Raw genomic sequence first — 72089 nt, 5'->3', positions numbered from 1 at the left:
TGTGTATATGTATAAGATTTATTTGTTCGCGGTGGTATGGTTAGTGTTATCCGTCGAGATTCACTATAGTTTAGAAGGGCGTGATGTTACACTACTCGTTGCGATCGAGGCCAAAAGAGCATGTGTTGGTGGTTAGTGTTATCCGTCAAGATTCACTATAGTGTAGCAGTGCGCGATGTTACACTACTTGTTGAGTAATCGAGGCCGAAAGAGCGTGGATACGATGTGGGTTTAAAGTTCGCGTGTTTGATACCACATCGTGTTGGCATGTGATATGGGTTTAAAGTTCGAGTGTTCGATACCATGTCATCATGTGTGCGTGGGTGTGATACGTGGGTTTAAGTTAGCGAGTTTGATACCACCTAGGGGTTAGTGTGTACCGGGTGTTTTATCACCATGTGAGAGTATGTGATGTGTGATTGTCTTATCTAGAGTGCTGTGTTTTGATGCTCATTGTGAGTGAGGTGGTGGGTGACATCCTGGCATATGGATTCGCCTTTCGTTGGCCACTTAATGTAATGTGGTGAGTGATTCTGTGAGATTTCACTCTTTGTTGACCACGATTGCGGTTTGATGTGTGTGTGGCAAGTGTTGTTCACTCTTCGTCAGCCACTTTTGCGTGTGCGTTATGTGGTGAGTGTAGTTCACTCTTTGTCGACCACTTTTTCGTGTGTGTATGGGTGGTAGTGACAATCGAGAGGCGCTTTCGTCGACCACGTGTGTGTTCGGGTAGAGTCATGGTTGTTGACTATCTTTGAGGTGTGTAGGTAACCGTGTTAATGGTTATGACAAAGTTGGAAGGGTGTAAGTCTTGGTGATCCCAAGCATCTCCTTAGTGATGAGTTGAAAGGTAAATAGGCTAGCTGTGCGGCCTAGGTGGATGGTGACTAGCGGGTGTTGCTAGAAAGTTGTGGGCATTGAGCCATAAGGTTCGTTAAATTTGTATGACTTCGAGTAGTCAGGTGATGTGTGACACCGGGAGTAGACCCCATAAGGGTCGAGCTCTTGAGACTTGGTGGTAGTGATGGGAGTTGCATAACGTTGCGTCATGTGGCTCCTTATACCTGCTAGTGAAATGCTTCACTCCGATGGTGCGGTTACTTTGTACTTGGGTACCGGTGAGAAACCCGAAGATACAACTATGATTGGGTTGTGGTGTTTAGCGGGCGCTAACGTTTGACCGATTTGAAAGGTCGAGGTTCGAGTACCTTGTTGTAAGACCGCGGAGAATTTTTTTGTATGACCAACGTTGAGACTGGTCATGTGTATCGAGGAATCTTGAAATTCCGCGGGATGTTATCATCTTGGCGGTGAAAGTGTGGGGTTAAAACCCTAAGTGGGGGAGTTAACTGTGACGACCAGGAAATTTCCAACCAAATTTAAACTTAATCTTTATATGATTTCGACACGATAAGCAAAGTCTGTTATGTTAAGTCTCAAAAAGTTTGAACTGTTGTCATACATTCATTTGACCTTTGACCAATTCCGATGATTCACGAACAATTTATTTGAAAATAAATATGTAATTATATATATATACATATATATAAATGTAAGTATATATGATAATTAATAATAATAATAAAATAGGATTTAAACATTTAAAATAAAAAGGTAAGACGAGTTATAAAATAATTATGTTGTAATCTATATATAATTATATTTGATTTTTATGTATATTACAATATGTGTATAGAGTATAGATATTCAATTACATATCATATAATTAGTAACTATGATATAATTGATAAATTATGATATTAACATATCAAATGTAAATAAAAATATTAATAATAATAATAATAATAATAATAATAATAATAATAATAATAATAATAATAATAATAAGATTTGTTATTATCATCAAAAATTAATAATGTAACAATAAAATCCGTATTAGTTAAATTATTATTTCCAATGTATATATATATATATATATATATATATATATATATATATATATATATATATATGAAATTGATACATTTAAATTGTTATAATATTATAATTACCAATAGTATTATTATCATTATTAACCACTAATATTATTATTAATATTGTTAGTATAATTAGTATTTCTAAAAATCATAAAATTATTATAATTATGATTATTAATATAATACAACTTATTAAATTATATCATTTAAATAATTACCATTATTATTAGTAACATTATTAGTATTAGCTTTATTACTAAAAATTGTTAAAATTATTAAAATTCTTGTTATTGTATTATAGCAGTTATCATTGTTATTATTATAAAAATAATACAAATTAATATCATTAATACTATAATTATTTCTGTATTTATTATTGATAATATCCTTATTATATTATTTACAATATACATAGTTTTTAATAAATCAAAATACAGTTAAAAGGATAACTTTCTGTTTCACATCCACATCAAGACCTTAGCTATTTTGTTTTCTGTCTTTGATTCTATTTCAGATTCGAGGTAAATCACAGATGAAGTCAAAATCTGTTAGAAATCTCCAACTCCTTTATTTTTTTATTATTTGTTATGTACCTGAATATCTTTCCTGTCGATCATGAAATCTTATTTAAAATCACAAATTCTAGTGTAATAGGAGACCAGTTAACTACATTTTTGATTAACAATTACAAATACTCCTTACAGTCTTTAAATGGATCAAATTAAATCAGAAAACAACGAAGAACAAGAGGAACTGCTCTGTTCTTCCACTTTTTGTCCAAGTCTCGAAATCAAATCGATTTTTGAAAAAGTAGAAATGCAGTTCTTCTAGGAATCTCTTATTAAAACTATCTACAAAGTTTCAAGCTTCAATTTTTGATATCAAACTCAAATTCGTGAGTCAAAGTGTTCAAATCAAAAAGTCAAACGCATGTTCTTCAGTCAAATTCGAATGTTCTGTTTAGATTTAGGTTAAATTGATGATTCCTATAGTTTCCATGAAGGATTTGAAACATCTTTTATGTTATAATCGTGGTCTAATACATGCTAAAAGGTCGAATGTGATTTGAGGTTCAAGAACGGGTTTATTAGTCTGTTACAGTATTATTATATTTTTTTATTTATTTAATTGAATTAATTGAGTCAAATAAAAATGTTGGATCGTTTCTGTTGGGTTTTAAAATTCTAAAAAAAAAAAAAAAAACAAGTAGATAGTGTTAGTAGGGATTCGATTTCTGGTCAGCCGTATGATATGAAGAAGAAGAGGAAAACATAAGTCAGGATAAATGAAATCTCAATCTGTTTAAATCAGAAAAACATGGGCAGATCAAATGGTTAAGGGGTGATTGCTTGAACGAGAGGTCACGGGTTCGAGCCCGGTCCAGTGCATTTTTTTAGACAAGGTTTCTAAGGGTATAACACTTATTATTATTTATCATTTATTACTATTATTATGATTATTGTTATTAATATTGTTATTATCATTGGTTATTATTATTATTACTAGTATTATAATTATTATTAGTATCATAATTGATATTACAAACATAATTATAAGAATATAACCACTATTATTATTATTAATATAATTAATGTACTCATTATTATAAATTTTGACATTTAAGCATTAGTTATCATTGTTACCATTGTGATTATAGTTATAACTAAGAGTATGGTTATTATTGATATTATTTTTATTATTATTATTATTATTATTATTATTATTATTATTATTATTATTATTATTATTATTATTATTATTATATTTATTAACAACTAACATATGTATTATCATTATTATTATGTAAACATAAATACCATGATTAATATTATTATTATTATTATGAAAATGATGCAACTTATTATTATTTTCACTAATATTAGTATTAGTATCACTTTTATAATTATTAGAATATTATCATTAACATAAGTATTATTATCAATATTATTATTATTATTATTATTATTATTATTATTATTATTATTATTATTATTATAATTATTATTATTATTATTATTATTATTATTATTATTATCATTATTAATAAAGTTATTATTATTATTATTAGTAACTTATTATTATCAAAACTATCATTTTTAACAAATAAATGTTAGTTTCATAAAAGATACTTATTACATTTACTATAATTAAAATAATATCCCATATAACTATATATCAAAATAGGCTAACATTTAGATTACTTATACAATATCGATTTTTAAATATATTACTAAACATATGTGTATATAAATATATAAATATCAAGATAACTGATAGTATAGATATTAATTGTTGTAACGATATATATATATAAAATAAATATATATAACATATAATTTAAGATATGATTTACATAAATGAAGAATATGTTTTTAATGAAGTTTAGAATAAATCCTAAATAACTAATATATATATATATATATATATATATATATATATATATATGTATATGTGTGTGTGTGTGTGTGTTCGATTACAATTATGTATATTAATCAATATACAAATGATATAGGTTCGTGAATCCGAGGCCAACCCTGCATTACTCAATATAGTCATATGTATTTTTACTACAAAATACATTAGGTGAGTTTCATTTGCTCCCCTTTTTAATTGCTTTTGCAATATATATATTTTGGTCTAAGAATACATGCAATATTTTATAAATGCTTTACGAAATAGAGACAAGTGATTAAAAATGATATTCTGCGGATTGATGTGCTAGGTAATTTAGTTATATGTTATAAGAGCATATAAGCGCGAATCCTAAAGATAGATCTATCGGGCTTAACACCCCCATCCTGTAGGCTGCACTAGACATAAGAGCTAGTGGACGGATGTTTAGTACTTCGAGGATTACTTATACACTTGCGAGTGTACATATCCATCTTTGCGAAGATGACTTATTATATTATTGTTAAGGTTGGTTACTGAGGCCTCAACATAAGCAGAACGGTTTTATACACTTGCGAGTGTACATATATTTATAAACGGAAATCTTGTGGTTTATTAATATATTGAAATGATAGTTATGATAAACTTATGAACTCACCAACCTTTTGGTTGACACTTTAAAGCATGTTTATTCTCAGGTATGAAAGAAATCTTCCGCTGTGCATTTGCTCATTTTAGAGATATTACTTGGAGTCATTCATGATATATTTCAAAAGACGTTGCATTCGAGTCGTTGAGTTCATCAAGATTATTATTAAGTCAATTATAGTTGAATATATTATGAAATTGTATGCATGCCATCAACTTTCGATGTAAAGAAAGTTTTTCTTTTAAAAATGAATGCAATGTTTGTAAAATGTATCATATAGAGGTCAAGTACCTCGCGATGTAATCAACTATTGTGAATTGTTTATAATGGATATAAATGGGTCCTTTCAGTTGGTATCAGAGCAGTGGTCTTAGCGAACCAGGTCTTGCATTAGTGTGTCTAACTGATAGTTGTTTAGATGCATTAGTGAGTCTGGACTTCAACCGTGTCTGCATGTCAAAAGTTTTGCTTATCATTTCGTGTCGAAAATTACATGCTTATCATTCTTAGGGAATCATTTGCTTATCATTCTTAGTCTAGACACATTTTACTGCATTGATTGCATGAATAGTGTATAGACAAAATTTATATCTTAGCGTATCTGTTACTGTAAACTTTGCCTGACATATTCCGTAAATTCCTTCATATTCTACGAAATCTTTTGTTCTATATATATAGATATTCTATGTAATTAGAATACCATCCGATAGCCGAAAATCATTTTATACCGAAAAACCCTTTACTCAATCGTACGAAGTGGAACTCGCCACTAGTTCAAGTTCTTCGGAATCTGACAGCAATTCCAACATGGATGTTCACCTAAGCTCCTGAAGCAGCGTCACCAGAATGAATTAACCAATCAGCCATCCCCAATTCATCTGATAGGTTCGTAGTCTAATCAATCAATGGAGACAAGAAGAAGGCGATCCTTTCCACCAACCAAATTGCCCTCTTGGCGAAAAACCTGAAGCACTTACCGGCGAACCTATCTGAAACACCATTTTCAGCCTCATTTCCAGAGTGACTTGACACGATTATATTCTATCCACAATTCTAAACCTTATTCATCCACTCGTTCCGACCGACAATCATCCCGGAATAATGGAAGAAGTCAACGAGCTTCGCACCCGAGTTCTAGTCTTGGAAAATATGGTGCAAAACGTACCAGCTTCAGCAACATCATCGGCACCAACAGTACCACCAACATCAATACCAGTACTACCAACAACTCAAGTTCAAACATCACACGCCTCAACATCTCATTATGTACCTCGAGCATAATCATCGATCTACGTATCGTTCTACATCAATTATCTTCGTTCTTCATGGCGATTATGTAATCTCTAATGTTTTGGAGATTATATATTCTTGTTCTAACGGTAAATCAAATGAGTTTAATATATATTGACTCATTAAATCCATTATTACATCTGAAGAGAATATATATGTAAATAAATTTTCATAAAGATTGTAATTAAAAATTCTTTTGTACAAACGATTAATGGTGAAAATATTTTAACGGGTAGGTAATACCCGAGAAATATTTAGATTTCACATTAATAAGTTACACTGTACATTCTTCGAATCTGATTCAACAGTCATTTACTATCCTACTTACATCCACACATATATGAATCCGTTCACCACAGAATAACCATTTTCATTCAATTTCATATTTGGATTTTGACTTATCAGAATTCAACAAGTGGCATAATGAAGAAAACATTGGACAAAATAAAATTTGTTAGAAACAAACAAATTAACTATGAGAAATTTTGTTAAGAATCCACGCTAACTGTTCCTAGCTAACTGTTTCTAGCTAACTGATTACATTTTATTTATCGCAATTTATTTATCGCAATTTATATTCTCGCAATTTTATTTATCGTCATTGAATTTCTGTTATTTATTTTACGCACCTTAAATATCGGGACACGTATACAAGGTTTTGACATATCATATCGACGCATCTATATATATTATTTGGAATAACCATAGACACTCTATATGCAGTAATGCATGAGTTAGCTATACAGGGTTGAGGTTAATTCTACAATAATATATATACTTTGAGTTGTGATCGAGTCTGAGACATGTACACGGGTCACGATACGTATTAATTAATTCAAATATTATATATTAAACTGTATATGAATTATTGGACTGTTAACTGTGGACTATCGACTGTTGACTAATAATATTGGACAATTAAAATGAATTAAAATATTGATTATAACATATAAAACTAAACAATTCTTCAAGTTTGCCACTTGATTTCATCTTGAACCTCATTTGTATCTTGACGATTACAATCTGCGTTCAAAACTTTCATGATTATTGAAAAAACCTCAATCGAGAGGATGAACCAACCGCATTTAATCTACAAAAGAAAATATTGATGCATATAGTTACGCACTTGAAAACACTCGGAACTTGAGTAAACGTTAACACGTACTTGTGCTAGCTCCTTTGGCGTTATTATTACCGAAAATAACTTTACAATCCCTCTTCAAATTAGCCAATTTTGTCACAGCTTCAACAAATCAATTTCAACTTTTCATTCGAATAAACTCTATTATAACCTTGATATATACGTTGTCTCTTCGCCTTCGTTACCGGAAAACCGTTTATATTCCACCACATTAACAGTAAACTTACCAGCAACTTCATTAATCTTTGACTTTCTGAAGAGTTATTATGTTCATAGAAACCCTAGCATCTACTCATCTGCATATGATAACGATAATTGCCGTACTAAATACCTAGAATCAGCAATCAGTATTTTGAAATCTCGCCGCATGTCTACATCAACAGTTATATGTAGACATATAACATTTATCTCCTAGAATTATGATCTTCAATTCTGAATTTCTGAAAAGCGCTTTAAATTATGAAATTAGTTTTCTGAGTTTTGAAAAAGCTGAGAAAGTAGTGAAAACTGAAGACTGCCTTAACAATCAAAAGTTTGATGATAAAGAATGGAGTGATGGAAACACTCAATATAAAATTTGTACAAGAAAATAGATTGAGCAAACTATGAAGGAGACTCTGAACAAATCACAAGGACTAAACTTGTACAAAAAGAATCCAGATGATTCTGCTTCTGATGAAATCTTTAGCGAACACCTTGCTTCTGAATCTAAACCCTTACGGACAAATCTTCTTCTTCATCCTTTGATATTAGAAATTCTAAGATATCATCGTATCTTTCATTATAAATATCCTCAATATTTTTGAAGATATTTCATAAATATTCTTGTTCGATATTAAATATCTTTACGCGACATATGTATTATGTCATAAAAGGAAACTGTTTTAGTTTCTATATTCTGTGAATCTTCGAATTTAATATATGTATGTTTTTGAAGTAGTGTTTTTGAAGTAGTGTTGGGAACTGATGCATGAGTTAGTATAATATAATGACACTTGATCAACGTGATTATATTACAGTAAGTCATGCTGAGTTTCTAATAGAACGTGATGATTCACAGCTTATAACATCATCATATGCCATGTTACACGACTCTTACATTATATCTAATATATAAACATATCAAGAACATATTTTCTTGATAGTTCTATCTTTTTCCGTGATGTCTGGTAATTTAACAAATCAGATCGTGCTATTACAATCTCTCTCTTAGAACATTAGTCATGTTCATTCGAAACTTCATACCTCCGAATCTTGGATCATTATTCACTTGACTTAATGTCAGGAAGAGAAAGCAAAGGTATGGAACTCTATAATATAAAGAAAATGAAGAGAGTGAATTTATAATAAAATATCCGACAGATAAAAGCAAATTAGATTATCGCATTTAACCAAAGAAAATCCTAACTTCCTTAATTACCGAAGAATCGGATCTTATTACGAAGATTTCCTCTAAATTCCTTGATTTCTGGAAATCAACCGTGACTATGTCACCGGTTAAGACAAACCTGCATTTACTCTTTTCACTCTTTTGTGATAGCTTCACTCGTACTCTTCACATAAATGAATTGTTACTCATTGATGATAAAAATTCTAATTCATAGCTCATATGGGTCATGAAAACATACTTATTGTCAGCTATGACCATCCTAATCAAATTTCGGGACGAAATTTCTTTAACGGGTAGGTACTGTGACGACCCGGAAATTTCCAACCAAATTTAAACTTAATCTTTATATGATTTCAACACGATAAGCAAAGTCTGTTATGTTAAGTCTCAAAAAGTTTGAACTGTTGTCATACATTCATTTGACCTTTGACCAATTCCGATGATTCACGAACAATTTATTTGAAAATAAATATGTAATTATATATATATACATATATATATATAAATGTAAGTATATATTATATATTATAATTAATAATAATAAAATAGGATTTAAACATTTAAAATAAAAAGGTAAGACGAGTTATAAAATAATTATGTTGTAATCTATATATAATTATATTTGATTTTTATGTATATTACAATATGTGTATAGAGTATAGATATTCAATTACATATCATATAATTAGTAACTATGATATAATTGATAAGTTATGATATTAACATATCAAATGTAAATAAAAAAAAAATAACAATAATAATAATAATAAGATTTGTTATTATCATCAAAAATTAATAATGTAACAATAAAATCTGTATTAGTTAAATTATTATTTCCAATGTATTATATATATATATATATATATATATATATATATATATATATATATATATATATATATATATATATATATATATATATATATATATATATATATATATATATATATATATATGAAATTGATACATTTAAATTGTTATAATATTATAATTACCAATAGTATTATTATCATTATTAACCACTAATATTATTATTAATATTGTTAGTATAATCAGTATTTCTAAAAATCATAAAATTATTATAATTATGATTATTAATATAATACAACTTATTAAATTATATCATTTAAATAATTACCATTATTATTAGTAACATTATTAGTATTAGCTTTATTACTAAAAATTGTTAAAATTATTAAAATTCTTTTTATTGTATTATAGCAGTTATCATTGTTATTATTATAAAAATAATACAAATTAATATCATTAATACTATAATTATTTCTGTATTTATTATTAACAATATCCTTATTATATTATTTACAATATACATAGTTTTTAATAAATCAAAATACAGATAAAAGGATAACTTTCTGTTTCACATCCACATCAAGACCTTAGCTATTTTGTTTTTTGTCTTTGATTCTATTTCAGATTCGAGGTAAATCACAGATGAAGTCAAAATCTGTTAGAAATCTCCAACTCCTTTATTTTTTTATTATTTGTTATGTACCTGAATATCTTTCCTGTCGATCATGAAATCTTATTTAAAATCACAAATTCTAGTGTAATAGGAGACCAGTTAACTACATTTTCGATTAACAATTACAAATACTCCTTACAGTCTTCAAATGGATCAAATTAAATCAGAAAACAATGAAGAACAAGAGGAACTGCTCTGTTCTTCCACTTTTTGTCCAAGTCTCGAAATCAAATCGATTTTTGAAAAAGTATAAATGCAGTTCTTCTAGGAATCTCTTATTAAAACTATCTACAAAGTTTCAAGCTTCAATTTTTGATATCAAACTCGAATTCGTGAGTCAAAGTGTTCAAATCAAAAAGTCAAATGCATGTTCTTCAGTCAAATTCGAATGTTCTGTTTAGATTTAGGTTAAATTGATGATTCCTATAGTTTCCATGAAGGATTTGAAACATCTTTTATGTTATAATCGTGGTCTAATACATGCTAAAAGGTCGAATGTGATTTGAGGTTCAAGAACGGGTTTATTAGTCTGTTACAGTATTATTATATTTTTTATTTGTTTAATCGAATTAATTGAGTCAAATAAAAATGTTGGATCGTTTCTGTTGGGTTTTAAAATTCTAAAAAAAAAAAAAAACAAGTAGATAGTATTAGTAGGGATTCGATTTCTGGTCAGCCGTATGATATGAAGAAGATGAGGAAAACATAAGTCAGGATAAATGAAATCTCAATCTGTTTAAATCAGAAAAACATGGGCAGATCAAATGGTTAAGGGGTGATTGCTTGAACGAGAGGTCACGGGTTCGAGCCCGGTCCAGTGCATTTTTTTAGACAAAGTTTCTAAGGGTATAACACTTATTATTATTTATCATTTATTACTATTATTATGATTATTGTTATTAATATTGTTATTATCATTGGTTATTATTATTATTACTAGTATTATAATTATTATTAGTATCATAATTGATATTACAAACATAATTATAAGAATATAACCACTATTATTATTATTAATATAATTAATGTACTCATTATTATAAATTTTGACATTTAAGCATTAGTTATCATTGTTACCATTGTGATTATAGTTATAACTAAGAGTATGGTTATTATTTTTATTATTATTATTATTATTATTATTATTATTATTATTATTATTATTATTATTATTATTATTATTATTATTATTATTATTATTATTATATTTATTAACAACTAACATATGTATTATCATTATTATTATGTAAACATAAATACCATGATTAATATTATTATTATTATTATGAAGATGATGCAACTTATTATTATTTTCACTAATATTAGTATTAGTATCACTTTTATAATTATTAGAATATTATCATTAACATAAGTATTATTATCAATATTATTATTATTATCATTATTATTATTATTATTATTAGTATTATCATTATTAATAAAGTTATTATTATTATTATTAGTAACTTATTAGTATCAAAACTATCATTTTTAACAAATAAATGTTAGTTTCATAAAAGATACTTATTACATTTACTATAATTAAAATAATATCCCATATAACTATATATCAAAACAGGCTAACATTTAGATTACTTATACAATATCGATTTTTAAATATATTACTAAACATATGTGTATATAAATATATAAATATCCAGATAACTGATAGTATAGATATTAATTGTTGTAACGATATATATATATATATATATATATATATATATATATATATATATATATATATATATAAAATAAATATATATAACATATAATTTAAGATATGATTTACATAAATGAAGAATATGTTTTTAATGAAGTTTAGAATAAATCCTAAATAACTAATAAATTTATATATATATATATATATATATATATATATATATATATATATATATATATATATATATATATATATATATATATATATATATATATGTTCGATTACAATTATGTATATTAATAAATATACAAATGATATAGGTTCGTGAATCCGATGCCAACCCTGCATTACTCAATATAGTCATATGTATTTTTACTACAAAATACATTAGGTGAGTTTCATTTGCTCCCTTTTTAATTGCTTTTGCAATATATATTTTTTGGGCTGAGAATACATGCAATATTTTATAAATGCTTTACGAAATAGAGACAAGTGATTAAAAATGATATTCTGCGGATTGATGTGCTAGGTAATTTAGTTATATGTTATAAGATCATATAAGCGTGAATCCTAAAGATAGATCTATCGGGCTTAACACCCCCATCTTGTAGGCTGCACTAGACATAAGAGCTAGTGGGCGGATGTTTAGTACTTTGAGGATTACTTATACACTTGCGAGTGTACATATCCATCTTTGCGAAGATGACTTATTATATTATTGTTAAGGTTGGTTACTGAGGCCTCAACATAAGCAGAACGGTTTTATACACTTGTGAGTGTACATATATTTATAAACGGAAATCTTGTGGTCTATTAATATATTGAAATGATTGTTATGATAAACTTATGAACTCACCAACCTTTTGGTTGACACTTTAAAGCATGTTTATTCTCAGGTATGAAAGAAATCTTTCGCTGTGCATTTGCTCATTTTAGAGATATTACTTGGAGTCATTCATGACATATTTCAAAAGACGTTGCATTTGAGTCGTTGAGTTCATCAAGATTATTATTAAGTCAATTATAGTTGAATATATTATGAAATGGTATGCATGCCATCAACTTTCGATGTAAAGAAAGTTTGTCTTTTAAAAACGAATGCAATGTTTGTAAAATGTATCATATAGAGGTCAAGTACCTCGCGATGTAATCAACTATTGTGAATCGTTTATAATGGATATAAACGGGTCCTTTCATTAACCGAAAGGTACGATGTTGCCTCGAATTGGTAGGAGTGTTCGAGCGATTTATCGAAGGTCATCCAGTTTGGTGAGCGAACTAGGGACGTAAGTGTTAACTTTGACTATCCCCTGAGGAGATATGTAGGTGTTGAGCGCGTTTGAGAATGAGTTCTCTAGAGTATTGAGAACTTGTACGCGCGAGAAGTGATAAGATCATCCTTAATGGATGATCGAAACGATGTTCACATGGTAATAGTGGACGTGTTGTGAGACGCGCAAGGTTGCGTGTCGGTTGGAGTTATCAAGGAGCTTGCGGGAAAAAATTCATTCACCGTGTGCGTGGTGTGGATAACTCAAATTAGTTAACGGTTGGCGATAATACTCTAAGTTGTAAATTAGAGTGTGCCAAAGAATCATGGAGGATAGTTATGTGATTGGAACGTTGTGTGGCAAGAAAATGTGACCGATAGGATGCAATGGTGGCATCAAGGGGTGTAGAGTTGTGAGAGAACACGAAAAGTTGAGGAAGGCGTATTTTCCTTGTTCGCGATGAGGTGTAGATCGCGAGGACGCGATCCAGTTTAAGTGGGGGAGAGTTGTAACACCCTGAATTTTAATACATCAGAAAGTGTCACCAGAAAGTGTCATCAGAAAGTGTTCTCAGAAGTGTCACTAAAAGTGAACCTAACACTTGTGCATTTTCAGATTTTACATCAAAATCCGAATCTGACAGTTTCAGTCCCTAATTTCATTTTAGTTGAAAAGCACGCCGTGCAAAGGGATGCGTGCAGCGCAAAACCTGCTGACAGACAGGGTCGTGATTTTTAATGTTTTAGAAGGGCATTTGGGTCTTTTCACTTGAAGGTCGGTTTTTGAGCCACAAAACTGACCCAATGCTTATCCTATCCTCATTTCACCTCCTTTCACACCCTTACATCTATAGAGAGAGACAGAGGAAGAGCTTAGAGAGAGAGAGAGAGCTCGATTTGGAGAAGAAGAAGTTGGATTTTCACCAAAGCTCGAGAGTTAAAGTTGTTCAACTCGTTCTTAGCTACATTTTGGTAGTGGTGGTAAGTTCTAACTCTGAATTTCATTGTTTATGTTTATTGTTCAGATTGGGGTTTGAACTTGTAAGTTCTTGAGAAAACCCATTTAGCTCATTAATGGAAGTTTGGAGCTAGTAATCGGGTTTAGTGTTGTTCTTGGTGGATTGGGTTGGTTGATGAATTAATCATGTTTAGGGCTTGTAAATTGGGTTTAATCACTATAATTAGTGATTATGGAAGTATTGAAACTCATTTGGGTGTGTTTGGAAGACTAATTTTGAAATGGGTCAAAATTATGGTTTATGAGTCAAATTGGGGAAGACAAGTATTTAATACTTGTGCTTTGTTTTAATTGATGTATTAGGACCATTTTCACTAGTATTAGTGATTATTGGTTAGTTTGGGCACGATTTGTGCTTGAAAGTGCATTTGAGTCAAAATTGCACTAAGTGTCAATTTGAGTTGGTTTGTAATCCACCCTAATTATATTGTTTGTTATGTGATAGATGAATAGGTACTTTCCATTGACGTGTTGCGGATTATTCGGTTGCATTCATCAAGGCGCTAAGGTGAGTGTAAATATATTATATGCGTATGTATGCATAGGATGGGTGAGGGTGGAGTAGAGTGATCCTTGGCGTTCGGGTTCACTTTACATATGTGTGGGAGATGGACTCTGTGCGTTTTGAGTTCATGTGGCACGATTGTTCATTTTGGTTTACCACCCTTGGGGTAGTGAATCTCGGCCGTTACAAATTCACATTGACAAGTAGGTCAACCCCGTTGTTGTTGTTGAGATGAGTGGGTAGTGATTCGAGTGTAGTTTCGGCTTCACCAGTAAATCGCGTGTGGTTTCGGATTCACGATGTCGCGTGTGGTTTCGGACATTCCCATTGTTGTTGACTTGGAGTGGTGAATCTCGTGTGGTTTAAGATTCACTAGGCGCGTGTGGTTTCGGCCAGCTCTATTGTCGTTGAGGTGAAGGTGGTGTTTGAGGTTAAGGGGTTAACCTTGGAATTTTGGGTAGACGTATATATATATATATATATATATATATATATATATATATATTATTGTTGTTGTGTTGTAGCTAATCTTGCAGTTTGGCTTGGTGGTATGTAATGTATTGCTTGCTAGTTATATTTGGATGTGGTACGTGTTTATTATTTGTGTTGGTGATGCGTATTCATTTTATGCATATGTATGTATATAGTATGTTTATCCTCACTAAGCTTTATAGCTTACCCTCTCGTTGATATCATTTTTATAGGTTCGCAATGTGGTGGCTCGGCTAAGCGTGAGAACTAGTGGACTTTTGTAGGTTGCTATAGAAGACGTGCTTTCGAATTGATTTAGGAATGGGTAGTGTGTCCCCAATCGCCATGCTCGGTTTTTAATTTTATTTAAACGAAACGGGTCGAAATTGTCACTTCCATGTAATTATGGGTTATTGGTGTCACAAACGTCGTAATGTACTTTTGTCGTTTAAAACCCGGATGTTTAATGTTTAAAAGTGTTGGAAACGGTTTTGGGGTCGTTACAACAATTCAACTTTAATTGCTGTTTTTCACGCCTTTTTACACCAAAATCTTTTCTCAGCTGTAGAGTATAAAATCACATCAGAGTATCTTGTTTTCCACTTAATTAGGATCATTTTCACCTCATTTAAGTATAAACGGTCGTGTCATATAACGACCGATCAAGCGCGAGGCCTGGTACCGGGTGAATTGCGCAATATGCGCACCCTCTGGTCACACCCCTTTTTGAACAATTTAGCATAGCCAGGAATTGAACTCGGTGGTGTGCTTCATTGGGAAACTTGGTGGCTACTCAGGCAAACCTACGTGGTTAAAAATTCCAGTAATATATCGTATGATATATGATATGTTTGATAAAACAAAATGACAACAACAACAACAACAACAACAAAATTCAATCCCACAAAAGTGAGGTATGACAGATCTAAGATGTAGACAATCCTTCCCTATCCTAGAATAAAAGGAAGTCATTTTTCCACCCAGTGTGAAAACATCTCAAGAGTAGAGAAAGTCATCCCTCTCAATGTTCTATGGATAGAGAGATTGTGACAGTCAAGCCGCCAATAGAACATTGAGAGGAAGAACTTTCTCTACTCTCTACTCTTTGGGTGTTTTCATTCTGGGTGAAGAATTGATTTCTCTTTATCCCATGATATGAGAAGGATTGTCTACATCTTATCTCCCTCATACCTCATTTTTGTGGAATTGAGTTTTGTTGATAAAACAAAATGATTAAATGATAAATGGTTTAAAAATTCAAATGCTTAAAATGTCTGATTGAACCTAGTTATAAACGACAATAACTTGTTTTATATGACTTGTGAAGACATTTTGACAATTTCGTCTATTTAGAACATATAATTATAGTTAGTTTGAAAATTGGGCTTTTGGGTTATATAGCCCATTATTGTTTCATTATATCTAGGGAAATTGTTCAAAATACACTTTTTTTAAGGCTTCAAACAAAATACACTTTTTTTTAAAAAAAAATGTCTTTTTACACCATTCGGTAGACGGGATTTCCGTCTACCACCTTTATCTGTCGTCTACTACCATTTTTACAAAGTAGTCGACGGTGAGATAAAGGTGGTAGACAGAATTTACAAAGTAGTCGACCGTCTACTGCCTTGTTGTTGCTGTCTACTGCCTTGTAGACACTAACAAGGCAGTAGACAGCAACAACAAGGCAGTAGACGGTAAGAACAAGGCAGTAGACAGTCGACTACTTTGTAAATGTCTGTCTACTGCTTTGTTCTCGCTGTCTACTAACCCTGCCAGTAGACGGGAATTCGTCTACCACCTTTATCTCACCGTCGACTACTTTGTAAAAATGGTAGTAGACGACAGATAAAGGTGGTAGACGGAAATCCCGTCTACCGAATGGTGTAAAAAGACAATTTTTTAAAAAAAAGTGTATTTTGTTTGAAGCCTTAAAAAAAAAAAAAAAAAAAAAATATGTATTTTGATCAATTTCCGTTATATCTAACTTTGTAGTTTTAGGGCCAAAAAAAAAAAAAATTTGTTCCACTCTTAAAAGGCCATCGTCTACCTCGTTACCACCACAATATTAACTTTTCTCTCATCTTCATCGTAACATCATCAACATCAGAATTAGAGCTCGTGATTCCATTAAGAAACTTCGCAAATAGCAGAAACATAAAACGAGAATCGATCACAGGTACGTTCTTTAATTTCTTTTTCTGCTTTTTATGTTTTGATCTTTTTCACGACCTAAGTTTCTTAAAAAAGTAGTCGACTACATGAATGTTGTGATTCTGACTAGATTTGTGCTTAGAATGATTCGAGCTTTACAGAGTTAAACGTTAAAGGTTGTCTTGCTACACCATGATTTCATCATATTTAATTAGAATCGTGAAATTCATGACGTCGACCACTTTACAAACATTAGCTCTTCGTTGGCCCCACCATCATGTACCCACGCTTAATATGTCACTTTGCACTCATAATGACTCCATGTTGATAAGTGATATAAGAATCAAAGCTGTAAAAGTCGTTAGTCAGGTACTAGTAACCTTGGACCTTTTGGCGACTTATCTGTCAAGTCGGAGATTAATCAGTTTGGACATTTTCTACTTTTGAATAAAAATTTGCGAAGTTATATGTATAAATATAGATAGATGATAACCATAAACTTAAACATAAAGTTTAACATATATGTCTAGAAACATAAACACTATTATTCAATTGTTCAGATACTCGAAAACACTAATCTGAATTCATATCAAAATGTAGACTAATTTTGACTTTTTGACAGATTTTGACCGTCTTTGACCGATCCATATTTGACAGACTAAATTCAACTATGATGGCAGTTGACCGACTTGGGCCTAGCTTAGCTGGACTTATCTCAAACCATACTAGTCCTTTTATATACAAATCTGAGATATTTGATCTTCTGATTTTTGGCGTGTTCTTAAACTGTAGTAATAATAGTTGTTTTATATGTGCACCTCATGTTTGAGCTAAATCTGCATCTTCACTTTTATAGATTTTATCTCTTGACATGAATTAATAATGCTTTTGATAGTTTTTTAGTTTTGTTTGGCACAAGATAACAGCTAGTGCTACAAACTTACCTGAACATTTTATTCAAACATGCATGTCATCCCCCACATTTTGTGAATTTTGTGCCTCAAACCTGAACGTTTTTTACCAATTAGGGCCCCACTGGCCACTAGGGACAGAGTTTTTGTAAGTTCTTAAATAATTTTTTTTCCAAACTTTTATATCGTAATTCTACTATGACCTTTCTGATTTTAACTAGACTTATTAATTAAGGGTCTATGCACCTGTCTTTGAATTCTATGGACATATTGTGTGGCATAATAATATACGAATATCATTGTTTGTTTGCTTATATAAATACATAATTGATTATCTAAAATTTGCGCATATGGTTTTGTAAATAATTTTTAAGTGTGTAAACTGATACATAAAGTTAGTGTTACTACGTACTTTTATATTGGATATTGTAAATTGTAATTGTAATTATATTACTAATAATTAGATAATTAGATTTATATCATTATCAGTTTAGGTAAGATGGAGCAAAAGCAGTTATTTGGTGGTTCGGTATATGATCAACTGCCTCCCCTATGTGCAAACCATACATGGTTAGTGGCTCAGAACCCAGAGGAGCAAACTTTCTACACAACTGACGGTCAGAGTAATTATCGTTGTCAGGTCCCTGAGTTGTTGGGGAGTCGTATACGAGGTTGTTTTCATGGATGGGTGATTCTCTCCAGCAGCAATAATGTCTCATGGTCTCTTTGGAACCTGTTGACTTGTAAGATCATACATCTCCCACCGTTGATTTTAAGAGATAGAGATTATTCATCTATCGGACAATGTTGTTTGTCATCCCCTCCTGATGATCGTGGTTCAATTCTTCTGTTCACGAGACCAACGAAACCTACTTTTGTCTTTTGCCGACTAAACGGTAAATATAATAACAACAAGTTAAAATGGTTAGAAATGTTATATGGTAGAGTGCTCAAGAATATAACTGGTTTTGATGACCATCTTTTATTAAGTTGCCCAACTTGTTTTAATGGTAAGGTATATGCTTTATGTCGTGAGCAGTATGTCATCCAGGTCGACATTGTGGATAAGCCTTATGGAGAAGAGATAGAACTATTGATATTTGGGCCAACCCCTAATCTTAATCTCAATCGTTGCTACGGATTGATTAGTTTACTAAAAGGATACGGTACAGAGTTATTCTATATAGTTTTAGCTTTTGATGAGGTGACAAATATAACACTGCGTAATGTGTATTTGTTTAAGTGGGTAATGACTAGTACAAGGTGGAACGAGTTGAAAGAGACAGATCTGGAAAGTTCTAAGATTAGATATGAAATGTGGGAAGAAATGGTAAACCTAAAAGATGTTGTATTTCTTGTGGATCTTGCTTGTGATACTGTATTTTACAGGGATGCAATTGCATCCGAGTTCGGGGGTGGTTATATACACATCATCCGTGACGACATGGGAAAAATGATATACTTGTACAACGTTGAAGATAACACCATTTCCCCATCTTATATGCGTTTTCAACCGAGTCATTTGTCAGTGTGGGAATGCAGGTATGCTTATATTTTATTTATTCTATTTTAGGTATATATACATCATTTATCATAGATTCATAGTGGAAATTGTTGGTGATTTTAGTGTCATCTAACATTCATTTTAGTTAATTGAGATTTACTTGAATGCAAAAGTTAACTAGTTATACTTAAAAACGGGTTTGGAGAGTGTGGAGTTGACTACTAACTGTCGCGCAAATTGCGGGGTCAAGGGGGTTGCGCCCCCTTGCGAGGTCCAAGGGGCAGCGCCCCTGACGGGGTCCAAGGGGCAGTGCCCAGAAACCTCAACAAAAAATACACTATATGTTATGTTGGAAAAGTGTATCCGGACAGAATTCCAGCCAAGTGTTATACCTTTTCGTATAACAGTTTTTCCCGCTCAAATGAAAGGTTACAACCTTTCAAATAACAATTGCCAATAAAACTGTTTTTCATAAAACGTTTTTGGTATTTTCTGCATTCATATCAACAACAAGAGAAACACACAGATTCTCTCAATACGTGATTTTGATTTCATCTTGCCTTGAAACAAAATCGTTCTTGTCTTATCCCAATTAGCATTTCGTGTTAGCCCGAGGCTTGTGCGGGGCGAAATACTTAATTAGGAAAGTGTTTCACGATTCAGGAACCAATCCAGATTGTCTGTTTTCATACCCGTTTTCTTACCGAAATTATTTATTTTTTTTTTCCAGATTAGTAATTGATCCCGGAGAAGCCAGGTGCACACACAGTTCTAAACATGAAACTTACAAGGACAGTAAGATAATGGTAAGATCAGTTAAAGATGATGAGGCTGAATCTCATACCAAGACGGACGAATCACGTGTGAATTCTTTACCGTTTCACATTTTCGAGACGATTGTGGAGCTTTGTATTGGTGTTGAATACATGCACTTCCGTGCTACATGCAAAAATAATCGTTTAGCAGCACCTTTGATACGCTGGAGGAACGAAGCAACAGTAAGGAGATTGCGATTGCAATCGTATTCTGTTGTTTCACCAGGGCTAATGATGGTAGACAAGAGTCGAGGAGGAATTGTCAGTTTTACAGATCCGATACTTGGTGACAAGTATTTTATGAAACCATGTGGTGGGGTATGGGACATCCATCTGGACCAAATATTTTGTTCGATGTTTGGTTGGTTGCTTTATTATACCGCTCTCCATGCAAAACTAGTGTTGTTTAACCCTTTCACAAGTGAGATTCACAACCTTCCATGGGGGTCGGGTTGGGGAGGTTACCACATTTACATAACGTATGTTTCTCAGCACCGCCTAGTTCTCCAGATTGTACCGTTGTTGGATTCTCATTTCTAGCTCCGTGTACGCGTGTTTACATTCATCGTGTAGCTGGGGAACAACAATGGCATATGCTTCCTTTGGATTTAGATGGTGTTGATCCTTTCTCTATTTGTTTTCCAACATTTTTTGGTGGAGATGTTTATGTCGTGTAATAAGGGACAACTCTTTGTCTTGAAATATCTACCGGGAGATTACTCTTGGAATAAAGTTGTAGATGTGGGAGGTCGCTGTGGACGATATTTTCTAGTGAAGTCCTATGATGAGCAGGATCTTTTACTAGTCATAGTGGCTAACAAGTTTTTTGGTGAATCCGTCGATGTATTCAAGTTGAACATGTATAAAAAAGAATGGGAGAAAATAGATTGTTTAGGAAGGCAAATGATTTACATTTGCGAGTCGTCGTGTATTAGTGTTGAAGCCTCGAGACCAGAAATGGAGAATAAGATCTATTTTCCGCGATTTGATGATTCAAAGAATGGAAAGATAGTGTTCTACTCACTTGCAACCCACAGGTTTCACACATTCAATGAAAACAAGTTCATTCAGGACAATATCGGGATGGGAGTTGAGCATTTGAACCCTCATGTGTGGATTCAACCTAGTTGGTCATAGCTGATTTGATTAATGTCTCTAGTTTTAATTAATGTATTACCTTTTTGGTAACACTCTAAAAGACATTTATAATTCTTATTATTTCTTTTGTGCTACTGTTAATATCGTGTTCATGCTCTGCTCCTATTAAACTTACTTGGTTTGGATTTGCGTTTGCAAGGATCAGCCCCCAAACCGAACCTCCGGTGAGATGTCGGAGGCCAAACGGAAAAAGTGACGCGAAAAATACTAGGGTTTTGGGATGGGGGAGAGTTTTTGAAAAGAGAGTATTACATTGTTGTTTTGCATTCCTGCTCTAATAGTAAGTTTAATTATAAGGTGAAATTTCGTTAAAACCGTTCATTACAAAGTGAAAATAGACCATCTATTAACAAGAAGTTGTTTTCAGGCTCTAAACAAGGCAACAACCTTGTTGGTCAGTTAGTGTGTAGACAGTTTACGGGAAGAAATAGTGGTGCGTGAAACATTAAAATCTGGAAAGGCGATCATAACTCTCGATTCCTGGATACATAACTCCCAAAACTCCAGTTAATGAATCATGACTTGACTCGTAAAAACATGAGTTGTTAGAAGTATACAACATTCATTTAAGTATTTAACATATGGGCATTGATAATTGATAAATCCGCCAAAATTTTTACATCCACCATAACTGTGCATTAACAAGTTGTACGGTACAACATGTTAGTGTATAATTTATGGTAGATGTAGTAAAAATGTTGGATATATCGACCCTTAACATATATAAGTTGGAAATAAGTGCATACATCCAATCAGACTCTAAATGGGAACATTTTGCACTTCTGCAGACTCTTTAAGTCTCAAATCACAAATAAGCATAATAACAGTGGACATTTGCATAACGAAAGTACAAAGTAAACGGAGTATAGCAAATGTTGTCAAATACTAGATTTCAATATTTCCATAACAACTCTATAAAACTAGTTCCAACCATTCAATGTGTAGAACAATATCATGATAAAGAGGAAGTATCTTAAATGATTAAGAGGATTATACGGTGTCAAAAAACTTAGGGTATAGTTGGAAGATCACATATACCGTCAACCATTTCATCATCAGTTTTTTACTCGAGACCAATACGGCATATGCCATTGGTTTTGATCAGACCGAGATCCACCTGCAAATTTTTATAGAATAAAATGATTATAAACACATTCTAAATAGTCTGTCGTCATAAATCAGAACAGGTTAATTTGGCGGTTTAGAAAATTGCACAGACCTTGTGTCCAAAGAGATCTCGGATGTTATCAATGCCATAAAGGATCATAGTTGGCCTGTAATAAACACAAATGGATTTAAACACAAATGGCTGACACAATCACTAAGTAATCAAAGGCCTTTATGAGTTTGTGTATGAGAAATTAGTTGCTGGTTGAAGAATATAAATATAAATAAATCAATAAATGCTCTTCAAATTACAAAAGATGATGTTTGCACATACCGTTCGAGTGAAAGTCCCCATGCAATAACTCTAACATCCTCAGGAAGACCCATAGGAAGTAACATTTCAGGTCTGAACATTCCTGAATTTCCTACCTCAACCCATTTCTTGAACCCTTCATGATAACTGCCTCAACACAAGATACATTGCTTATTGTTAAACACTCTTACATTTATGCAATATAAAATTAATATAATCTTACCCAAATATTTCCATGCTGGGTTCGGTGTAGGGATTATAAGCAGGCTTGAAACGCAACTTAGACATTCCTGGAACAAAATATGACATATGTGAGATGAATTATATTTATTTATTTTCAATTCAATTCAAAATATAAAAATTTTACCTAAACGGGAGAAGAAGTCATGAAGCACACCCTGCAGGTCCCCAAGAGTAAGTCCTCGATCACATATCAGCCCTGAAACAAAAGAGGTCATACATATTGATGAGTCATGCATACAAGAATTTAAACTAGCATTTGAAACATCTCATATAAAGGACGGGAATTTCTGAATGCATTATTATTTAGTGTAAAAATTCTTATCGCAAGCATTAACAGCTTCTAAATTGCTCATATTGGTTACTATTGAAACGTAATTCATAGGACCACAAGTTACAGTCAACGATACCTTCTACTTGATGAAACTCAGCAAGATGAGTCCGGTCAACTGCCTCGTTTCTGAAGACCCGGTCAATGCTATAGTACTTCTTGGGTTCAAAAGGTTTCTGCAAAGACCCGATCAATGCTTAGTTATTTTTCCTTCTGTGACACATTTTGCTTTACATTTCTATTCTTTTAAGGGTTTATTTTCATAAAACAATGCATGATTTAAAATAGTAAATGACCGAAGAATATGAAAACCTTTGCAAGGGCGTAAAGCATCCTTGAGGACACGGCTGTTGTATGAGTTCTTAATAAGTTTTTATTTGCTTCTTCCCTTTTCCAGTCATAACCATACCTACAATAGACATGTTCTAAAATCATAAAAAAAAATCAGTATGTGTGTGTGTGTGTGTGTAGGATGGCTTACCCTCTTGAGCCATAACCTCCAGACTCATGAATCAGCTTCACTCGTGCAACATAATCTTCAGGAAGAGTTCTTGTGGTAGAAGGTTCTAGATAGATCATTGTCACATCACCCATTAGAGTAATTACAGGAAAAAGGAAAGGTATAAAGATATAGTTTGAGCATACCTCGAAGAAAGAATGTATCATGTGAATCACGTGCAGGGTGTTGTTGTGGTTGGAAGAGTGCATCGAAATTCCAGAAGCTATATAAAATTAAATAAAAAACTATTATTTATGGTTAGACAGGTTGTAAATATACAATCTACCGAAAAGATAATATGTAACTACCTGCTTTCAGCATAATTATTTGTTGGCATCTCCTCAAACCTGCAATCAAAGAAAACAAGTACGCTAGATGAAAAATCATTCCTTAGATAACAGGCCTTTGAAGAAGTAGTATCAGGGTGGCCCATTAAACTAGAGGTAATGGGCCTTTAAAAAAATATACTAGTATGAAAAATAAAAATAGTTAACATTACCCCATTTGACGGAAAATTGTTTGAAACTGCTGCTTGACCTGTAATCATTTAATATATAGAGATTGAAATCAATACCGATGAATAAATACATCATATATGCATAAAAAAATATAAAACAATGAAGAAAATGAAGAACATTATTCTTGCCTTGAGCAACGTATGAAGATGACCGCCTTCAACAGGAGCACCTTTTGCAGTGAAATTATACTCTTTGAACTCCAAATTCTTCCAGTCGCCACTTGCAAACAATAATTAAATACATAGCAAGAGTGAACATGATTACACAATACTTACATAGGTTGATAATATAATATAATAAATGAAAACATGTGATTTGCTTTTGTGATCTAAATGTTAGTGGTCTAATATTTTTGTAAATGTATATTGTATAACACAATAACAGGTTACAGACGCCATTTAAAAGAAACAAAGCTTTTGAATACCTCAAATTTTCACGTGTTAGATCAGTGGCAGGCTTCTTTCTTTTGGGGGCATAATTAGGACCTTTTTTGACTGAGAAACCTTTCCATATCCTGTAAAAAATGTAAGTAAATATTAAAATCACATACAAAAGCAAGCATGTAACTTATATTAGCATGAGAGAAAGAATGTAACAAAGTAAAATATATAACCAATGAGTGATTGTACATCAGAACAGATAAATCATGTGTTATACAGAAATATTACTGTAGACTAATCAATTTTCTTCGCTTCAGGGCATCAATATCTTCTTGTTTAAGGACCTGAAATAAAATCTCATTACAGTCAAACAATGCATGAAATTACATCCGACTAACATAAATGAGAAAAAAATGATCTTTGCAAGATGAACATGAAATCACCTCTCCCTCATCTATCTTTAAAAGCATAGACTTCACATTATCATCAACATGTTCAACCTACATCAAGTCAACATTTTCAAAAATTAGTTTCTACTAGGTCAACAAATATAAACTAACTTAACAAACTACTAATATAGCAATTGCTAAACAGGTATTTGAACAATGAACTTTACCTTTCTAGAAACTTGTGTCTTTCCCACCTCGACCCATTTATTTTTTATCGCTTGCTGGGAACCTATTTTGAAAACAGAGTCCCCTAATTTTTTCTGCAAAAGAAACAATTTATATATTATACTTTCCCACAAACATCTAACTACTGTCAAACAGCAATCATACGTATACAATGAACATTGGTTGATAATAGTATTGTTTTACCTGCAGGTCTGCACGTGAAATACCCTCTGGTGGTATAGCTGTGAATAGTTGAAATTCTGGTGATCCGTTAGCAGCATAAGTTTTGCCTTCATCAGTTAATAGCCAACTCTCCTTTTTAATATCCTATATGAAAAAACTTGTATTAATTTTTTTTATATCCCAAAATCCATAACTCCATCCAATAAAACAAAAACATATAGACATATTTAAAAAGCTTGAATAAGGATAAATAAAACCTTTACAGTTTTACACCATTGCATACCACCGAAAACCAAAAAATAAAAATAAAAAAACACAACGTATATTTAGATTATTTGCAATCATGAACTTCAACAAAAAAAAAAAATCATCTATCACATTATCATGTAGCTCAATTGCAAAACTCAATATAACTTCACGAGTTCTCGTTTTCACTTGATCACCGAGATCTCGAAGAACTCAAACTCGGTCGGTCAACAGTGGTCAACAGCTGGTCAACGCGTGAAATCCTCAAATCAACACCAGATCTGCTCTAGTTCACATATGGTTTGACCATATACATTACATCTTAATTCAAAATTCAACAAACAGTTAACTGTATGGACGTATGGTAGTGAGACTGTCACTGATAAATTTTTGTTTTTCAAGTATCCACTTCCAAACAGTGTTCAAGTACTACAATCACTCTACTATATTTGCATATTACTAGAAACGGTTAATGCATCGACAATTAAAACCTCTTTCAATTTTAGAAAGTTAACATTAAGTTTAGCTATGTAATTTTGGTTAATATTTTTCATGGATAATAAGAACTTGAGGTGCTCTTAAAAAGCAGATCTCACAAGTCACAGCTATTCAACTAACCCTAATGATGTACTATTTGCCGAAAATTACTGAAAAACAAAATTAAATTAATTCTGATTTTCCTTACACCCTGCTACAATCGGTTCAAACAAATCACGAGGCAGAAGTTGAGAATCAGTATGTAAGGCTAATTAATCATCATCAATAATACATTGTAAGTTAACATAATAACCCTAATTTAATCTCTAATCTATAGGATAAGGAAAGGACCTGAGTATCAACGTGCTTAGTGCCTCTGAGGCTCTTGATGGCGTTCACAGTTTCTTCGTGGCTGAATCCTTGTTCATCAGCGAAGTCACCGGAATTAACTATTTGTTCGTTAGTTTGCAGAAAGGCTAATACTGCATCTTCCGCCATCTATTTGAGCTCCTTTTAACTCCTCGTTCAAGTGGTTGGTAGTTTAACGTGTTGAGGAATTAATCTGAGGATGGCGTTAATAAAGTGATGGAGCGCAGCTCTGTATGTTGACTGGTTTCTCCGATAGTTGCAGGAAAAAAAAACCTAAAAGTCTGATATAATGACGACTATTGGGCTTGATCTTTTGTGGGCTTGATCCTTTTTGGGCTTGATCCTTTATGCGTTTGATCCTAGTGGATTTGATCCAACATGTTTTTAACTTAAAAATCAAAAAAGACCCACGAACACATCTGCACTATGATTTTCTAAAGGTACGTCTTCTATCTCAGAATATGTGCAGAAATTCAAAAGTATATGCGATTAACATGCTGCAATAGGGCATCCAGTTGTTGAAGTTGACAAAAACCATTGGCGTCTTTGTGGACGTGGTAGCTCATTTGAAACTTTTTCTACCACTCGAAGCATTATTAAGCCGCGTCATACCTTAAATGAACTATTTTCTCAGGGCAAGAATCATGAGCTTTTTCTAAAGTTGTTCCAAAGATCTCTCCCGCCCTGCTGCCTCTGTTGCTCAACCAGCAAATCACGTATCTCGTGGTTCCAACCATGGGCGAAGTTATTTGGGGACAGAGGGGGGCGCCCGCCCCCAGTCGATTTTTAAATTTTAGTGGAAAAATTTTGGAATTTTCGGCTTTGCCCCTGGTTAATTTTTCATTTTGCCCCAAAAGCTAAATATTTTGCCACAAAACCTTCAAATTTTGCTCAAAATTTTCCAAAATTTGCCTCAAACCCTTCAAATTTTGTCCAAATACCTTCATATTTTGCCTAAAAACCTCCATTTTTGCCTCAAACCTTCAAATTTTGCTCAAAATTCTTCAAAACTGCCACAAAATCTTCAAATTTTGCCTAATAAACTCCATTTTTCCCCATGACCGTCACTTTTGCCCAAAAAAAGTTGCTACATTTTAAAAAAAAAAATCACCCCCAGTGAAAAAAAAAGTCTGCTTCCGCCACTGGATCCAACAATTATTCACAAGGTCATGGAGGAGGTCGTGGCTCTGGACACGATCGCGGTAGATGATCACCGCATGGTCAACTTTGTAGGACTGATGGACATTATGCAAATAATTGCCCTCATCTTCACACCTTTAAACAACGTAGTCCATCTACAGATGCCAATCTATCAGTATCAATACCATACATAACTGGTACCAAACCTAGTACAGTATCGATACCGAAAAAGACTAAACCATTTACCGAATACTCGTACCGAATTAACGATACTTGTACAAGTTTTTGAGCACCAATACCATAAATTACCGAAATCTCACATGTCTAGTTAAACATTACTTAGTCGTTGTTAGCTCATTAACTTGGTTCTAAACTCTTAAAATAGCTAAACTAACATTCAATTTGTGTACAATTGTTGTTACCGCATTAGTATGCACATATAGCAGATTTTCATTCAGTAGTTATAAGTTCATCAATTCACCACATAATAGCTCGCTATTACAGTCAACAAAAGTCAAACACGTCTTAATTATTAGTCAAGGGACTATTTTGTATTTAATGATAGTAAAAGAGGTGCAAGTGTAAATATATGTTAATCAGGCTATTAGAGTTCTGTTACGAGTTGATTATTAGGTTGTTAACGTATATAATTGTTATGCATATTATGTTGTAATCAATTTTGAGTGTAATGAAACTTCTATTTCACTCTCATTTCAATCATATTGTTGTAACTAGGTGAGGAGTCATCGCTTCGCGTCGGGGCTCCGTTTTGAATATAATTTATTATGTTTAGTTCGTAAAATTATTGTAACGACCCAACATCGATTACCGAAACACGACACATTTTTTTTTATATAAACAGTAATTTGGCCTGGGGGGATTGCGCGGTGCGCGCAGGGTTGCGCGGCGCGCATTAAAGCATGAAACCAGGTCAGTAATAATTCCAGGGGCCAAGCATCTGCACTCCCCCATTTGTGCGGCGCTCCCCCGTATGCTCGGCGCGCTTTAGTACATAGAACGGGCTGTTTGCCATTTTCACACATAAAAACCAAAACTTCCCAAAACGCATTCTTACATCGTTAATTCGCTTACGACTAAATATAATTTACATAATTTCAGAGATTAGAGTTTACAAAAAGGGGTACGCTGACCCATAATCACCAACATGTTTTCGACCCACGAGTTTAATTACCAAACAAAAGACGAGCATGGTGTTTGGGGTTAAACTACCCAAAACCTAGGTCGAAACACAAAAGCCACCACTATCATATCAAAAGTGGGAAATCTCTAATCCAAACGAATACCCTTGCCTTTGTCCACGCCGGAGCCTAAAAAGGTAAACAACGAGAGTGTAAGCAAAACGCTTAGTGAATGCAATAATTATACATATACATATATAATCCACTTACTTGCAAACACTTACACAAATACCGCATACGAGCTAGCAATTCAACGACTTGCAATCACAATGCATAAACTAAATATCCGCAATTTACGATAAGCTAGCATCACTAAAAAGCATATAGTTCACAATTCAATATGCTATAACTATAATGCATAACCATGGTTAACCATGTCACACACAAGGGAACGGTACTCGCACAATGACCGTTGATACTCGCACAATGACCATTAGTATACACTAACCCCTAGGTGGACGTCCGCACTTACCGAACCACCCTTCACGCACATGTGGTCTCCATCGCACAAAAGAGTACTGAATTCACACGCCCGGATAACACTATAATGAATCCACACGCCCGGATAACACTAACCACAAGCCCGCAAGCAAATAAACTATATACGCATATATATAATTATTCCACTCACCTTAAACGCCTTCGGTGAAATGAGAAATCAAGCTCGCAACCTTCAATGTAACGTACCTATTACATTATGCACACATAATCAATTATACAATCGAGTTGGTCAACCAACTCACTCATCACCTAGTGTCATTTTGACCCATAGTGCAATTTCGACCCATTTGCACTCTTAACCCTAATATTAGGTCAACTTTGTCAAAACCCTAACACTAGCCAAACATGGTCTTAATACACTAATTAATGCAAGGTTAGTGTGTTTTCATACACATTTAACCACCTAGGTCATTCAAGACTCATTTGACCCGTTTCAAGGTTAACACACCCATTTGGGTCACCCATAACTCAAATAACACCCATTCACGTAACCACAAGGTGTACCAGTGATTTACATACCCATTTAAGACCCATAAACTCATTTATCATTTCAAAACCCTATGTTAGTTATCTTTGAGTCCTCATGACTCAATCTTACCCAAAAACCCCCAAATCACCATCATATGGGTTTTAAGTTCATCACTAACCCAAACCCTAACCCTTATCACTAATTAATTAAGGAAATTAAAATTAGAACTTACCACCACAATCACAGCGTAGCTAGTGACTAGACGAACAACTTTAAAACTCAAGCTTAAACCCGAAATAAGTTTCTTCCTCCTTTGATTGAGCTTTCTCACACTAAAACCTCCTTTCTCTCTCTCTAGAATTGAAGTGGAAATGAAAAAGGTAGATGAAAATGGAATAATGACACCTACCAAACTGATATTGGGGCCTTTAACTCGTCCTACATGTGAAAATACCAAATTACCCCTTTAAAATATCTAGAAAAACGAAATGAGCTGTTAGCTCAATCTGTGCGCCGCGCAGCCCAACGCACGCCGCGCATTACTTCAGTCACGAACTCTTCTGCCATTTTAATTATATATAAATATGTACAAACCGGTTTCGGGTCTTACAATTATTTCAAGTTTAACGGTTATGTGGGTGAGACCTAACTCGAGCCGAATGAAAAGATAAATCCCGTCAAAAGTTTAGGTGAGTTTTAGGGGGTGGATTATGTAAAATAGATAAGTTACTGGTTCCCTGAATTAAACTTTTGTAGCACTATAAATTTTTAATTTTTTTCCTCAAACAAATTACGTTTTTTTTACCCGAATTTAAGCAAGTTGTCAAGTTGTAGTGTAGCTTCCATGTGGGTACAACATTCGAAGCTTAGGGTAAAAACAGTTTAACCACGTAGTTGGTTATTATTCTATCATTTTTGTTTTTTTGATAAATGGTTAATTAGCACTTGCGAATATTAAATTCAAGATTGAAAATTTTTAATAAGGAAAGCGGGTTTAGTAAAGCTTTTAACTAAGTTCATAACAATGAACTTATATCTTTTTTCCTCAAATGCGAAAATATGGTAATTTACCTTTTGTGTAATTTGTATGTTTTTTTTTTCTAACATAAACTACATTACATAATATCTCATGGCCTTTTATATTAATTTTGTATTTAAGTTTTCATATCGCGAGCAAGGGCGAAACTACATGGGGACAGGGTGCGCCTGCCCTAGTGGATTTTTTTTTCAGTTTAAAAATTTTGGGTTTTTCGACTTTGCTTTCGGTGTATTTTTTTTTTGCCCCAAAACCTTTAATTTTTGCCTAAAATTCTTCAACTTTTGCCCCAAAACTTTCAAAGTTTGCTCAAAAACCTTAAACGTTTGCTCAAAAACATTCATAATTTGTTTAAAAACCTCAAATTTTTGCCCCAAAACCTCCATATTTTGTCCAAAATAATTGCTCCGGTTTGAAATTTTTTTTCCTCCCGGTGAAAAAAATCCTAGCTCCGCTAATATCGAACATATAGTACCGAAACCGTTTTTTATGTAAAGCAAATATGGTATTTCTCCACCATCAGTACGGTTTCGATTTTTCGGTATTTATCTAATTCCTAGTCGACTCAATTTGGACATAGTATGATCTAACTTAGAAGTAAGATTAACAACGAAAATTAAAAGTCTGTTAGTTCAGTGTAACCAATATTTGAAGGGGAAAAGGTGTTTCTATGTTCCACTTCAATTTTAATGTTACGTACGTAAATGTTAACTATCGATTTGCAGCCTGCAAATGAAAACAACGTAACTGGAGAATATACGATGCCACGTAACCCCTTTTGACCCACACACACTTCCCTGAAACGTGGACTCGGGACTCACCCCTTATTTATTTTCTAAAACATTTTTCACACCCTCCATCTTTTGCTCATTGCTTAAATGTACACTCAATTTTTTTTTATGATAACAAAAACAAGCAAACCCTTTTTAAAAAATACATACAACCTTACGGAAACGTTTTGAATTTAATGAATTGCTCCACATTTGTTTATTTTTTAAAGGGCTCGGTGTTTATAGCTTTAAGCCATATTTAAAAAAATAATTCTATTCGAATATCAGCATTTAGGGTTAATGCGTCCATTAAATAATTGTAAGTTTAATAAGTGTCACTCTAAAATTAATACATAACCATTATATACAATGATTTTAAGCACGTTAATAACAATCTTTAGGGTTGTCGTTAATGACGAAGCTTAGTAAAGGCAGAGAGGATTTTAGGCACCTAGTAAAAATGAAATTTGTAGTCTTTTGAATTATGAGCGTGTGGGCTTCTAAATCAACCAAAACGAAGTCGGTATGAAGATATGATGGAACGGTGACAACTCGCAGATTCATATAGCCTTCACCATTTTGGTCATATATTTTTCATACGAACTTGGAATTAACTGATTTAAAAGTCAAAACATTTGTAACTCAGAGAGCTTTTATTTTCATATTCATAAATTTTTTGAAATAACCTAACTAAATATAATAATGATGTTGGTCTCATCGAACAAATTTAACCTCTATTTATATAATATAATGATTCTAACCCCCTCAATAAACAAGTTCAAGCTCCATGACTAATTTTTGTGACAAAACACCATCAAACTTATGCAAAAATTGGTGGTACATTAAGTACGTTGAGAGAAGTTATACAATATTTCATCGTGAATGGTTATTATCTTGTTACAAACAATTTATGCACTCTTTTTTTCTCGCTAAATCCTTTAAGTATGTATTGCTTTTAGTCGCACACTTATTTGTCTCAATTTTTCATATATTTATATGTTTATTGTTCAGTGATCCTTTTGTGAGCACTCTCTGCCTTCAGGAAGAGGGATGGAGGACTTTTACTACCATGAATGAAAAAACGATTTTCCTTTTATCATATACTATGTAACATGCTACACTTTCTCATATCTCACATTTCATGAGATTAAGTATATCGTTGTAGTTGTAATGTTTTAGTGTGTAGTAATTTTTTTTTTAACATAAATACAAATCTAATGTATCCATCGACCATGTTCTATGCCTATAAAATTAGGTCATTGATATGATCTTTCTTGGATATGATTTAAGTATGTCTTGAATTCTAAAAAAAAAAAAAGAAAAAAAAAATTAGAATTGAAGGAAATATTAACACATGACAGTCACCGAATGAAAAAGTTTGGTGGAATTGATTTGTACGCGTATACGACTATACGAGGGACTTGAATTATTAAGATACTGATAAATGAGGGTCCAAAAACGAAATATAGTTATATTAGTACGACTTACGTTGGTCCTCACGTACCATTTCTCAGCCCATCTATGGCTTTGGCTGCTCGCCCAATTTTCTGCCATGTCAACTCAAACAAACCGGCGATTCAGAAAGACGAACCAGTCACTTTACTTCCGGTTCAGAAACTGAGGTTGACGAATACATCGTCTGTAACTGCGGATACCGGAAAGATCTTATTGCAACCACGAGTTTGCACACTTAGATCGTACGGGTCGGATCCTTTTGGAGTTATGAAGATCCGAAACGTGGATACCGATGGATCAGGTGATGGCGATGACGTGTCACGTTTCTTTGGTATGCTTTCGGAGTACATAGAAAGTTCAAAAAAGAGCCAAGACTTTGAAATTATATCGGGTCGTTTAGCCATGGTACATAATTTAATAATTTTAAATTAGAGTTTCGTAATTTATGAATTTCAGTAATATTATATTATTAAGAAAGAATTAAGAATTAAATTTAAATATACGCATAAATTAGTAGCACATAAGACATGTTATTTACATGAAGTGGTTAATAATTTTAAATGTACAAGCAGTTTTAAGTTCTATACATGTTGATAGCCGTATTAGAAAAATTCATATTATAATATTTTTTATTACAGATTAAAGTAGATAAAATTAGTACCGAGTACTTAATTTGTAACCACAAAAATGATCTAATAATGGTTGATATCTACGCTAAAAATTTATGTTCGAAACCTAAATTGGCTTTAAAAATAGAAAAAAAGAAACGATCATGAAATAACCCAGTCAAACACGTAACTGACTAAGGAAAACCTCATCCATTTAACCGTTTTAGACTGAATAATTGTAAAATATAACAGCAGATTTGACTGTGCTTATGTACATTAATACTCAAATTTTAATGTTTCTAAAAAAAATTATTAATTAGGTGATTAATGAGTAATAGATGAACAAAATATTAACATGTTCATATTGTTACAGATTGTTTTTGCAGGGACAGTTACAATGGAAGTTGTGACAGGTAATTCATTATTTCGGAAAACCGATTTACAGGGGATTGCAGAGGGTGCAGGGGTGTGTTTATGTGCAGTAGCATTTGCTGCAACTTTCGCTTGGTTTTCAAGTGCTCGTGGTAGAGTTGATCGAATCTTCTCAGTACGTTGTAACACCTTTATTGATTCTCTTATTGACCAAGTTGTTGATGGGTTGTTCTATGAAATCGATCCAAGTGATTGGTCTGATGAACTCTGAAAAGCAAAAAACACAAAAATGAAGAACAATATATGTGTAACTAAATCGAAGTGAATGGTCTGGAACTCTGGATGAACTTTGGATAGGTCATGGAGGCTGTTTATGTAACTATAACTTGATATGCAAATATATATATATAGATGTGTAAAATATAATATGGAGTATATAATAATATGGTTATATAGTTATAGACATATGTACTGGCATTTTGTGTAGTGTTAATTACTCTTTATAAAGATATGAATATTATATGCGTGTCATCTTGTGATGAAATGTAAGAATGTTTGGCTATGTAGTTTCTGTATTGGTGAACGCCTGTGTCTTACTTTGTCCTAAAAATTTTGGACTTCAAAGTTACTAGTATTTGCGAGGTTTCATTAATGTACAGGGCAAAATGAGTAGGGGTCAAAATGGGTCTTTTTAACATTCATGTGAAGTTGCTACCTCAAGTCAGTAAACACTTTTAGGATAATAATGGAATAGGATTGTACAACTGGATAACTTACTGCCCATATGGTTAGATTATGATGCACTGGGGACTTGATCACTTGAGTTGGCTTACTTCTGTTTATAAATCTCTGTGATTATGTAAAGAATTCAAGAGATTTGTGTCTAATGAAGTTGAATTTGACTTGTATGCAAGTTATTAACATAGGTATAGAGTAAAGAGGTCAGCGAATTAGCCAATCACTTTATCATATTTCAGACCTTCAACTGCTATTCAACCATTGCAATAACTGCCAACTTGAGTGTGCTTTTGGTACGTAAACCTACATAAATATCCATACAATTCAAATGCTCATCGCATTAAAAACGTTCAATATAAAGTATGATTTTATAAGACTTTTGGATTACCATGAAAGAAAAGACTCAACATTTTACTTAAGGAGTTAATCAAAAATATTACATCATCATTATCATTAAAAGTATAAAAGCATGGTAGAACGGGTCAAAATCAGTAAATCTTTGCTAATCAGGTGGATTGACCAGCAACACGTTATTGTCGTTACACATTAGCATTATTTGCTTGTAATCCAACTAGTAGACTGTAGTGTGATGTGTATTAACATACTAATTGGACAATTTTAATGCCATTTTGCCCCGTTCCCTTCTGATATAATAATGTTTGTAATGTTTATTTTACCCGTTAAAAACGTTGGAAATAAAACATAACTCATATTGTCCCCTTCATCAGTAAGTGGGTCATTATTCAGTACATACATGTTACACTTGCCCAGCGAAATAATAGTCATAACTATCAAGAAATGCTTCCAATTAAAAAACCACAAAGAAGCCCCGGTCCTGCATGACTTTGAAACAACATTAAAGTATAAATATATTATACTACAGTAGTATACTACAATGATAAATAAAATATACTCATAAAAAATAACCGCATGAATGTAATTCTCATTTTTCTCCAATAATATGCACATGAATTTTTCAGCATATCCATCGTAAACTTATTTCGACTGAAAAATAATCCACGCTTGCTTACCTCAGGAAGTTGACCAACAATAGTTCCCAACATACGTTTCCTACCCTTGTGGTATGATAACCTGCCTGCATTTTCAAACATGTTTAATTTGTATAACCTTAAAATATAAGATTTAGCTAAATATAATCCTAAAGTTTATTTCAATGAATTATAGTCGTATAAAATAGCTATATGCGTATAGAAATTTCTAAAAATAGCTATATGATGATACGTATAATGATCCGTTTCAGAAAGGCACACTATTAACAGCATTCCGGCTAGAGTGTACCCGGTGTGAACCATCACGGGCAATAACTTCTTCCCGGCCTCACCTTAGTAACTTGATCAGAAGGTTACTTATGCATGCATCCGGGAAGGGTCATACCGGACAAAGGCTAGCCGGAACGCTACATAAAGTTCCAGCCCAGAACGAATAAGCAGGTTACCGACATCACCTATCCGGATGCAAAAACACTGAGAAGCCAAGTACCATATCATCACATAAAAAGACCTGCTAGATCATGAACGTCGGGCACCTGACAACCTTTACAAAGACACCTATAAACCGACTACAATTTTGTCCGGCCATAACACTATCGTGAAGAAACACTTGGAATAAACATCAGGAAAAACCTTGACTGAACAAGGCATTCATCCGTCACGGCCTGGACGGATCTACTACACTCTCGGAACTACCACGTCTTCCCGGTTTAGGTGTCCTGTCCCGGCACAAGCACACCATCGCGGAACAAGCACGTTGTCCCGGAACGAGTGCAATGTCGAGAAACAAGCATATGATCCCGGAGTAAACACACAAACAAGCTGCACGCCACGTCAGCCCACAAATCTAGGAAAGTTTGTTACGATCTGCTTGTTATTACCATGAAAGGGACAGGTGCCACGTCAACCCTCGGGATTAGCAAAGTTTGTTATAACCATGAAAAGGACATGTGCCACATCACCATTCCCTCATAATAACTATAAATACACGAACAAGATCACTCATTCAAACCACTTGATGCATTAATGTTACTCTGCCTAAATTAATTACAGTAATATCTCTCCGGCTGATAATACAATTCCGATAAAGATTCCGGTCGTTATCGGAGTTCATCTCTACTCTAAGATATTAACTTATTCGATTCAAATCGAATAAGGTTAATCCCATCGATTGTTTTACGCCCTTGAAATCCAGATTTCAAATCGGGGTTCGCATAATTTTTGGAGTTAAAACATTCGATTCACTCTTTTTCACAAATCAAGCACTCAAATCCGAAATCTATCACTCAAATACGATTTTGGTTTGATCACTATATGTATAAGGAAATTTCTAAAAATAGCTATATGCATAAGGATATTTCTAAAATAGCTATTAAAACTATCTTTAAATAAATGATTTTGTTAACGACGGACTTTAGAATTATCGTTAACGTTATATAAACAATTGTCTGTTGTAACGACCCGCCAAAATCGCTATTGACGGCGCCGTCGACTTAGGTCCCGTTACGTGGTCATAGTCCCTAAATGAGACACGTTTGACCAAAATTATTTCGCATTCATTGAAAACGTGTAAGACTTGTGATAGTGCTCCAAATAAATATATATTTTGTAGAAATATCCTCCCAATATGTAAATTATTTAGTTGTAATTGTCCTATTTTAAGTTGTAATCGTTTATATTAAATAAGTGTGAAGACAAAAGGCGAAAACGACGATTTGAAGACGCAAATGACCAAAAAGCTCAAATGTACAAGATACAATCCAAGTGGTTCAATTTATTGATGAAAAACGTCTAAAAATGACAAGAGTACAAGTTACAAAACGCAAAGTACAAGATATTAAATTGTACGCAAGGACGTTCGAAAATCCGGAACCGGGACATGAGTCAACTCTCAACGCGCGACGCAACGGTGCAAAAATTACAAGTCTACTATGCACAAGAATATAATATAATATATAAATAATTATATTAATTATTTATATTTTATATTTATATATTTATTATGTCGACAAGCTAGGAGCCAAAAGTTTGTGAGCTGGATTTTCAAACTCCACGACTCGCGGAGTTTGAAGGCTTAAAACTCCACGACTCGCGGAGCTGTCAGAAATCAAAATGCCTATAAAAGGCCACGAATTCTGCAAGTTTAAAAATATAATAATAATAATACTCTGTAATAAATAAATAAATAAATATATATATAATATATATAGTATAGGGTAGTTTTATATTAGATTAGTTCGGGTTATGTAAAGGTTATTTTATGGGTTTTTGAAGTCGAAATTCTGTCCGTGTACTACTACGCGATAAATAATCAATGTAAGCTATGTTCTCCTTTTTAAATTAATGTCTCGTACTTAAGTTATTATTATGCTTATTTGAGCCGAAGTAATCATGATGTTGAGCTAAATATTAAAGACGGGATAATTGGGTTTTGTACCATAATTGGGGTTTGGACAAAAGAACGACACTTGTGGAAATTAGACTATGGGCTATTAATGGGCTTTATATTAAATTAACGATACCTCGTTAATTTAATATAAAGGTTATGATTTGATGTATCTATATATAACCACATACGCTTAATCGGACACGATGGGCGGGATATTTATAAGTACGAATTATTGTTCATTTGACCGGACACGGGGATGGATTAATAGTCAATGGACTCATTAAAACAGGGGTGGATTACATTCAAGGGTAATTGGTGTAATTGTTAACAAAGTATTAAAACCTTGGTTTACACACAGTCGATAACCTGGTGTATTCATTAAGCAAAGTATTAAGACCTTGTTACAGTTCGAATCCCCAGTTAGTTGGAATATTTGACTTCGGGTATAAGGTTAAATTTTCCGAGCAGTTTATAATTATGACCGATGAACTATTATGGACAAAAACCAGATAGGTTTCAAATACATCCAGGACAAAGGACAATTAACCCAGGACAATAGATTAAAATCAAAACGTCAAACATCATGGTTACGGAAGTTTAAATAAGCATAATATATTTTATTTCATTTTTCCTCGTACTTTTATTTATTGTCATTTTAATTATTGTTATTTATTTTATATTGTTATTTAAATATCGTCATTTACTATACGCTTCGCTTAAAATATAAATCGACAAACCGGTCATTAAACGGTAAACCCCCTTTTATATATTATTATATATAATTATATATATTTTGTACAAATATAGTTGTTTAAAAATATAGTGTGCAATAAGCCCGCTCCCTGTGGAACGAACCGGACTTACTAAAAACTATACTACTCTACGATTAGGTACACTGCCTATAGTGTTGTAGCAAGGTTTAGGTATATCCCATTTGTAAATAAATAATTAAAACTTGTGTAATTTGTAACGTATTTCGTAGTAAAATATAGTACTATCACGTACCCCCACGCTACCACATCAAGTTTTTGGCGCCGCTGCCGGGGACTCGGCTAAACGCTATATTTTTAATTTATTTTTGTATAAATATATTTATATATATTTTTAGAAAAATAATATAAAATTTAAAAAAAAAAACACGTTTTTCAAACTCCACGACTCGCGGAGTTTGCAGGCTTAAAACTCCACGACTCGCGGAGCCACCCTGACGCGCCTGCAGAAACCCTAAATTTGCATTTATTACGGAGTTTTAATTATTATTATTAATTATTTAGTATTTAGGGTTAATTAATTTATTATTTAGTTTAAGTTTTAATTAATTTGTAATAATTAATTTTAATTAGTTTTATTTAAATTGTAAAATTAATAGTTTTATAAAATAAATAATATAAAAATAATATTTTTATAAAAATTGTACTTTTTACAACTTTAAGTTTAATTTTATTTTTTGTTTATTTTTATTTGTTTTTAGCGTAATATTTGTATTTTTCGCTCATACTTAGTTTTAAGACATAGTTTTTGCCGTAGCTTATTTTTATTTCTAGATTTTTAGGCTTTGCCGTAAAATCCCTTAAGTGCTTTTTCTTTAGATTAAGATTTAGGCGCTTTAAGAATTTTGCGACGCCGTTTTTAGATTTTAGTGCCTAATTAAGTTATTGCCGTTTTGGATATAGAATTCCTTTAAGCTTTAATACCTTTAGGCGTAACTTTTTAGATTTAATTTTTAGACTTTTAAGTTACGACGCGCTATTTTCTTATTTTTATTTTTCGACGTTTTTCGACGCGCACTCTTTTTCTTTCTTATTTCTCGACACGCTAGTTTTTAGGACTTAGAAATTTTCTCTATTTCTTCTCTAAAATTTCAAAACGAAAAATTATTTTAAGCGGTTAAATTGATAGACATCCAAATTTTCTGCTTCGTAGTAATAGTTGAATTTGTTAGTGGCTGAGTTGTGAGCTTCCGATTTAAAGGGTTCTGGCTCCCTGCTGCATCTATTGGCTATTTGAAACGTGGGCAAAAGCAGAAAAGTCTATTAATTGGACAACTTATATAAGTTTTTCTATTTTTATAACTAATAGGATAATTAAAATTTGGTAATAAGCGCATTATGAAAAGTCTCGAAGATATTTTGGAAACTCTTTATGAAATATAAAATCAATACTCTCAACCGAGTGTTGATGACAATTCGATCAGTCAATCTTGGATCACGAACGACGAAACAATAACTGGTTGTGAAATCTGTGGAGATTATCACTCAACATGGGAATGTTACTATTACGTTCCTATGGAAAATTACGCACCCACGGAACCTGAATGGAATGATTATGAAGAATATAATTTAAATTGGGATTATTCCCAAGAATATTTCCAAACTCAACAACCAGTAGACGAGGAAAATTACGTGTCTGAAAATTTATTAGACAATATGAAAATCAAACTCGAAGAACTCAATGCTCAAAATGAACAAATGAGAGAGTTTGTAAACCGGCAAGCTGAAACTCTATCAGACTACACACTTGTTGATCTGAGGAGTATTGTGCAAGAAAATCTCATATCATCGAATTTTGATGAATTCGAGAGCTCCGAAATCACCAACTATCCCGATGATACTTTTTATTCAGTTTTACCAATTTCACAACATATCGACTGAAATGTCCCGTTCTTATTGATTAAAAACGTTCCATATTAATTGATTTCGTTGCGAGGTTTTGACCTCTATATGAGACGTTTTTCAAAGACTGCATTCATTTTTAAAACAAACCATAACCTTTATTTCATAAATAAAGGTTTAAAAAGCTTTACGTAGATTATCAAATAATGATAATCTAAAATATCCTGTTTACACACGATCATTACATAATGGTTTACAATACAAATATGTTACATCGAAATCAGTTTCTTAAATGCAGTTTTTACACAATATCATACAAACATGGACTCCAAATCTTGTCCTTATTTTAGTATGCAACAGAGGAAGCTCTTAATATTCACCTGAGAATAAACATGCTTTAAACGTCAACAAAAATGTTGGTGAGTTATAGGTTTAACCTATATATATCAAATCGTAACAATAGACCACAAGATTTCATATTTCAATACACATCCCATACATAGAGATAAAAATCATTCATATGGTGAACACCTGGTAACCGACATTAACAAGATGCATATATAAGAATATCCCCATCATTCCGGGACACCCTTCGGATATGATATAAATTTCGAAGTACTAAAGCATCCGGTACTTTGGATGGGGTTTGTTAGGCCCAATAGATCTATCTTTAGGATTCGCGTCAATTAGGGTGTCTGTTCCCTAATTCTTAGATTACCAGACTTAATAAAAAGGGGCATATTCGATTTCGATAATTCAACCATAGAATGTAGTTTCACGTACTTGTGTCTATTTTGTAAATCATTTATAAAACCTGCATGTATTCTCATCCCAAAAATATTAGATTTTAAAAGTGGGACTATAACTCACTTTCACAGATTTTTACTTCGTCGGGAAGTAAGACTTGGCCACTGGTTGATTCACGAACCTATAACAATATATACATATATATCAAAGTATGTTCAAAATATATTTACAACACTTTTAATATATTTTGATGTTTTAAGTTTATTAAGTCAGCTGTCCTCGTTAGTAACCTACAACTAGTTGTCCACAGTTAGATGTACAGAAATAAATCGATAAATATTATCTTGAATCAATCCACGACCCAGTGTATACGTATCTCAGTATTGATCACAACTCAAACTATATATATTTTGGAATCAACCTCAACCCTGTATAGCTAACTCCAACATTCACATATAGAGTGTCTATGGTTGTTCCGAAATATATATAGATGTATCGACATGATAGGTCGAAACATTGTATACGTGTCTATGGTATCTCAAGATTACATAATATACAATACAAGTTGATTAAGTTATGGTTGGAATATATTTGTTACCAATTTTCACGTAGCTAAAATGAGAAAAATTATCCAATCTTGTTTTACCCATAACTTCTTCATTTTAAATCCGTTTTGAGTGAATCAAATTGCTATGGTTTCATATTGAACTCTATTTTATGAATCTAAACAGAAAAAGTATAGGTTTATAGTCGGAAAAATAAGTTACAAGTCGTTTTTGTAAAGGTAGTCATTTCAGTCGAAAGAACGACGTCTAGATGACCATTTTAGAAAACATACTTCCACTTTGAGTTTAACCATAATTTTTGGATATAGTTTCATGTTCATAATAAAAATCATTTTCTCAGAATAACAACTTTTAAATCAAAGTTTATCATAGTTTTTAATTAACTAACCCAAAACAGCCCGCGGTGTTACTACGACGGCGTAAATCCGGTTTTACGGTGTTTTTCGTGTTTCCAGGTTTTAAATCATTAAGTTAGCATATCATATAGATATATAACATGTGTTTAGTTAATTTTAAAAGTCAAGTTAGAAGGATTAACTTTTGTTTGCGAACAGGTTTAGAATTAACTAAACTATGTTCTAGTGATTACAAGTTTAAACCTTCGAATAAGATAGCTTTATATGTATGAATCGAATGATGTTATGAACATCATTACTACCTTAAGTTCCTTGGATAAACCTACTGGAAAAGAGAAAAATGGATCTAGCTTCAATGGATCCTTGGATGGCTCGAAGTTCTTGAAGCAGAATCATGACACGAAAACAAGTTCAAGTAAGATCATCACTTGAAATAAGATTGTTATAGTTATAGAAATTGAACCAAAGTTTGAATATGATTATTACCTTGTATTAGAATGATAACCTACTGTAAGAAACAAAGATTTCTTGAGGTTGGATGATCACCTTACAAGATTGGAAGTGAGCTAGCAAACTTGAAAGTATTCTTGATTTTATGAAACTAGAACTTTTGGAATTTATGAAGAACACTTAGAACTTGAAGATAGAACTTGAGAGAGATCAATTATATGAAGAAAATTGAAGAATGAAAGTGTTTGTAGGTGTTTTTGGTCGTTGGTGTATGGATTAGATATAAAGGATATGTAATTTTGTTTTCATGTAAATAAGTCATGAATGATTACTCATATTTTTGTAATTTTATGAGATATTTCATGCTAGTTGCCAAATGATGGTTCCCACATGTGTTAGGTGATTCACATGGGCTGCTAAGAGCTGATCATTGGAGTGTATATACCAATAGTACATACATCTAAAAGCTGTGTATTGTACGAGTACGAATACGGGTGCATACGAGTAGAATTGTTGATGAAACTGAACGAGGATGTAATTGTAAGCATTTTTGTTAAGTAGAAGTATTTTGATAAGTGTATTGAAGTCTTTCAAAAGTGTATAAATACATATTAAAACACTACATGTATATACATTTTAACTGAGTCGTTAAGTCATCGTTAGTCGTTACATGTAAGTGTTGTTTTGAAACCTTTAGGTTAACGATCTTGTTAAATGTTGTTAACCCAATGTTTATAATATCAAATGAGATTTTAAATTATTATATTATCATGATATTATCATGTATGAATATCTCTTAATATGATATATATACCTTAAATGTCTTTACAACGATAATCGTTACATATATGTCTCGTTTAAAAATTATTAAGTTAGTAGTCTTGTTTTTACATATGTAGTTCATTGTTAATATACTTAATGATATGTTTACTTATCATAGTATCATGTTAACTATATATATATCCATATATATGTCATCATATAGTTTTTACAAGTTTTAACGTTCGTGAATCACCGGTCAACTTGGGTGGTCAATTGTCTATATGAAACATATTTCAATTAATCAAGTCTTAACAAGTTTGATTGCTTAACATGTTGGAAACATTTAATCATGTAAATATCAATCTCAATTAATATATATAAACATGGAAAAGTTCGGGTCACTACAGTACCTACCCGTTAAATAAATTTCGTCCCGAAATTTTTAGCTGTTGAAGGTGTTGACGAATCTTCTGGAAATAGATGCGGGTATTTCTTCTTCATCTGATCTTCACGCTCCCAGGTGAACTCGGGTCCTCTACGAGCATTCCATCGAACCTTAACAATTGGTATCTTGTTTTGCTTAAGTCTTTTAACCTCACGATCCATTATTTCGACGGGTTCTTCGATGAATTGAAGTTTTTCGTTGATTTGGATTTCATCTAACGGAATAGTGAGATCTTCTTTAGCAAAACATTTCTTCAAATTCGAGACGTGGAAAGTGTTATGTACAGCCGCGAGTTGTTGAGGTAACTCTAGTCGGTAAGCTACTGGTCCGACACGATCAATAATCTTGAATGGTCCAATATACCTTGGATTTAATTTCCCTCGTTTACCAAATCGAACAACGCCTTTCCAAGGTGCAACTTTAAGCATGACCATCTCTCCAATTTCAAATTCTATATCTTTTCTTTTAATGTCAGCGTAGCTCTTTTGTCGACTTTGGGCGGTTTTCAACCGTTGTTGAATTTGGATGATCTTCTCGGTAGTTTCTTGTATAATCTCCGGACCCGTAATCTGTCTATCCCCCACTTCACTCCAACAAATCGGAGACCTGCACTTTCTACCATAAAGTGCTTCAAACGGCGCCATCTCAATGCTTGAATGGTAGCTGTTGTTGTAGGAAAATTCTGCTAACGGTAGATGTCGATCCCAACTGTTTCCGAAATCAATAACACATGCTCGTAGCATGTCTTCAAGCGTTTGTATCGTCCTTTCGCTCTGCCCATCAGTTTGTGGATGATAGGCAGTACTCATGTCTAGACGAGTTCCTAATGCTTGCTGTAATGTCTGCCAAAATCTTGAAATAAATCTGCCATCCCTATCAGAGATAATAGAGATTGGTATTCCATGTCTGGAGACGACTTCCTTCAAATACTGTCGTGCTAACTTCTCCATCTTGTCATCTTCTCTTATTGGCAGGAAGTGTGCTAATTTGGTGAGACGATCAACTATTACCCAAATAGTATCAAAACGACTTGCAGTCCTTGGCAATTTAGTGATGAAATCCATGGTAATGTTTTCCCATTTCCATTCCGGGATTTCGGGTTGTTGAAGTAGACCTGATGGTTTCTGATGCTCAGCTTTGACCTTAGAACACGTCAAACATTCTCCTACGTATTTAGCAACATCGGCTTTCATACCCGGCCACCAAAAATGTTTCTTGAGATCCTTGTACATCTTCCCCGTTCCAGGATGTATTGAGTATCTGGTTTTATGAGCTTCTCTAAGTACCATTTCTCTCATATCTCCAAATTTTGATACCTAAATCCTTTCAGCCCTATACCGGGTTCCGTCTTCCCGAATATTAAGATGCTTCTCCGATCCTTTGGGTATTTCATTCTTTAAATTTCCCTCTTTTAAAACTCCTTGTTGAGCCTCCTTTATTTGAGTAGTAAGGTTATTATGAATCATTATATTCATAGATTTTACTCGAATGGGTTCTCTGTCCTTCCTGCTCAAGGCATCGGCTACCACATTTGCCTTCCCCGGGTGGTAACGAATCTCAAAGTCGTAATCATTCAATAATTCAATCCACCTACGCTGCCTCATATTCAGTTGTTTCTGATTAAATATGTGTTGAAGACTTTTGTGGTCGGTATATATAATACTTTTGACCCCATATAAGTAGTGTCTCCAAGTCTTTAATGCAAAAACAACCGCGCCTAATTCCAAATCATGCGTCGTATAATTTTGTTCGTGAATTTTCAATTGTCTAGACGCATAAGCAATCACCTTCGTTCGTTGCATTAATACACAACCGAGACCTTGCTTTGATGCATCACAATAAATCACAAAATCATCATTCCCTTCAGGCAATGACAATATAGGTGCCGTAGTTAGCTTTTTCTTCAATAACTGAAACGCTTTCTCTTGTTCATCATTCCATTCAAATTTCTTCCCTTTATGCGTTAATGCAGTCAAGGGTTTTGCTATTCTGGAAAAGTCTTGGATGAACCTTCTGTAATAACCAGCTAGTCCTAAAAACTGGCGTATGTGTTTCGGAGTTTTCGGGGTTTCCCACTTTTCAACAGTTTCTATCTTTGCCGGATCCACCTTAATACCTTCTTTGTTCACTATGTGACCGAGGAATTGAACTTCTTCTAACCAAAATGCACACTTTGAAAACTTAGCGTACAGTTTTTCCTTCCTCAATACTTCTAACACCTTTCTCAAATGTTCACCGTGTTCTTGGTCATTCTTTGAGTAAATAAGTATGTCATCAATGAAAACAATGACAAACTTGTCAAGGTATGGTCCACACACTCGGTTCATAAGGTCCATGAACACAGCTGGTGCATTAGTTAAACCAAACGGCATGACCATAAACTCGTAATGACCGTAACGTGTTCTGAAAGCAGTCTTTGGAATATCATCTTCTTTCACCCGCATTTGATGATACCCGGAACGTAAGTCAATCTTTGAATAAACAGACGAGCCTTGTAGTTGATCAAATAAGTCGTCGATTCTCGGTAGTGGGTAGCGGTTCTTGATGGTAAGTTTGTTCAACTCTCGGTAGTCGATACACAACCTGAATGTACCATCTTTCTTCTTGACAAACAAAACAGGAGCTCCCCACGGTGATGTGCTTGGTCGAATGAAACCACGCTCTAAAAGTTCTTGTAATTGGCTTTGCAGTTCTTTCATCTCACTGGGTGCGAGTCTGTAAGGAGCACGAGCTATTGGTGCAGCTCCTGGTACAAGATCTATTTGAAATTCAACGGATCGATGTGGGGGTAATCCCGGTAATTCTTTCAGAAATACATCGGGAAATTCTTTTGCAATGGGAACATCATTGATGCTCTTTTCTTCAGTTTGTACTTTCTTGACGTGTGCTAGAACAGCATAGCAACCTTTTCTTATTAGTTTTTGTGCCTTCAAATTACTAATAAGATGTAGCTTCGTGTTGCCCTTTTCTCCGTACACCATTAAGGGTTTTCCTTTTTCTCGTATAATGCGAATTGCATTTTTGTAACAAACGATCTCTGCTTTCACTTCTTTCAACCAGTCCATACCGATTATCACATCAAAACTCCCTAACTCTACTGGTATCAAATCAATCTTAAATGTTTCGCTAACCAGTTTAATTTCTCGATTCCGACATATATTATCTGCTGAAATTAATTTACCATTTGCTAATTCGAGTAAAAATTTACTATCCAAAGGCGTCAATGGACAACTTAATTTAGCACAAAAATCTCTACTCATATAGCTTCTATCCGCACCCGAATCAAATAAAACGTAAGCAGATTTATTGTCAATAAGAAACGTACCCGTAACAAGCTCCGGGTCTTCCTGTGCCTCTGCCGCATTAATATTGAAAACTCTTCCGCAGCCTTGTCCATTCATGTTCTCCTGGTTCGGGCAATTTCTAATAATGTGGTCCGGTTTTTCACATTTATAACAAACTACATTGGCATAACTTGCTCCGACACTACTTGCTCCGCCATTACTCATTCCGACACCATTTGTTCCTTTCGTTCTATTAACCCCTGGTCCGTAGACCTCACACTTCGCCGCGCTATGACCATTTCTTTTACACTTGTTGCAAAATTTGGTGCAGAACCCCGAGTGATACTTTTCACACCTTTGGCATAGCTGCTTCTGATTGTTGTTGTTGTTGCGGTTATTATTGTTGTTGGGATGATTGTTATAGTTGCTGTTGTTGTTGTTGCTGCTGTTGTTGTTGTTGTTGGGCCGTTTGTTGTAGTTGCGATTGATGTTGCGATTCTTTTTGTAATTGCTGTTGTTGTTGTATTGGTGATTCTTATCACCGTTTTCCTCCCACTTTCTTTTGACTTGCTTCACATTGGCCTCTTTAGCAGTCTGTTCTTTAATTCTTTCTTCAATCTGGTTCACTAGTTTGTGAGCCATTCTACATGCCTGTTGTATGGAGGCGGGCTCGTGTGAACTTATATCTTCTTGGATTCTTTCCGGTAATCCTTTCACAAACGCGTCGATCTTCTCTTCCTCATCTTCGAATGCTCCCGGACACAATAGGCACAATTCTGTGAATCGTCTTTCGTACGTGGTAATATCAAATCCTTGGGTTCGTAACCCTCTAAGTTCTGTCTTGAGCTTATTGACCTCGGTTCTGGGACGGTACTTCTCGTTCATCAAGTGCTTGAATGCTGACCACGGTAGTGCGTACGCATCGTCTTGTCCCACTTGCTCTAGATAGGTATTCCACCATGTTAACGCAGAACCTGTGAAGGTATGCGTAGCGTACTTTACTTTATCCTCTTCAGTACACTTACTTATGGCAAACACCGATTCGACCTTCTCGGTCCACCGTTTCAATCCGATCGGTCCTTCGGTTCCATCAAATTCCAAAGGTTTGCAGGCAGTGAATTCTTTGTAGGTGCATCCTACACGATTTCCTGTACTGCTAGATCCAAGGTTATTGTTGGTATGTAGCGCAGCCTGTACTGCGGCTATGTTTGAAGCTAGAAAAGTACGGAATTCCTCTTCATTCATATTCACGGTGTGTCGAGTAGTCGGTGCCATTTCCTTCAAAATAGTCAAATGGAACAAGTTAATCATACAGAATATTAACAGTAGTTAATAGTATTTCGTAGCATAATATGAACTCATTTATAAAAGCTTTTTCTTCATATTAGCGTTTTATAAGTTTAAATTCGGGTAGTACCTACCCGTTAAGTTCATACTTAGTAGCTAATATACAATTCAACTACTACAATTCTATATGAAAAACTGATTATAATAATATTTTGCGTTCAAACTTTTATACAATATTTTACAAACTTACAATACCGCTTATTTTACATAAAGCATGAAATATAGCACACAATAACTTTGATACAAGATAGTTGTGAAGATAATTCTAGCTAGTACACAAGTCGTTCAGCAAAGGCAATAAAGACACGTAATTCATACGTCCAGAAACAAGTCATGCATTCTGGTTTTACTAGGACTACTTCCCATCCTTGGTCTTGTGGAACATAACCGTTATGGCCGTTGATAAGACAGCGTGTTGTAACGTCGTCAAAGGGACGAGGGTTACGTAATGTCCAACAGTCTCGTAACAATCTAAAAACCTCATTTCTTACCCCAATTACCGACTCCGTCACTTGTTTGAACGTTTTGTTTAATAGTTGTAGCCCGATGTTCTTGTTCTCACTTTGGTGAGAAGCGAACATTACTAATCCGTAAGCATAACATGCTTCTTTATGTTGCATGTTAGCCGCTTTTTCTAAATCACGAAGTCCAATATTCGGATATATTGAGTCAAAATAATTTCTTAACCCATTGCGTAAAATAGCATTTGGGTTCCCCGCAATATATGCGTCAAAGTAAACACATCGTAACTTATGGATTTCCCAATGTGATATCCCCCATCTTTCGAACGAAAGCCTTTTATAAACCAAGGCATTCTTGGAACGTTCTTCGAATGTCTTACAAACTGATCTCGCCTTAAATAGTTGTGCCGAAGAATTCTGACCGACTCTAGACAAGATTTCATCAATCATGTCTCCGGGTAGGTCTCTTAAAATATTGGGTTGTCTATCCATTTTGTTTTTTTATACTGTAAAATAGACAAGAGTTAGATTCATAAAAAAAATATACTTATTAATACAAGCAATTTTTACATATCATAAAGCATAAGCACACTATATTACATATATTACACCACACGAATACAACTATCTTATTCCGACTCGCTTGTTTCTTCTTCTTCGGTTTTGGTTCGTTTTGCCAAGTTTCTAGGGATATATGATGTTCCCCTAATACGAGCCGTTATTTTCCACATTGGTTTAGAAAAACCTGGTGGTTTAGAGGTTCCCGGGTCATTGTTACAACTTAAGGACTTCGGGGGTTGACGTTACATATAAAGTTCATCGGGGTTGGAATTAGATTTCTCTATTTTTATGCCCTTTCCCTTATTATTTTCTTTTGCCTTTTTAAATTCAGTTGGGGTAATTTCTATAACATCATCGGAATTCTCGTCGGAATCCGATTCATCGGAGAATTGGTAATCCTCCCATTATTTTGCTTCCTTGGCGGAAACACCATTGACCATAATTAACCTTGGTCGGTTGGTTGAGGATTTTCTTTTACTTAACCGTTTTATTATTTCCCCCACCGGTTCTATTTCTTCATCCGGTTCCGATTCTTCTTCCGGTTCCGATTCTTCTTCCGGTTCCGACTCTTCTTCCGGTTCCTCTTCGGGAACTTGTGAATCAGTCCACGAATCATTCCAATTTACATTTGACTCTTCATTATTATTAGGTGAGTCAATGGGACTTGTTCTAGAGGTAGACATCTATCACATAATATCAAACGCGTTAAGAGATTAATATATCACATAATATTCACATGTTAAAAATATATAGTTTCCAACAAAATTTGTTAAGCAATTATTTTTCAAGTAAACACGGTCGAAGTCCAGACTCACTAATGCATCCTAACAAACTCGATAAGACACACTAATGCAAAATTCTGGTTCTCTAAGACCAACGCTCGGATACCAACTGAAATGTCCCGTTCTTATTGATTAAAAACGTTCCATATTAATTGATTTCGTTGCGAGGTTTTGACCTCTATATGAGACGTTTTTCAAAGACTGCATTCATTTTTAAAACAAACCATAACCTTTATTTCATAAATAAAGGTTTAAAAAGCTTTACGTAGATTATCAAATAATGATAATCTAAAATATCCTGTTTACACACGATCATTACATAATGGTTTACAATACAAATATGTTACATCGAAATCAGTTTCTTGAATGCAGTTTTTACACAATATCATACAAACATGGACTCCAAATCTTGTCCTTATTTTAGTATGCAACAGCAGAAGCTCTTAATATTCACCTGAGAATAAACATGCTTTAAACGTCAACAAAAATGTTGGTGAGTTATAGGTTTAACCTATATATATCAAATCGTAACAATAGACCACAAGATTTCATATTTCAATACACATCCCATACATAGAGATAAAAATCATTCATATGGTGAACACCTGGTAACCGACATTAACAAGATGCATATATAAGAATATCCCCATCATTCCGGGACACCCTTCGTATATGATATAAATTTTGAAGTACTAAAGCATCCGGTACTTTGGATGGGGTTTGTTAGGCCCAATAGATCTATCTTTAGGATTCGCGTCAATTAGGGTGTCTGTTCCCTAATTCTTAGATTACCAGACTTAATAAAAAGGGGCATATTCGATTTCAATAATTCAACCATAGAATGTAGTTTCACGTACTTGTGTCTATTTTGTAAATCATTTATAAAACCTGCATGTATTCTCATCCCAAAAATATTAGATTTTAAAAGTGGGACTATAACTCACTTTCACAGATTTTTACTTCGTCGGGAAGTAAGACTTGGCCACTGGTTGATTCACGAACCTATAACAATATATACATATATATCAAAGTATGTTCAAAATATATTTACAACACTTTTAATATATTTTGATGTTTTAAGTTTATTAAGTCAGCTGTCCTCGTTAGTAACCTACAACTAGTTGTCCACAGTTAGATGTACAGAAATAAATCGATAAATATTATCTTGAATCAATCCACGACCCAGTGTATACGTATCTCAGTATTGATCACAACTCAAACTATATATATTTTGGAATCAACCTCAACCCTGTATAGCTAACTCCAACATTCACATATAGAGTGTCTATGGTTGTTCCGAAATATATATAGATGTGTCGACATGATAGGTCGAAACATTGTATACGTGTCTATGGTATCTCAAGATTACATAATATACAATACAAGTTGATTAAGTTATGGTTGGAATATATTTGTTACCAATTTTCACGTAGCTAAAATGAGAAAAATTATCCAATCTTGTTTTACCCATAACTTCTTCATTTTAAATCTGTTTTGAGTGAATCAAATTGCTATGGTTTCATATTAAACTCTATTTTATGAATCTAAACAGAAAAAGTATAGGTTTATAGTCGGAAAAATAAGTTACAAGTCGTTTTTGTAAAGGTAGTCATTTCAGTCGAAAGAACGACGTCTAGATGACCATTTTAGAAAACATACTTCCACTTTGAGTTTAACCATAATTTTTGGATATAGTTTCATGTTCATAATAAAAATCATTTTCTCAGAATAACAACTTTTAAATCAAAGTTTATCATAGTTTTTAATTAACTAACCCAAAACAGCCCGCGGTGTTACTACGACGGCGTAAATCCGGTTTTACGGTATTTTTCGTGTTTCCAGGTTTTAAATCATTAAGTTAGCATATCATATAGATATATAACATGTGTTTAGTTGATTTTAAAAGTCAAGTTAGAAGGATTAACTTTTGTTTGCGAACAAGTTTAGAATTAACTAAACTATGTTCTAGTGATTACAAGTTTAAACCTTCGAATAAGATAGCTTTATATGTATGAATCGAATGATGTTATGAACATCATTACTACCTTAAGTTCCTTGGATAAACCTACTGGAAAAGAGAAAAATGGATCTAGCTTCAATGGATCCTTGGATGGCTCGAAGTTCTTGAAGCAGAATCATGACACGAAAACAAGTTCAAGTAAGATCATCACTTGAAATAAGATTGTTATAGTTATAGAAATTGAACCAAAGTTTGAATATGATTATTACCTTGTATTAGAATGATAACCTACTGTAAGAAACAAAGATTTCTTGAGGTTGGATGATCACCTTACAAGATTGGAAGTGAGCTAGCAAACTTGAAAGTATTCTTGATTTTATGAAACTAGAACTTTTGGAATTTATGAAGAACACTTAGAACTTGAAGATAGAACTTGAGAGAGATCAATTAGATGAAGAAAATTGAAGAATGAAAGTGTTTGTAGGTGTTTTTGGTCGTTGGTGTATGGATTAGATATAAAGGATATGTAATTTTGTTTTCATGTAAATAAGTCATGAATGATTACTCATATTTTTGTAATTTTATGAGATATTTCATGCTAGTTGCCAAATGATGGTTCCCACATGTGTTAGGTGATTCACATGGGCTGCTAAGAGCTGATCATTGGAGTGTATATACCAATAGTACATACATCTAAAAGCTGTGTATTGTACGAGTACGAATACGGGTGCATACGAGTAGAATTGTTGATGAAACTGAACGAGGATGTAATTGTAAGCATTTTTGTTAAGTAGAAGTATTTTGATAAGTGTATTGAAGTCTTTCAAAAGTGTATAAATACATATTAAAACACTACATGTATATACATTTTAACTGAGTCGTTAAGTCATCGTTAGTCGTTACATGTAAGTGTTGTTTTGAAACCTTTAGGTTAACGATCTTGTTAAATGTTGTTAACCCAATGTTTATAATATCAAATGAGATTTTAAATTATTATATTATCATGATATTATCATGTATGAATATCTCTTAATATGATATATATACATTAAATGTCTTTACAACGATAATCGTTACATATATGTCTCGTTTAAAAATTATTAAGTTAGTAGTCTTGTTTTTACATATGTAGTTCATTGTTAATATACTTAATGATATGTTTACTTATCATAGTATCATGTTAACTATATATATATCCATATATATGTCATCATATAGTTTTTACAAGTTTTAACGTTCGTGAATCACCGGTCAACTTGGGTGGTCAATTGTCTATATGAAACATATTTCAATTAATCAAGTCTTAACAAGTTTGATTGCTTAACATGTTGGAAACATTTAATCATGTAAATATCAATCTCAATTAATATATATAAACATGGAAAAGTTCGGGTCACTACATCGACACATTAGCCTCTACCGACGAAATCATCGATCAATCAATGAATGAAGAAGAAGTAAGGGTGACAAATTGGTACTCTTGGGAAAACGATAACGTTAAAAACTTTACCCCCGAGACCAAAGTGGTGGGACCAATAAGTACCGTTAATGAAGAAGAATCTACTCCAATCCCGAAATTCACCATTCCACAACCTTCCAACCCAATATTCTCAATAGACGAGTCATCTACCGAAGATGAACTACGAGCTGTAATAGATATTGACACCTCAAATTTCACCCAATTGGGTAATAGAGGTGAAAACTTTGATCTCGAGAATAAAAGGAAGGAAATGTTAGGAATTGTCCGCCCTATAATATGTATGTCGATGTATATCGATCCATTTGACCAAGAACCAGAAAAGAGACATATCCATTTACTTAAAGCTACACTTAAAAAAGAATTAAGTAGTGACGACCGGGAGAGTCTAAACTTTAAACCCATTGATATATTATACACCACCCGAGATGTAAATAACTGGCTCACTATTTTAATTCGTGAAACTTATTCTACCAACTTCACATGTCGTCAGCTAAGTGTGGGGAAGTCTAACCCCACTTAACATTAAATTAGGGGTTCGGGTTAGTGCATAACTCGTTAAATAAACATGCATAATAAGTAAGGGTAAAAGACGCATTTTCAAATATTAGCAAACAGTTCAGAAAAGCAACCGTTTTTGAAAAAAAAGCATGTGTGATAAAACAAGAAGGAATGAACGATGAGGTGCACCATCTATCATCCTACAAATCTATGGTATCTTTAACTACTTTTCTACACTAATCACCCTCATGAATTTATAATTATAGTCTGATTTCATACAAATGAGGGCATTGCATGATCTCAAGTGTGGGGAAGGGTATAAATTCTCTCGGGTTTATACTTAGTTTATTTGCCAAATTTTGTGAAAATTTGAAAAATTTTCAACTAAATGAAGTCAAAATCATGTTTATACATATTTATGAACGATGAAAACTAGGTGTTAATACCGAAATTATCGTTACCTCGGAAAGGACATAAATTGAGAAACACCCTAAAACGATTGAATTCATTTAAAATGGAATAAAGGAGAATAAAAAGGCAAAGAAAGAAACTAAGTGTGGGGAGAATGTACCAAGTTATTCAATTAAAAACTATCTATCACATGTTTCTGTAAAGTTATTGCAGGTACTTTTGTTTTGGACAATTTTAATCAGTTTTACCCGATTTACTGTAATATATTTGAAAGAAAAGATGGATCTACACGATGAATCAATTCCATCATTAAAAGAAAGTAAAGTCTTCCGAAAAAGAAACGCGCTTCTTGATTTTGGTCATGAAGTTGTCGTCCAGACCAGCTGTAGGTTGACGAAAAATCTAGAAAAGTCATCTCTAAAATCAGTAGGAAATCCACGGACCTCAGCATTAAACAGGGTCGCCATGTGGTCAGACTTATCCTAACCACGAGAGGATCTGTCTCGTAAAATGGGGAGGGCGCCGTGCAAATTAGCTTGATAAGACTAATGAATCAGACCCCCAGAAAGGATAATCTCCTTAAAGATTAAAAATCAGCTTTTAAGCCTGATATTACTCAATCCTTGAGATTGACCTTAAAGATTGAGAATTACAAACTCATGGAATTCAATGATATCTAAACTCGAGCTTGAACGAGAAAATATTTTGATCAAAATTAAAACCGATTTGTTTTCTGAAAACCCATTTTCAATGCGTTCATTACCATTGAACGTAAAATCCTAGGAATTCACCTGGAATTCATTAGGTCACCTGAACTAAATCGGGTGTCAACCGTAAGAACGGTGGTTGCATAGCATGGTCGAAGACAGGACCTTGTGCCAGACCGAAAAATCATAGGATGATCTTTACTATTGCTCCTACAAAGGATAGTACTAGCGTCCGACACGTTATAGACCATAATCAAAAGCAAGTCACGGGACATTGCCTTAATAGTTGCTTGTTCATCGCTTTCCTTTACAATCGGACGGTAGTTTATCGAAAGGTAATATACGGGACAAGTAAACTGGACGTGTTGCTTTCTTAATACAAGGTTAGCAAGTGGGTAACACAAAACCACAAGTGTTGAGCTAAAATTTTCAAATTTGAAACCCACACAACCCACAAAAATATTTTGCAAACACCGGTGAAGGGTTATTCCGGAAAACTTATCTAGGGCAAAAGCTAGATTGAATTTTCAAAAGATCAAATGTTTTCATAAAGATCCAATTTCCTTAAGGATCTACATTTTCATAGTCATGTGGGACTGTAAACCGCCTTTCAAATGTGCACTTTGCTTTGGAAACCGAAAGTAAATCGGCTATTTGATTGCAAGTGTCGTTGACCTAAACTCGAGGCAACTGTGGATGACACACCCACCTTTAACCATGGTTCTATCGTTACTATCATTGTTTATACCACCATATCAAAATCACTGATGTACAAAGTGTGAAGAATAAAGAAGTGATTCGTGTGATGTATTATATTATTTCAAGTTATGTATTGCTTGAGGACAAGCAACGTTCAAGTATGGGGATATTTGATAGTGCTCCAAATAAATATATATTTTGTAGAAATATCCTCCCAATATGTAAATTATTTAGTTGTAATTGTCCTATTTTAAGTTGTAATCGTTTATATTAAATAAGTGCGAAGACAAAAGGCGAAAACGACGATTTGAAGACGCAAATGACCAAAAAGCTCAAATGTACAAGATACAATTCAAGTGGTTCAATTTATTGATGAAAAACGTCTAAAAATGACAAGAGTACAAGTTACAAAACGCAATGTACAAGATATTAAATTGTACGCAAGGACGTTCGAAAATCCGGAACCGGGACATGAGTCAACTCTCAACGCGCGACGCAACGGTGCAAAAATTACAAGTCTACTATGTACAAGAATATAATATAATATATAAATAATTATATTAATTATTTATATTTTATATTTATATATTTATTATGTCGACAAGCTAGGAGCCAAAAGTTTGTGAGCTGGATTTTCAAACTCCACGACTCGCGGAGTTTGAAGGCTTAAAACTCCACGACTCGCTGAGCTGTCAGAAATCAAAATGCCTATAAAAGGCCACGAATTCTGCAAGTTTAAAAATATAATAATAATAATACTCTGTAATAAATAAATAAATAAATATATATATAATATATATAGTATAGGGTAGTTTTATATTAGATTAGTTCGGGTTATGTAAAGGTTATTTTACGGGTTTTTGAAGTCGAAATTCTGTCCGTGTATTACTACGCGATAAATAATCAATGTAAGCTATGTTCTCCTTTTAAATTAATGTCTCGTACTTAAGTTACTATTATGCTTATTTGAGCCGAAGTAATCATGATGTTGAGCTAAATATTAAAGACGGGGTAATTGGGTTTTGTACCATAATTGAGGTTTGGACAAAAGAACGACACTTGTGGAAATTAGACTATGGGCTATTAATGGGCTTTATATTAAATTAACGATACCTCGTTAATTTAATATAAAGGTTATGATTTGACGTATCTATATATAACCACATACGCTTAATCGGACACAATGAGCGGGATATTTATAAGTACGAATTATTGTTCATTTGACCGGACACGGGGATGGATTAATAGTCAATGGACTCATTAAAACAGGGGTGGATTACATTCAAGGGTAATTGGTGTAATTGTTAACAAAGTATTAAAACCTTGGTTTACACACAGTCGATAACCTGGTGTATTCATTAAGCAAAGTATTAAGACCTTGTTACAGTTCGAATCCCCAGTTAGTTGGAATATTTGACTTCAGGTATAAGGTTAAATTTGCCGAGCAGTTTATAATTATGACCGATGAACTATTATGGACAAAAACCAGATAGGTTTCAAATACATCCAGGACAAAGGACAATTAACCCAGGACAATAGATTAAAATCAAAACGTCAAACATCATGGTTACGGAAGTTTAAATAAGCATAATATATTTTATTTCATTTTTCCTCGTACTTTTATTTATTGTCATTTTAATTATTGTTATTTATTTTATATTGTTATTTAAATATCGTCATTTACTATACGCTTCGCTTAAAATATAAATCGACAAACTGGTCATTAAACGGTAAACCCCCTTTTATATATTATTATATATAATTATATATATTTTGTACAAATATAGTTGTTTAAAAATATAGTGTGCAATAAGCCCGCTCCCTGTGGAACGAACCGGACTTACTAAAAACTATACTACTCTACGATTAGGTACACTGCCTATAGTGTTGTAGTAAGGTTTAGGTATATCCCATTTGTAAATAAATAATTAAAACTTGTGTAATTTGTAACGTATTTCGTAGTAAAACATAGTCCTATCACGTACCCCCACTCTACCACATCAACTTGCAAAGTTTACCAAACAGTTTGACAACAAGTTTGAGTTTAAAAAGTTGTAAAGTATAAATGAAATAGCTTGCGACATAATATAAGTTGAAAATCACGAATGCTATCAATAGCGTATGTATGTATGCTTTAAGTTTGAATCCAAGGGTGCTATCACTAGCGTATGCATGTATGCTTGACCCCAAGCAAGTAATCAAAGTATGCGGAATCATGTATTGAATAGCCAAGTATGAACCTGAGAAACATATAGAAAACTGTCAACGAAAAACGTTGGTGAAATCATAGGTGTATTTATAAACGTATTTTTGGTTGAATGTGGGTTAATGCACTAAACGATAAACTTAAGTATGATTAACCAAAGTGTGATTAACCAAAGAATATGTTTTGATGATGACACATACATATGCATAAGTGATGACTGACATCTTAACATAAAACACGCAAAGTCACTAATCCATACTTTACCTTGCAAACGACCAAGTCAAACATAGGTTAAAGAATGAAATTAAAACTTCAGCTAAACACACGGTCGAGGTACGGTCAACCGCATAGTCAACCGTGAAAACCCAAACTGAATTGCAACGCAGTTTTGTGAAAACAAGTTGCACGGTCGTCACCACGGTCAACCGCAGTGCGACCGCAGTTCTCTCTGTTACCATTTTCGACCAAATAAAGTTTGACTAGTTCCCGACATCTATAATTCATGAAACCTTTCTCAACATGCTTAGAATAGATGCCTTCTTCATACTCAACCGAGTTTTGGTCATAAAAACACTAATTGTGATTAATTACGCCTAATGACATCTTAATGACAAATTAACCAAGATTAGGCATAACACATAAGTGTTAATCAACAACTTGTGATCTTAATTCTTATCTAGATATCTTTAGTCTGATCATCAAGTACCAACACACTTAAGCCAATGTCACTAGAACAATGATTGCTATTAGAAATGACTTCGTGATTAATTAAGGCTAAATAAGGAACAATGCTCTCAAGGTTAACTAGTAATGACTTGTAATCCTAAAACATACTTAGATACATTTAGGATAGTCACCAAGTCCCAACTAGAGATTGCTCTTCCCTTGTGCATATGTTGGACATTAATGTGTGCTTACACATTAATCATGTAATGTGTTATATTGCACATTAAACTTATTAAGTGCTTGAATTATAAGTTGTGCAAGTATCTACATGATTGATCCTAGAATAACTATCTCTTTCTATGTGAGTATTACTTGCCACTTGCCAATATGCTTAATACTCATAAACTTGTCAACTTGATTAATATGTTTGCTATGTGCTCATTAGTTAGGATTCAAGTAACTAACCTACTCCAATAGATTAAGTGTAAAATGGTTCATAATGAAAGTATAGTCAATTGTCTATTTGATCTAGTCTAAGTAACTAAGGGTGATTGCTTATGAATTAACTTTGATGTCTCTACATGCTTCATGATTATCTTATAGAGATATTGTTCAATTAATCTCTAACTAAACTTAAAAAAGATCATGACTTGTGATTAATTGAAACTAGGAAGTTAATGACATAGTGACTAGTCTTTAGAATTGAACCAAAGACATTAATGTGACTAACTAAGTCTTGACCAAACTGAAATTTCCCTAAATATCAATCAAGACACTTCTCTAAGAATGTTGGGTTTACCACTTTTGGAATGATTAGTCACTTTCATGTATTAAGACCAAATCTCACACACTTAATGCATATAGTACTTGTATAGGATGTTTGGTTTCTTTTGCAGGTGCTAGAAGGAGTAAATGTGCCAAAATGTGGTGTTCAAATTTGAGTCAAACGGCTATACAACGAATACCTAATTTGGACTAGAGCACGCACGGTCGCACCACGGTCGACCGTGCAGGCAACCGTGTGTCAACGGCTATTTTTTGAATCTCACTATAAAAGGCAAACATTTAAGAGCATTTGAAGCTGACCATCTTGCATATTTCAAAGGCTTATCTCCAGTGATCACAAGTGCATCAATTACTACTCAAATGTGATCAAGCAAGAGAAGATTCTATGATCTTATAGATATAGAATTGGGTTGTTGTAAACTTACTAATCAAAATCATTTATCTTGTGAGTTTACTTAATGTAATGTATGTCCTAGTATTGTGTTAGGATCATCATTGCAAAGTGTATAAGTCTTATAACTTCAATTAGTAGAAGCATAGGCTAGCTTAGTGATCTACTTCCTTAAAGGGACTTAGGAAGTTGATTAATCATATTTGGAGATTAGTACTTGTCCAAGGTGAAGACAAGTTGATCTAGGTTGGAGTTAATCTTTCAAAGGGAAAGAAAGATTAGGTTTGTTGTCTACCAAAGAAGTTGAAGACTTGTAAATCGGATCTCCACCGGGTTTGGAGAAAAGTGCTTAGTGAAGCAACAAATCCCGATTAGTGTAATCGGGGAGTGGATTAAGGTGAATTAGTTAACATCCACTCGAACAACTATAAATCTTTATGTCTATGTTCTTTACATTACTTCATTTATCATTTTGAACATATACACTATACACATCAAGTTTGAGTTGAGTTGGTTGATCAAAGTTAAATCGAATTTGGTGATCAATCGAAAAAGTGTTAAAAACGTATTAAGTAACTATTCCCCCCCTCATAGTTACTTACAATTGGTATCAGAGCGGTTGCTCAAATCATTGCGCTACAAACGATCGCGAAAGCGTCAAAATTCGTTTTGTGCAAAAACTTGAGTCAACGATTCTCGGATCAACTCAAACTATGGGATACTTGGAAGAATTGGTGAAAGAAGCACCAATCTTTGATAAAATGAATATTGATGTGTGGAAATTAAGATTTGAGTCTTATCTCAAATCCAAGGATTACTACTTGTGGAGAATAATCAAAGTAGGAGACTTTGTACCACAAGCTAGTTCAAGGCTAGTGAAGTCAACATTTCAAAACAATGATGTTTTGAAACAATTTGATGCAATTTCACTACTTCATGGAATTCTTCCTAGTGAAGAAAGGTTAAAGATAATTTCATGTGAAAGTGCTAAAGAATGTTGGAATTCACTATGTTCTCAAGAAGATTTAAACTCTAGAAGTTTAAAGGGTAAATGAATTGGGAAGGATTTGGAAAAGGTTGGTGATTCTCAAGCAAAAGGGTTGGATGGAAATGAAGAATTTTTCCTCATGAGTTCTTTGAATGATTTGGATCAAGATGGTCAAAGTGAAGAAGAGGTTGAATCTCCATTCAAAGAAGATGACGTCTCAAGCATGGATTGCAATGAGGTACATGTATTCTATCCTTCTAATTATGAAGAATTGTTAGATGATTACAAGACCATTAAATTTGTGTATGATAGTAGTAGTGACAAAGTAAAACTTTTGGAGAAAGAATTACACAAAGTTAGACAACTTAACAAAGTTTTAATTGATGAAAATAACACCTTGAAAAGAAAACTTGAAAGGATAACTATTTGTGATTCATCAAAAGATAAACATGAAATGAATATATGTCATGACTCTAGCAAACAAAAATCTTGTAATCAAAGTTCATTGTCCATTATTAGGAAAATTGAGAATATGGGAAAAATGGACCAAGTTAGCAATTCCATGGTAGGGATAAGTCAAGGATTGGGTAATCTTAATCAAAATCAATGATCAAAATGCTAGTGAGAATAACCTTCTCAAAAAGACTTTGTATTAATGAAAGGTTTTTCTTACAAATGCAAAATTGTTTTTGAAAAATGATTTCAAAAGATTGGTGTAGGAAGCTTACTTGCCTTAGGATTGTGTGTTTATGTGAAAATATGTATTGCATGACAAATACTAGATTAATGCGTTTTATGTATACTATATGAATGATTAAATATGAATATATATATATATATATATATATATATATATATATATATATATATATATATATATATACATATAGATATAGTATATTACGTGTTATTGATGATTAAACATTGGGAGGATGTAATCATTCAATGTTAGGAAAAGAAAACTTGTCCACAGGTATTCTATAGAACCTAAGAATCATCAAAACGCGTTCGAAGAAAGAAGAAGTGAAGAAACAAGTGATCAGAAGGATCCACGGCAGCACCACGGCTGACCGTATACACGACCGCAGACTCATGTCCTGTACGTGTGAAAATATCTGCACGGCTAACACCACGGTCGATCGTGCTTCGACCGTGCGTGGTCTGATTCTGTTTTAAATTAAACTAAACCCTCACTTTTATTTCTTTTCAACCCACTTCAAAACACACACACACCTACACACGGCTGAGGAGATCGACCGCACGGAGAAGAACGCCCATTCCTTCAATTTCAATTCCTACGTTCGGTATGATTCATCCTTGCTTTCCTAATATTCAATTGTGTTTGTATGATGAATTAGAGTTATGAAGAAACCCTAACCAGAATGAATCAAAATCTAAATTGATGCAAACAATTGAAATTGTTCTTGAAGAACAATTTAGAAATGATTGTAGTAATGATTATTGTATATCTATGCATTGATTTAACTTTGGATAATTCTAGGGTTCATTATACATCTAGGTCATAGAAGAATTGTTCATATGATATGAATGACATTGTTGCAAATTGAGTGTAATAATGTTGAATGTCAAAACATGTGTTGATGATGATTTCAAAAGTCTAGAACACATATGAACTTTGTGAAAATCTTAATCTAGTTGCAAACTCATTGACACTAATGAAGAGTGAAAATGTGAAGAACATTAACATCAAAACGTCTAAGTATTGATGATGATTAAAGTTTGCAAAACTTGTTGCCTACAATTGAATTATACACCTTGAATTAATTTGGAGTGTCATCGTGAAGATAATGGCAAGAACAAGGGATGCTCAGTCAAGAGGCGGTGAGAAAAGGTATGATCTTCCAGTTGATGCAAGATAACGTACACTTTACAACAAGAAATGGCTCAAAACAAGAACAATAGCAGAAGGAAGAATCATAAGTCTTGAAGCATTCCCTGAAGTAATTGACAAGCTGTTTCAGAGGGATCTAGGTTCGTTCGTTCTAATCAATGGATCTATATATCCTGAGTTAATAAGAGAATTCTATGCCAACTATAGCTTCAACACAGAAACTAAGATGGTAAGATTTCATCTTAACAAAAAGTGGTGAGAATTTCCTCTCAGCACTTTTGGTGAAATTCTGAGAGTTCCTACTGAAGGAATGGAGTTCTACAGTAGATGACACAAACTAGAGCATCTTCCTGGGTTTATTCAAGCTACCGATGTATTAACCCTGCTTTGCAAACCTAACGCCAATCACTCAGAAATCCTATCCAAGGGACTAACCGGAAAGGATCTCCGATTAGATCTAGATATTCTGAACAAAATCATTGACCACAACATCTACTGTCGACTAGGAAACCACTCTTACATTCATGTCACCCAAATTTTTGTCATGTGGGTAATTGAATTAAATATGGGGATTAATGTGGCATTTTTGATGGCATCACGAATGAGCAATATGATGACTGAATTAACTAGATCTCTTCTGTATGGAATGCATCTAAACAATCTATTCAGCTACCTCAAAGTAACACACGCTGTTGTTCAACAACCTTCATTCGAGCCACTGGATAAGTCAACTATCATTCGAAGTGGTCATCGAGCAGAATCCTCTAGTGGAATAATATCGAATCTTCAAGAGGATCTCAATGAGATTGAGAACTATCAACCAGAGGAAGAATCGGATGAAGAGGAAATAGAAGATGAAGAAGCAAACTTACTGGAACACCAAGAATTTGTGAATTCGAATTTCGAATACAAGATCGACATGATTCTGAAGCGAGAGGAAGAGATCAGTGAAAATCACTCTAGGTTCAAGAAAGCGTTGAAAGAATTTGTCAAAGCAATTTCTTGTAATAGGTTATAACTTGTGTGTTTGGGATAATAATCTTTAGTTGTGTACTATGTGAAGTGCTTAAATGTTGGCACTAAAACAATTATGTGTAAGATAACTAGTATTGTGATGTTTATTACGTGCTTAAATTAATTTTGCTTGCAAATATATAAATCCGTCACTGTACGGCTTCTCCCACGGTCGACCGTGATTCGACCGCAGAACACCTGACAAAATTGACTTGTCCTAACACCTTACACAAATTCAATGATCAATAGATTTCAAGAGGACAAATTGATATCTCTGTCAAAGTACTTTCAATCTAGCTACCTACCCCATTAAAGTTTACTAGACAACATTCATCATTTGTCTATTAAAGCAAACACATTCAACAAATTCACTTCAACTACTCCAAACATCTCTTTGCAAAGCAAAAGTTTTCTTTATAATGAAATCTATTGTTGAAGGGAGAGAAGTTCTTACACATCATCTTACTACCTACTCTCTTAAAAGCTTCTCAAACATCAAGTGGGATGCCTTTCTTAATCTAAGAGGTTCACTCTATCCACTTCACATCAATGAATTTTATGAGAATTTTCAATTCTCACAAAATAATGAGAAAATCTCATTTTCTCTTTATGGAAGAAGTTATTCATTAACGCTTAAAGAATTTGGAAATATTATGGATGTTTCGAATGAAGGTCGAACATTCTTTCTAGAACCAAATTCGTTCAATGAATTTCCTGAATGGGTAAAGAAAGACAATGCACTAGATATTATGTGCAATTAGACCCGAATTCATCAAAAAGGATGGATTCCTTTGTCAACATCTTGCATCGACATATGATCTCTGGAAACAGATCATCACTGCAAATGTTTATGGAAAGGGGGAACTACTGGATCGACTGGATGCAAATGAAGTCACCTTCATATGGTGTCTTCTGAACTCCACGAAAGTGAATGTTGCACACTTCATGGCATCAAGAATACAACATGCAAGTCAACATTCCCACATGTCACTTTCGTATGGTCTCCATCTAACCAAGATTTTTGCATATGTTGGAATGACATCTCCGTTTCATCATTCCATTCAAGTCTCTTCATATCCAATATGCAAAGCTTCAACCAAGCATATCCAAGAACCTCCTCTTGAAAATCCACCCAACTTTTGTTCTCTTTCGACACAGGGAAAAAACAGTGTAATTCAAGGAAACATTCTAAAACTTGGTCGAAGATTATCACGACTTGAGGACAAGGACAAGGGTCACTCCTCTCATCATGAAAATTGAGCTTCTTTTGACTATCATGTATTATCTATGTATGAATTATCTGTGCTTAGTACGTGCTTTGAATAAAATATGTGCTTGTTATGATTTAATATATATGCTTTTCCAATTTGCACAATTTAAGGGGGAGTTTTGTTCTAAGGGCGAGCTTAGTTCTAGGGGGAGCTAACCTTTTTGCTTCGACAAAAGGGGGAGAAAGATGGATACAAGTGATTGTTAACACTTGCGTATTTATAGCAAAATGTCCCTCATCACTTGTATGTTTGTCATCATCAAAAAGGGGGAGAATGTTGGTTGAATGTGGGTTAATGCACTAAACGATAAACTTAAGTATGATTAACCAAAGTGTGATTAACCAAAGAATATGTTTTGATGATGACACATACATATGCATAAGTGATGACTGACATCTTAACATAAAACACGCAAGGTCACTAATCCATACTTTATCTTGCAAAAGACCAAGTCAAACATAGGTTAAAGAATGAAATTAAAACTTCAGCTAAACACACGGTCGAGGTACGGTCGACCGCATAGTCAACCATGAAAACCAAAACTGAATTGTGTGACGACCCAGAAATTTCTGACCAAATTTAAACTTAATCTTAATATGAATTTGACATGATAAGCAAAGTCTATAATGCTGAGTCTAAAAATTTTGAATTGTTTCATATATTCATTTGACCTTCGACTATTCTCGACTATTCACGAACAATTAATTGTAAATAGATATGTGAGTATGTATATATAAATAATAATTCTAAATATAATTTGAAGTATTATATGTTGTTGTTATTAAAAATTAATAAAATAAAAATAGGATATTATAATAATTATTATTTAAAATATATCTCTATATATAAATAAAGTATATTAAAAATAAATATTAAATGATTGTATTACTCGTTTGATGTGTCGATTGATATTAAGCAAGTTAAATTTAAACTTATGTAATTTTAAAATAAACGGTAATACGATAATGAGTTCTATAAATTTTAGGCTTATTAAAAATGTATTTAGGAACTATTTGTTAAGTTTTAACACTTTTTATATTTTACCCATAAATGAGAGGGACAGTTGAGGTAAATTTTATTTAATAAATTAATGATCGAATTTTATACCATAATGACCAAAATAAATAAATATAATTAATCTCAAAATTTGGGATTTTTCTGAATAAGTTTATTCGCCCCTGATTTAACAACGGACTACAAAATAATAGTCCGTGAAAACTGTCGGTAGATGAAGTTAAGAAGTAGGCTGCTTTACTGTACGTTACTTTTTAAATTTTAATCACCTGTGTCTATGATTATTGAGTTAATTATTTTATATTATTATTATTATTATTAATTATTAGATTATTATATATTTATATATGGCTATAAAAGTACATCCAGAGAGATGGAGAGATTACCACTCTCATCCCCACCTGTTTCATTTCTTATTACTTGATCAACCTCCATAACCATTCTCCATCTTAATTGATCACTCTCACCGTCCTTTACCGTAAACCACCATCATACGTCACCTCCTTGAAACCCACCACAACCCATCGCCTTCTTCACCACTACAACCATCATCACCCTAACACCACTTTCTTTGTTTACAAATTCTGTTTAACGAACCCTATTACCTTCTAAAACCTACTTATTATCGATTGAACCGAGACAAGAACCAAAACACCCTCAAGTTAATTGTTGTTTGCTTTCTGTTTCGTTAATGTAACCACCTAAAAATCATAACCACACACCACCATAAATGACCCTATGCAACCGTAACTTTTTACTACTAGTGTTTCTTTTGTATATTCGATCACCGTTATCACACAATCCTTTAAACTACAACTATGGTTCGATGTTGACTGTGCGAGTTAAACCCACCATGTAATCATCATCCCATCGCTACCACCCTCTACAATCATTGAACCACCGGAGCCACCATCATCAACCACCTCAATCTCTCTCTTTTCTCTCTCGTTATATATTCTCTTTTGTTTTGACTTGGAACGTTCCACGACATCACCACCATGATCAAATCACTTCACCATTTGTTCGATCTCCAACACCTTTGCTATTCGTTTTCTATTTCTAAATCGAATCACCACCACCTCGATCACTGTACAGCTGCACTATTTATTTTCTGTTAAAATCACACCGTGAGAACAACTTTTGAACCACCATCGCCCTACAACCCTATCACCATTTTTTTATTATTATTTTTATCTTTTTTTTGTTTTTTTTATTCTTTCTGTAACCCCATCACTGCTACAACTTTCGTTTGATCATCTTCTTAAACTGCTACATCCGTTTATTTTAATTAATTCGCTACCATTTATGTTCCTGTTTTGCTATTACAAAGATGAAGAAAGAGGAAAACAGAAGTTATGTTGATGATGATAATGGTGACAGTGATACACGATACAATCATGATGATGGCTAATATGAACAAGATCGATGTTACTGTGGAGATAACGATGATGTTATGAACGCAGGAAAAAGAAGATGATGATATTATTAAATATCTGTTTAATCGGCTTGGATTCTTGAAAACAAAATAAAGAAACTGATCTCCTTTATTTGTTTGCTATTAGATCGTTTATACCTTGGGCCAAGTCTTATTCTTTGTTGGGCCGTGATTTATGTTTGGGCCTGGTGAACGTTTTTTTTTTGGAAGTAGAGAAAGGGAAACAGATAAAAAATGGGTTAATTAAATTAAGACTCTAATAATAAACAGATACGCAAGGACAGAGGGACGGTTCATGAGGGTGTTGGGTTAGCGGGAGGTCGTGAGTTCGAGCCCTGTCTGGGGCATTTTGTTTTTGGGAAAAGCTTTTGAGGTAGTTATTATTAATACTATTATTATTATTATTTCATTATTATTATTATTGTTATTGTTATTATTAATTATTATTGATTGTTATTATTATTAGTAATATAGTTATTAGTATTATTATCATTATTATTATTATTATTATTATTAGTAATACTAACACTAGAATATTTAGTATCATTATTATTGATATTCTCCCTAAGTATTAATATTAAGTATTATTAGTTTTAATATTACTATCATAATGAAATTTAATATATTTATCATTAATATTACTATTATCATCATGTTTAAAAATCATTATTTCCATTATTATCAATATTATTATTATAAGTATTATTATGAATATTATCATTATTAGTATTAAAATGATTATCATATTTAGTATTATTATTATTAATATCACTATTATCATTGTAGTAAAATTATTATAGTTATTATTATTATCAGTATTAGTATTATTATTATTACCTTACTACAAGTAACATTATTTTTAAATCTGTCGTTTTGTTAAAACTAGAAATATCATTAAAAGTAACATCTTTAGTCTTATTATTATTATTATTATTATTATTATTATTATTATTATTATTATTATTATTATTATTATTATTATTATTATTATTATCATCATCATCAATATTACTATTATTAAAAATTATTTTGATTATGAGAATAAAGGTCTTAAAGATATTGTTAAGGTTATAAGTATAAAAATAAAGAATACATATACAAAAATATATTTAAATTACATAACTTAACTATATTAATATTTCTATATATAAAATAAAAATATATAAATAAATAATGAAACTTATAAACTATTAAATATAATAAATACATCATTAATAAGAATATATAGATTTATTCGATTACGAGTATATATTTTAATATATATATAAATGATATAGGTTCGTGAATCAAGGCCAACCCTATATTTTTTCAATGCCGTCATATGTATTTTTACTACAAGATACAGTATCGTGAGTTTTCATTACTCCCTTTTTAAATGCTTTTGCAATATATATTTATGGTACTGAGAATACATGCGCTGCTTTTATAAATGTTTGACGAAATAGACACAAGTACTTAAAAACATTCTACGATTGAGTTACGATTATACCGGATATCACCCCTTTATAGTCTGGTAATCTAAGAATTATGGAACCGAGCCCCTAATTGACGCGAATCCTAAAGATAGATCTATGGGAACTAACAAGCCTCAGTCAGAGAATTTGAACTGCTTTAGTACTTCGAAATAGGTATACAACCGCCAGCTTTAAAAGATATGATCTGTTTGTGAGGTGTACACAACCATCATATTTAAAAGAGTGACCTGTTTGTATGCTTTTGCATGACCATACGGAATGCTGGTATGCGGAGGATATTCTATATGCATCTTGTTAAGGTCAATTACCAGGTGTTTATATATCGTATGAATGATTTTCCAGCAGTGAGCAGACCTGCACAGATTGTTTTCAATATATGAGTATCTTGTGGTCTATTATATTATTGGAAATGATTGTTTTTGATAAACTAATGAACTCACCAACCTTTTGGTTGACACTTTAAAGCTGTGGATTAAGGTAGATTAGTTAACATCCACCCGAACTACTATAAATCCTTGTGTCTATGTTCTTTACATTACTTTATTTATCATTTTGAACATATACACTATACACATCAAGTTTGAGTTGAGTTGGTTGATCAAAGTTAAATCGAATTTGGTGATCAATCGAAAAAGTGTTAAAAATGTATTAAGTAACTATTCACCCCCTATAGTTACTTACACGTATGTTTTTTAACCACAAGATTTTGTATTTCCATAACGTTGATTATCTAAATCATTTACATTCCAAAGTTGTTATTCGTTTGTGGAGCACCCAATTATCAAGACTTAACTGTTCACGTACCCCGTTATCATAGTGTTAGAACCTACACTATATACTCGAAAATATATTTCATACGCTAACAGTAGCGAACCGTCCGAATGAGGGCTTGTCAAGCCCGTATGGATCCACACAACATAAGTTCACATTTACACCCTGCAAGTGTAACTAATGATAATTGAATTGAGACCTTTTTGTTCTAACTCTCACGTGAAATGTTTGTTTTCGTACTTGTGTTCAAAGCATAAAAGTATGATAAGTATATGTTTCTCATCCCATAGTTTAAAGAGTAAAAGTTGTTGAAAAGGTTGGACTATGATCTCACCGTGGTTGCATGCCAAAGTACTTGAAATTAAACGTTGTGCAAATGGAAGTTGCTTAGCCTTGACCCAAAACAGATGAGATTAGTATCAAAAAGTAGAGGATGAAGAGAGGGTTCCAAAAGTACAAATCGTTTTGTTGTAAGCTTCCTTGAAATGATTTAGATGATGATTTTGTGATGAAGTTGAAAAGAATGTAATAATGGAAGTAGAAGTTGAAAGGAAAAGGAAAAAGAAAAATAAATGGAGTGAGTGGGGGAAGTGGGAGGTGGTGATGCCTAGTTGACTTGGTCAACTACTAGTTGATCTAGTTTGGCCAAGTGACAAGGTTAGTTGTAACGACCCTGGATTTTCCAACGTTTATTTATTAATAATTATTATTAATACTTGTGATTTAATGAATGTATTGTTTATATACATTTACTTGTTACCATACTTGACTTTAAATGCCCGAAATGTCTTTGTGACACCCGTACATTACACGAATAATATATTCGAGTATTATTTACATTCATGATTAAGTTTTATTAATCATTTTAATTAACTAAGGATACTAGTTAATTACTTGGGCCTTTATTAGTGTTAATGCACTTTTACTTGGATTATTATTTATTTGGACATGGACTTGTGTTAATGGACTTAAGAAGCCCACTCTACTCACCTTAATGGACTTATTAGCCCATTACACATGTAAGTATTACTTTAGAACTAAACTAGATGAATTAACTTGGTATGGAATCTAGTTACTTACACCTTTCCCATGCAAACACACCTTATAACCACCTTTTAAAGACAATTACATGCATGATCTAGTGGACAAATCTCTCCCCCTTTTTGATTCCCCAAACCGTCGGCCTATGTGGTGTGGAGGGAGTTTTTGGTTTCATTTTTGTATTACTTCATTCACTTGTATTCTCTCATTCTCACACACACTCTTACTTGCATTTTTCTCTCAAACATTTCTCTCATCTTTTGCCTTCAAAGTGTGAGTTTCTTTCAAGTCTTCTTCTTCCTTTTTCTTGTCTCAAAACCGTAAACATATACATACA

The 72089-nt window shown here is 33.1% G+C and overlaps 2 protein-coding genes across 2 annotated transcripts; one reads left to right on the top strand and one right to left on the bottom strand.

Moving 5' to 3' along the window:
* Positions 1-22616: 22616 nt before the first annotated feature.
* On the bottom strand, positions 22617-27271 carry LOC139896712 (phenylalanine--tRNA ligase alpha subunit, cytoplasmic). Its single transcript, XM_071879352.1, has 18 exons — positions 27010-27271; positions 25957-26079; positions 25755-25847; positions 25582-25638; positions 25427-25482; positions 25183-25272; positions 24887-24977; positions 24740-24777; positions 24549-24587; positions 24387-24463; positions 24223-24307; positions 24054-24150; positions 23821-23917; positions 23538-23609; positions 23394-23460; positions 23192-23317; positions 22970-23024; positions 22617-22867 (listed from the first exon to the last, which is right to left on the bottom strand). Exons 1-18 carry the CDS (start codon positions 27154-27156, stop codon positions 22814-22816), a joined length of 1464 nt encoding a protein of 487 aa, XP_071735453.1. The 5' UTR covers positions 27157-27271; the 3' UTR covers positions 22617-22813.
* Positions 27272-33660: 6389 nt separating this feature from the next.
* On the top strand, positions 33661-34907 carry LOC139896711 (stress enhanced protein 2, chloroplastic). Its single transcript, XM_071879351.1, has 2 exons — positions 33661-34002; positions 34579-34907. The coding sequence occupies exons 1-2, from the start codon at positions 33664-33666 to the stop codon at positions 34846-34848; spliced, it is 609 nt and encodes a 202-aa protein (XP_071735452.1). The 5' UTR covers positions 33661-33663; the 3' UTR covers positions 34849-34907.
* Positions 34908-72089: the final 37182 nt, after the last annotated feature.

Source organism: Rutidosis leptorrhynchoides, chromosome 3, assembly GCF_046630445.1.
Source record: "Rutidosis leptorrhynchoides isolate AG116_Rl617_1_P2 chromosome 3, CSIRO_AGI_Rlap_v1, whole genome shotgun sequence".
Taxonomy (NCBI): domain Eukaryota; kingdom Viridiplantae; phylum Streptophyta; class Magnoliopsida; order Asterales; family Asteraceae; genus Rutidosis; species Rutidosis leptorrhynchoides.
This window is presented reverse-complemented; position numbering and strand designations above follow the sequence as displayed.

Bases quoted from the DNA above. Each gene is read 5' to 3' on its own strand.
- LOC139896711 (XM_071879351.1), top strand. From the start codon at position 33,664: ATGGCTTTGGCTGCTCGCCCAATTTTCTGCCATGTCAACTCAAACAAA. The intron at 34,003-34,578 runs GTACATAATTTA...ATATTGTTACAG, and splicing joins TATCGGGTCGTTTAGCCATG to ATTGTTTTTGCAGGGACAGT.
- LOC139896712 (XM_071879352.1), bottom strand. From the start codon at position 27,156: ATGGCGGAAGATGCAGTATTAGCCTTTCTGCAAACTAACGAACAAATA. The intron at 23,610-23,820 runs GTATCGTTGACT...CTTTTGTTTCAG, and splicing joins TGAGTTTCATCAAGTAGAAG to GGCTGATATGTGATCGAGGA. The intron at 23,461-23,537 runs GTAAAATTTTTA...ATTTTGTTCCAG, and splicing joins TGACTTCTTCTCCCGTTTAG to GAATGTCTAAGTTGCGTTTC.